This window comes from Periplaneta americana, chromosome 2 (assembly GCF_040183065.1).
Source record: "Periplaneta americana isolate PAMFEO1 chromosome 2, P.americana_PAMFEO1_priV1, whole genome shotgun sequence".
NCBI lineage: Eukaryota > Metazoa > Arthropoda > Insecta > Blattodea > Blattidae > Periplaneta > Periplaneta americana.
Genome location: NC_091118.1, coordinates 42,068,486 through 42,139,003, shown reverse-complemented (window position 1 = coordinate 42,139,003; position 70,518 = coordinate 42,068,486).

The window sequence follows — 70,518 nt, the reverse complement described above, 5'->3', positions numbered from 1 at the left end:
TAGTCTTCTTATTTCACTTACATTTTCATCCTCTTCTCAGTCTTCGTAGTCTTCTTATTTCACTTACCTTATCCTCCTCTTCTCAGTCTTCGTAGTCTTATTTTACTTATCTTTTCATCCTCTTCTCAGTCTTCGTAGTCTTCTTATTTCACTTATTTTTCATCCTCTTCTCAGTCTTCGTAGTCTTCTTATTTCACTTACCTTTTCCTCCTCTTCTCAGTCTTCGTAGTCTTCTTATTACACTTACCTTTTCCTCCTATTCTCACTCTTCGTAGTCTTCTTATTTCACTTACCTTTTCCTCCTCTTCTCAGTCTTCGTAGTCTTCTTATTTCACTTAACTTTCCTCCTCTTCTCAGTCTTCGTAGTCTTCTTCTTTCACTCACCTTTTATCCTCATCTTAGTCTTCGTATTCTTCTTATTTCACTTTACTTCCCTCCTCTTCTCAGTCTTCGTAGTCGTCTTATTTCACTTACACTTTCCTCCTCTTCTCAGTCTTCGTAGTCTTCTTATTTCACTTATCTTTTCATCCTCTTCTCAGTCTTCGTAGTCTTCTTAATTCACTTACATTTTCCTCCTCTTCTCAGTCTTTGTAGTCTTCTTATTTCACTTACATCTTCATCCTCTTCTCAGTCTTCGTAGTCTTCTTATTTCACTTACGTCTTAATCCTCTTCTCAGTCCTCGTAGTCTTCTTAATTCACTTACCTTTTCCTATTCTCAGTCTTCGTAGTCTTCTTATTTCACTTACCTTTCCTCCTCTTCTCAGTCTTCGTAGTCTTCTTATTTCACTTACCTTTTCATCCTCTTCTCAGTCTTCGTAATCTTCTTATTTCACTTACCTTTTCCTCCTCTTCTCACTCTTCGTAGTCTTCTTATTTCACTTACCTTTTCCTCCTCTTCTCAGTCTTCGTAGTCTTCTTATATCACTTACCTTCTCATCCTCTTCTTAGTCTTCGTAGTCTTCTTATTTCACTTACCTTTTCATCCTCTTCTCAGTCTTCGTAGTCTTCTTATTTCACTTACCTTTTCCTCCTCTTCTCAGTCTTCGTAGTCTTCTTATTTCACTTACATTTTCCTCCTCTTCTCAGTCTTCGTAGTCTTCTTATTACACTTACCTTTTCCTCCTCTTCTCAGTCTTCGTAGTCTTCTTATTTCACTTACCTTTTATCGTCTTCTCAGTCTTCGTAGTCTTCTTATTTCACTTACATTTTCATCCTCTTCTCAGTCTTCGTAGTCTTCTTATTTCACTTACCTTATCCTCCTCTTCTCAGTCTTCGTAGTCTTCTTATTTCACTTACCTTTCCACCTCTTGTCAGTTTTCGTAGTCTTCTTATTTCACTTACATTTTCATCCTCTTCTCAGTCTTCGTAGTCTTCTTATTTCCCTTACCTTTTCATCGTCTTCTCAGTCTTCGTAGTCTTCTTACTTCACTTACCTTTTCCTCCTCTTCTCAGTCTTCGTAGTCTCCTTATTTCACTTACCTTTCCTCCTCTTCTCAGTCTTCGTAGTCTTCTTATTTCACTTACATTTTCATCCTCTTCTCAGTCTTCGTAGTCTTTTTATTTCACTTACCTTTCCTCCTCTTCTCAGTCTTCGTAGTATTCTTATTTCACTTACCTTTTCATCCTCTTTTCAGTCATCGTAATCTTCTTATTTCACTTACCTTTCATCCTCTTCTCAGTCTTCGTAGTCTTCTTATTTCACTTACCTTTCCTCCTCTTCTCAGTCTTCGTAGTCTTCTTATTTCACTTACCCTTTCCTCCTCTTCTCAGTCTTCGTAGTCTTCTTATTTCACTTACCTTTCCTCCTCTTCTCAGTCTTCGTAGTCTTCTTATTTCACTTACCTTTTCCTCCTATTCTCAGTCTTCGTAATCTTCTTATTTCACTTACCTTTTCCTCCTCTTCTCACTCTTCGTAGTCTTCTTATTTCACTTACCTTTTCCTCCTCTTCTCAGTCTTCGTAGTCTTCTTATATCACTTACCTTTTCATCCTCTTCTCAGTCTTCGTAGTCTTCTTATTTCACTTACCTTTTCATCCTCTTCTCAGTCTTCGTAGTCTTCTTATTTCACTTACCTTTTCCGCCTCTTCTCAGTCTTCTTAGTCTTCTTATTACACTTACCTTTCAGCCTCTTCTCAGTCTTCGTAGTCTTCTTATTTCACTTACCTTTTATCCTCTTCTCAGTTTTCGTAGTCTTCTAATTTCACTTACCTTTTCATCCTCTTCTCAGTCTTCGTAGTCTTCTTATTTCACTTACTTTTTCCTCCTCTTCTCAGTCTTCGTAGTCGTCTTATTTCACTTACCTTACCTCCTCTTCTCAGTCTTCGTAGTCTTCTTATTTCACTTAACTTTTCATCTTCTTCTCAGTCTTCGTAGTCTTCTTATTTCACTTACCTTACCTCCTCTTCTCAGTCTTCGTAGTCTTCTTATTTCACTTACCTTTTCGTCCTCTTCTCAGTCTTCGAAGTCTTCTTATGTCAATTACCTTTTCATTCTCTTTTCATTCTTCGTAGTCTTCTTATTTCACTTCCCTTTCCTCCTCTTCTCAGTCTTCGTATTCTTCTTATTTCACTTACATTTTCCTCCTCTTCTCACTCTTCGTTGTCTTCTAATTTCACTTACCTTTTCCTCCTCTTCTCAGTCTACGTAGTCTTCTTATATCACTTACATTTTCATCCTCTTCTCAGTCTTCGTAGTCTTCATATTTCACTTACCTTTTCCTCCCCTTCTCGGTCTTCGTAGCCTTCTTATTTCACTTACATTTTCATCCTCTTCTCAGCCTTCGTAGTCTTCTTATTTCACATATATTTTCCTAATCTTCTCAGAATTCGTAGTCCTCTTATTTCACTTAACTTTCCTCCTCTTCTCAGTCTTCGTAGTCTTCTTATTTAACTTGCATTTTCGCTCTCTTCTCAGTCTTCGTAGTCTTCTTATGTCACTTACCTTTTCATCCTCTTCTCAGTCTTCGTAGTCTTCTTATTTCACTTACCTTTCCTCCTCTTCTCAGTCTTCGTAGTCTTCTTATTTCACTTACGATTTCTTCCTCTTCTCAGTCTTCGTAGTCTCCTTATTTCACTTACCTTTCCTCCTCTTCTCAGTCTTCGTAGTTTTCTTATTTCACTTACCTTTTCCTCCTCTTCTCAGTCTTGTTGTCTTCTTCTTTCACTTACATTTCCACCTCTTCTCAGTTTTCGTAGTCTTCTTATTTCAGTAACAATTTCATCCTCTTCTCAGTCTTCGTAGTCTTCTTATTTCACTTACCTTTCATCCTCTTCTCAGTCTTCGTAATCTTCTTATTACACTTACCTTACCTCCTCTTCTCAGTCTTCGTAGTCTTCTTATTTCACTTACCTTTTCGTCCTCTTCTCAGTCTTCGTAGTCTTCTTATGTCACTTACCTTTTCATCCTCTTCTCAGTCTTCGTAGTCTTCTTATTTCACTTCCCATTCCTTCTTTTCTCAGTCTTCGTAGTCTTCTTATTTCACTTAACTTCCCTTCTCTTCTCAGTTTTCGTAGTCTTCTTATTTCACTTACCTTTTCCTCCTCTTCTCAGTCTTCGTAGTCTTCTTATTACACTTACCTTTTCCTCCTCTTCTCAGTCTTCGTAGTCTTCTTATTTCACTTACCATTTATCGTCTTCTCAGTCTTCTTAGTCTTCTTATTTCACTTATCTTTTCATCCTCTTCTGAGTCTTCGTAGTCTTCTTATTTCACTTACCTTATCCTCCTCTTCTCAGTCTTCGTAGTCTTATTATTTCTCTTACCTTTCCACCTCTTCTCAGTTTTCGTAGTCTTCTTATTTCACTTACATTTTCATCCTCTTCTCAGTCTTCGTACTCTTCTTATTTCCCTTACCTTTTCATCCTCTTCTCTGTCTTCGTAGTCTCCTTATTTCACTTACCTTTTCCTCCTCTTCTCAGTCTTCGTAGTCTACTTATTTCACTTACCTTTCCTCCTCTTCTCAGTCTTCGTAGTCTTCTTATTTCACTTACATTTTCATCCTCTTCTCAGTCTTCGTAGTCTTCTTATTTCACTTACCCTTTCCTCCTCTTCTCAGTCTTCGTAGTCTTCTTATTTCACTTATCTTTTCATTCTCTTCTCAGTCTCCGTAGGCTTGTTATTTCACTTACCTTTTCCTCCTCTTCTCAGTCTTTGTAGTCTTCTTATTTCACATACATTTTCATCCTCTTCTCAATCTTCGTAGTCTTCTCATTTCACTTACATCTTAATCATCTTCTCAGTCCTCGTAGTCTTCTTATTTCACTTACCTTTTCCTCTTCTCAGTCTTCGTAGTCTTCTTATTTCACTTCCCTTTCCTCCTCTTCTCAGTCGTCGTAGTCTTCTTATTTCACTTACCTTTTCATCCTCTTCTCAGTCTTCGTAATCTTCTTATTTCACTTACTTTTTCGTCCTCTTCTCACTCTTCGTAGTCTTCTTATTTCACTTACCTTTTCCTCCTCTTCTCAGTCTTCGTAGTCTTCTTATTTCACTTACCTTTTCATCCTCTTCTCAGTCTTCGTAGTCTTCTTATGTCACTTACCTTTTCCTCCTCTTCTCAGTCTTCGTAGTCTTCTTATTTCACTTACCTTTTCCTCCTCTTCTCAGTATTCGTAGTCTCCTTATTTCACTTACCTTTCCTCCTCTTCTATGTCTTCGTAGTCTTCTTATATCACTTACATTTTCATCCTCTTCTCAGTCTTTGTTGTCTTTTTATTTCACTTACCTTTCCTCCTCTTCTCAGTCTTCGTAGTATTCTTATTTCACTTACCTTTTCATCCTCTCTTCAGTCTTCGTAGTCTTCTTATTTCACTTACCTTTCATCCTCTTCTCAGTCTTCGTAGTCTTCTTATTACACTTACCTTACCTCCTCTTCTCAGTCTTCGGAGTCTTCTTATTTCACTTACCTTTTCGTCCTCTTCTCAGTCTTCGTAGTCTTCTTATTTCACTTACCTTTTCATCCTCTTCTCAGTCTTCGTAGTCTTCTTATTTCACTTCCCTTTCCTTCTTTTCTCAGTCTTCGTAGTCTTCTTATTTCATTTAACTTTCCTTCTCTTCTCAGTCTTCGTAGTCTTCTTATTTCACTTACCCTTCCTCCTCTTCTCAGTCTTCGTAGTCTTCTTATTTCACTTACCTTTTCCTCCTATTCTCAGTCTTCGTAATCTTCTTATTTCACTTACCTTTTCCTCCTCTTCTCACTCTTCGTAGACTTCTTATTTCACTTACCTTTTCCTCCTCTTCTCAGTCTTCGTAGTCTTTTTATATCACTTACCTTTTCATCCTCTTCTCAGTCTTCGTAGTCTTCTTATTTCACTTACATTTTCGTTCTCTTCTCAGTCTTCGTAGTCTTCTTATGTCACTTACATTTTCATCCTCTTCTCAGTCTTCGTAGTCTTCTTATTTCACTTACCTTTCCTCCTCTTCTCAGTCTTCGTAGTCTTCTTATTTCACTTACCTTTTCTTCCTCTTCTCAGTCTTCGTAGTCTCCTTATTTCACTTACCTTTCCTCCTCTTCTCAGTCTTCGTAGTCTTCTTATTTCACTTACCTTTTCCTCCTCTTCTCAGTCTTGTTGTCTTCTTATTTCACTTACATTTCCACCTTTTCTCAGTTTTCGTAGTCTTCTTATTTCAGTTACAATTTCATCCTCTTCTCAGTCTTCGTAGTCTTCTTATTTCACTTACCTTTCATCCTCTTCTCAGTCTTCGTAGTCTTCTTATTACACTTACCTTACCTCCTCTTCTCAGTCTTCGTAGTCTTCTTATTTCACTTACCTTTTCGTCCTCTTCTCAGTCTTCGTAGTCTTCTTATGTCACTTACCTTTTCATCCTCTTCTCAGTCTTCGTAGTCTTCTTATTTCACTGCCCTTTCCTTCTTTTCTCAGTCTTCGTAGTCTTCTTATTTCACTTAACTTTCCTTCTCTTCTCAGTCTTCGTAGTCTTCTTATTTCACTTACTTTTTCATCCTCTTTCAGTCTTCGTAGTCTTCTTATTTCACTTACCTTTTCGTCCTCTTCTCAGTCTTCGTAGTCTTCTTATTTCACTTACCTTTTCCTCCTCTTCTCAGTCTTCGTAGTCTTCTTATTTCACTTACCTTTTCCTCCTATTCTCAGTCTTCGTAGTCTTCTTATTACACTTACCTTTTCCTCCTCTTCTCAGTCTTCGTAGTCTTCTTATTTCACTTACCTTTTATCGTCTTCTCGGTCTTCGTAGTCTTCTTATTTCACTTATCTTTTCATCCTCTTCTCAGTCTTCGTAGTCTTCTTATTACACTTACCTTATCCTCCTCTTCTCAGTCTTCGTAGTCTTCTTATTTCACTTACCTTTCCACCTCTTCTCAGTTTTCGTAGTCTTCTTATTTCACTTACTTTTTCATCCTCTTCTCAGTCTTCGTAGTCTTCTTATTTCCCTTACCTTTTCATCCTCTTCTCTGTCTTCGTAGTCTCCTTATTTCACTTACCTTTTCCTCCTCTTCTCAGTCTTCGTAGTCTTCTTATTTCACTTACCTATCCTCCTCTTCTCAGTCTTCATAGTCTTCTTATTTCACTTACATTTTCATCCTCTTCTCAGTCTTCGTAGTCTTTTTATTTCACTTACCTTTCCTCCTCTTCTCAGTCTTCGTTGTATTCTTATTTCACTTACCTTTTCATCCTCTTTTCAGTCTTCGTAGTCTTCTTATTTCGCTTACCTTTCATCCTCTTCTCAGTCTTCGTAGTCTTCTTATTACACTTACCTTACCTCCTCTTCTCAGTCTTCGTAGTCTTCTTATATCACTTACCTTTCCTTCTCTTCTCAGTCTTCGTAGTCTTCTTATTTCACTTACGTTTCCTCCTCTTCTCAGTCTTCGTAGTCTTCTTATTTCACTTACCCTTTCCTCCTCTTCTCAGTCTTCGTAGTCTTCTTATTTTACTTATCTTTTCATCCTCTTCTCAGTCTTCGTAGTCTTCTTATTTCACTTATCTTTTCATCCTCTTCTCAGTCTTCGTAGTCTTCTTATTTCACTTACCTTTTCCTCCTCTTCTCAGTCTTCGTAGTCTTCTTATTACACTTACCTTTTCCTCCTATTCTCACTCTTCGTAGTCTTCTTATTTCACTTACCTTTTCCTCCTCTTCTCAGTCTTCGTAGTCTTCTTATTTCACTTAACTTTCCTCCTTTTCTCAGTCTTCGTAGTCTTCTTCTTTCACTCACCTTTTATCCTCATCTTAGTCTTCGTATTCTTCTTATTTCACTTTACTTCCCTCCTCTTCTCAGTCTTCGTAGTCGTCTTATTTCACTTACACTTTCCTCCTCTTCTCAGTCTTCGTAGTCTTCTTATTTCACTTATCTTTTCATCCTCTTCTCAGTCTTCGTAGTCTTCTTAATTCACTTACATTTTCCTCCTCTTCTCAGTCTTTGTAGTCTTCTTATTTCACTTACATCTTCATCCTCTTCTCAGTCTTCGTAGTCTTCTTATTTCACTTACGTCTTAATCCTCTTCTCAGTCCTCGTAGTCTTCTTAATTCACTTACCTTTTCCTATTCTCAGTCTTCGTAGTCTTCTTATTTCACTTACCTTTCCTCCTCTTCTCAGTCTTCGTAGTCTTCTTATTTCACTTAACTTTTCATCCTCTTCTCAGTCTTCGTAATCTTCTTATTTCACTTACCTTTTCCTCCTCTTCTCACTCTTCGTAGTCTTCTTATTTCACTTACCTTTTCCTCCTCTTCTCAGTCTTCGTAGTCTTCTTATATCACTTACCTTCTCATCCTCTTCTTAGTCTTCGTAGTCTTCTTATTTCACTTACCTTTTCATCCTCTTCTCAGTCTTCGTAGTCTTCTTATTTCACTTACCTTTTCCTCCTCTTCTCAGTCTTCGTAGTCTTCTTATTTCACTTACATTTTCCTCCTCTTCTCAGTCTTCGTAGTCTTCTTATTACACTTACCTTTTCCTCTTCTTCTCAGTCTTCGTAGTCTTCTTATTTCACTTACCTTTTATCGTCTTCTCAGTCTTCGTAGTCTTCTTATTTCACTTACATTTTCATCCTCTTCTCAGTCTTCGTAGTCTTCTTATTTCACTTACCTTATCCTCCTCTTCTCAGTCTTCGTAGTCTTCTTATTTCACTTACCTTTCCACCTCTTCTCAGTTTTCGTAGTCTTCTTATTTCACTTACATTTTCATCCTCTTCTCAGTCTTCGTAGTCTTCTTATTTCCCTTACCTTTTCATCGTCTTCTCAGTCTTCGTAGTCTTCTTACTTCACTTACCTTTTCCTCCTCTTCTCAGTCTTCGTAGTATTCTTATTTCACTTACCTTTTCATCCTCTTTTCAGTCATCGTAATCTTCTTATTTCACTTACCTTTCATCCTCTTCTCAGTCTTCGTAGTCTTCTTATTTCACTTACCTTTCCTCCTCTTCTCAGTCTTCGTAGTCTTCTTATTTCACTTACCCTTTCCTCCTCTTCTCAGTCTTCGTAGTCTTCTTATTTCACTTACCTTTCCTCCTCTTCTCAGTCTTCGTAGTCTTCTTATTTCACTTACCTTTTCCTCCTATTCTCAGTCTTCGTAATCTTCTTATTTCACTTACCTTTTCCTCCTCTTCTCACTCTTCGTAGTCTTCTTATTTCACTTACCTTTTCCTCCTCTTCTCAGTCTTCGTAGTCTTCTTATATCACTTACCTTTTCATCCTCTTCTCAGTCTTCGTAGTCTTCTTATTTCACTTACCTTTTCATCCTCTTCTCAGTCTTCGTAGTCTTCTTATTACACTTACCTTTCAGCCTCTTCTCAGTCTTCGTAGTCTTCTTATTTCACTTACCTTTTATCCTCTTCTCAGTTTTCGTAGTCTTCTAATTTCACTTACCTTTTCATCCTCTTCTCAGTCTTCGTAGTCTTCATATTTCACTTACCTTTTCCTCCCCTTCTCGGTCTTCGTAGCCTTCTTATTTCACTTACATATTCATCCTCTTCTCAGTCTTCGTAGTCTTCTTATTTCACATATATTTTCCTAATCTTCTCAGAATTCGTAGTCCTCTTATTTCACTTAACTTTCCTCCTCTTCTCAGTCTTCGTAGTCTTCTTATTTAACTTGCATTTTCGCTCTCTTCTCAGTCTTCGTAGTCTTCTTATGTCATTTACCTTTTCATCCTCTTCTCAGTCTTCGTAGTCTTCTTATTTCACTTACCTTTCCTCCTCTTCTCAGTCTTCGTAGTCTTCTTATTTCACTTAGGATTTCTTCCTCTTCTCAGTCTTCGTAGTCTCCTTATTTCACTTACCTTTCCTCCTCTTCTCAGTCTTCTTAGTCTTCTTATTTCACTTACTTTTTCCTCCTCTTCTCAGTCTTGTTGTCTTCTTCTTTCACTTACATTTCCACCTCTTCTCAGTTTTCGTAGTCTTCTTATTTCAGTAACAATATCATCCTCTTCTCAGTCTTCGTAGTCTTCTTATTTCACTTACCTATCATCCTCTTCTCAGTCTTCGTAATCTTCTTATTACACTTACCTTACCTCCTCTTCTCAGTTTCGTAGTCTTCTTATTTCACTTACCTTTTCGTCCTCTTCTCAGTCTTCGTAGTCTTCTTATGTCACTTACCTTTTCATCCTCTTCTCAGTCTTCGTAGTCTTCTTATTTCACTTCCCATTCCTTCTTTTCTCAGTCTTCGTAGTCTTCTTATTTCACTTAACTTTCCTTCTCTTCTCAGTCTTCGTAGTCTTCTTATTTCACTTACCTTTTCCTCCTCTTCTCAGTCTTCGTAGTCTTCTTATTACACTTACCTTTTCCTCCTCTTCTCAGTCTTCGTAGTCTTCTTATTTCACTTACCTTTTATCGTCTTCTCAGTCTTCTTAGTCTTCTTATTTCACTTATCTTTTCATCCTCTTCTCAGTCTTCGTAGTCTTCTTATTTCACTTACCTTATCCTCCTCTTCTCAGTCTTCGTAGTCTTATTATTTCTCTTACCTTTCCACCTCTTCTCAGTTTTCGTAGTCTTCTTATTTCACTTACATTTTCATCCTCTTCTCAGTCTTCGTACTCTTCTTATTTCCCTTACTTTTCATCCTCTTCTCTGTCTTCGTAGTCTCCTTATTTCACTTACCTTTTCCTCCTCTTCTCAGTCTTCGTAGTCTACTTATTTCACTTACCTTTCCTCCTCTTCTCAGTCTTCGTAGTCTTCTTATTTCACTTACATTTTCATCCTCTTCTCAGTCTTCGTAGTCTTCTTATTTCACTTACCCTTTCCTCCTCTTCTCAGTCTTCGTAGTCTTCTTATTTCACTTATCTGTTCATTCTCTTCTCAGTCTCCGTAGGCTTGTTATTTCACTTACCTTTTCCTCCTCTTCTCAGTCTTTGTAGTCTTCTTATTTCACTTACATTTTCATCCTCTTCTCAGTCTTCGTAGTCTTCTCATTTCACTTACATCTTAATCATCTTCTCAGTCCTCGTAGTCTTCTTATTTCACTTACCTTTTCCTCTTCTCAGTCTTCGTAGTCTTCTTATTTCACTTCCCTTTCCTCCTCTTCTCAGTCTTCGTAGTCTTCTTATTTCACTTACCTTTTCATCCTCTTCTCAGTCTTCGTAATCTTCTTATTTCACTTACTTTTTCCTCCTCTTCTCACTCTTCGTAGTCTTCTTATTTCACTTACCTTTTCCTCCTCTTCTCAGTCTTCGTAGTCTTCTTATTTCACTTACCTTTTCATCCTCTTCTCAGTCTTCGTAGTCTACTTATGTCACTTACCTCTTCCTCCTCTTCTCAGTCTTCGTAGTCTTCTTATTTCACTTACCTTTTCCTCCTCTTCTCAGTATTCGTAGTCTCCTTATTTCACTTACCTTTCCTCCTCTTCTCTGTCTTCGTAGTCTTCTTATATCACTTTCATTTTCATCCTCTTCTCAGTCTTTGTTGTCTTTTTATTTCACTTACCTTTCCTCCTCTTCCCAGTCTTCGTAGTATTCTTATTTCACTTACCTTTTCATCCTCTCTTCAGTCTTCGTAGTCTTCTTATTTCACTTACCTTTCATCCTCTTCTCAGTCTTCGTAGTCTTCTTGTTACACTTACCTTACCTCCTCTTCTCAGTCTTCGTAGTCTTCTTATTTCACTTACCTTTTCGTCCTCTTCTCAGTCTTCGTAGTCTTCTTATTTCACTTACCTTTTCAACCTCTTCTCAGTCTTCGTAGTCTTCTTATTTCACTTCCCTTTCCTTCTTTTCTCAGTCTTCGTAGTCTTCTTATTTCATTTAACTTTCCTTCTCTTCTCAGTCTTCGTAGTCTTCTTATTTCACTTACCCTTCCTCCTCTTCTCAGTCTTCGTAGTCTTCTTATTTCACTTACCTTTTACTCCTATTCTCAGTCTTCGTAATCTTCTTATTTCACTTACCTTTTCCTCCTCTTCTCACTCTTCGTAGTCTTCTTATTTCACTTACCTTTTCCTCCTCTTCTCAGTCTTCGTAGTCTTCTTATATCACTTACCTTTTCATCCTCTTCTCAGTCTTCGTAGTCTTCTTATTTCACTTACATTTTCGTTCTCTTCTCAGTCTTCGTAGTCTTCTTATGTCACTTACCTTTTCATCCTCTTCTCAGTCTTCGTAGTCTTCTTATTTCACTTACCTTTCCTCCTCTTCTCAGTCTTCGTAGTCTTCTTATTTCACTTACCTTTTCTTCCTCTTCTCAGTCTTCGTAGTCTCCTTATTTCACTTACCTTTCCTCCTCTTCTCAGTCTTCGTAGCCTTCTTATGTCACTTACTTTTTCATCCTCTTCTCAGTCTTCGTAGTCTTCTTATTTCACTTCCCTTTCCTTCTTTTCTCAGTCTTCGTAGTCTTCTTATTTCACTTACCTTTCCTCCTCTTCTCAGTCTTCGTAGTCTTCTTATTTCACTTACCTTTTCCTCCTATTCTCAGTCTTCGTAATCTTCTTATTTCACTTACCTTTTCCTCCTCTTCTCACTCTTCGTAGTCTTCCTATTTCACTTACCTTTTCCTCCTCTTCTCAGTCTTCGTAGTCTTCTTATATCACTTACCTTTTCATCCTCTTCTCAGTCTTCGTAGTCTTCTTATTTCACTTACCTTTTCATCCTCTTCTCAGTCTTCGTTGTCTTCTTATTTCACTTACATTTTCCTCCTCTTCTCAGTCTTCGTAGTCTTCTTATTTCACTTACCTTTTCTGCCTCTTCTCTGTCTTCTTAGTCTTCTTATTACACTTACCTTTCAGCCTCTTCTCAGTCTTCGTAGTCTTCTTATTTCACTTACCATTTATCCTCTTCTCAGTCTTCGTAGTCTTCTAATTTCACTTACCTTTTCATCCTCTTCTCAGTCTTCGTAGTCTTCTTATTTCACTTACCCTTTCCTCCTCTTCTCAGTCTTCGTAGTCTTCTTATTTCACTTATCTTTTCATCCTCTTCTCAGTCTCCGTAGTCTTCTTATTTCACTTACCTTTTCCTCCTCTTCTCAGTCTTTGTAGTCTTCTTATTTCACTTACATCTTCATCATCTTCTCAGTCTTCGTAGTCTTCTCATTTCACTTACATCTTAATCCTCTTCTCAGTCTTCGTAGTCTCCTTATTTCACTTACCTTTTCATCCTCTTCTCAGTCTTCGTAGTCTTCTTATGTCACTTACCTTTTCCTCCTCTTCTCAGTCTTCGTAGTCTTCTTATTTCACTTAACTTTTCCTCCTCTTCTCATTATTCGTAGTCTCCTTATTTCACTTACCATTCCTCCTCTTCTCAGTCTTCGTAGTCTTCTTATTTCACTTACTTTTTCATCCTCTTCTCAGTCTTCGTAGTCTTTTTATTTCACTTACCTTTCCTCCTCTTCTCAGTCTTCGTAGTATTCTTATTTCACTTACCTTTTCATCTTTTCATTATTCGTAGTCTTCTTATTTCACTTACCTTTCATCCTCTTCTCAGTCTTCGTAGTCTTCTTATTACACTTACCTTACCTCCTCTTCTCAGTCTTCGTAGTCTTCTTATTTCACTTACCTTTTCGTCCTCTTCTCAGTCTTCGTAGTCTTCTTATGTCACTTACCTTTTCATCCTCTTCTCAGTCTTCGTAGTCTTCTTATTTCACTTCCCTTTCCTTCTTTTCTCAGTCTTCGTAGTCTTCTTATTTCATTTAACTTTCCTTCTCTTCTCAGTCTTCGTAGTCTTCTTATTTCACTTACCCTTCCTCCTCTTCTCAGTCTACGTAGTCTTCTTATTTCACTTACCTTTTCCTCCTATTCTCAGTCTTCGTAATCTTCTTATTTCACTTACCTTTTCCTCCTCTTCTCACTCTTCGTAGTCTTCTTATTTCACTTACCTTTTCCTACTCTTCTCAGTCTTCGTAGTCTTCTTATTTCACTTACCTTTTCATCCTCTTCTCAGTCTTCGTAGTCTTCTTATTTCACTTACCTTTTCATCCTCTTCTCAGTCTTCGTAGTCTTCTTATTTCACTTACCTTTTCCGCCTCTTCTCAGTCTTCTTAGTCTTCTTATTACACTTACCTTTCAGCCTCTTCTCAGTCTTCGTAGTCTTCTTATTTCACTTACCTTTTATCCTCTTCTCAGTCTTCGTAGTCTTCTAATTTCACTTACCTTTTCATCCTCTTCTCAGTCTTCGTAGTCTTCTTATTTCACTTACCTTTTCCTCCTCTTCTCAGTCTTGTTGTCTTCTTATTTCACTTACCTTTCCACCTCTTCTCAGTTTTCGTAGTCTTCTTATTTCAGTTACAATTTCATCCTCTTCTCACTCTTCGTAGTCTTCTTATTTCCCTTATCTTTTCATCCTCTTCTCAGTGTTCGTAGTCTTCTTATTTCACTTACCTTTTCTTCCTCTTCTCAGTCTTCGTAGTCTCCTTATTTCACTTACCTTTCCTCCTCTTCTCAGTCTTCGTAGTCTTCTTATTTCACTTAACTTTTCCTCCTCTTCTCAGTCTTGTTGTCTTCTTATTTCACTTACATTGCCACCTCTTCTCAGTTTTCGTAGTCTTCTTATTTCAGTTACAATTTCATCCTCTTCTCAGTCTTCGTAGTCTTCTTATTTCCCTTACCTTTTCATCCTCTTCTCAGTGTTCGTAGTCTTATTATTTCACTTACCTTTTCCTCCTCTTCTCAGTCTTCGTAGACTCCTTATTTCACTTACCTTTCCTCCTCTTCTCAGTCTTCGTAGTCTTCTTAATTCACTTACATTTTCATCCTCTTCTCAGTCTTCGTAGTCTTTTCATTTCACTTACCTTTCCTCCTCTTCTCAGTCTTCGTAGTCTTCTTATTTCACTTACTTTTTCATCCTCTTTTCAGTCTTCGTAGTCCTCTTATTTCACTTACCTGTCATCCTCTTCTCAGTCTTCGTAGTCTTCTTATTTAACTTACCTTACCTCCTCTTCTCAGTCTTCGTAGTCTTCTTATTTCGCTTACCTTTTCGTCCTCTTCTCAGTCTTCGTAGTCTTCTTATGTCACTTACCTTTTCATCCTCTTCTCAGTCTTCGTATTCTTCTTATTTCACTTACCTTTCCTTCTCTTCTCAGTCTTCGTATTCTTCTTATTTCACTTATCTTTCCTTCTCTTCTCAGTATTCGTAGTCTTCTTATTTCACTTACCTTTCCTCCTCTTCTCAGTCTTCGTAGTCTTCTTATTTCACTTACTTTTCCTCCTATTCTCACACTTCGTAGTATTCTTATTTCACTTACCTTTCCTCCTCTTCTCAGTCTTCGTAGTCTTCTTATTTCACTTACCCTTTCCTCCTCTTCTCAGTCTTCGTAGTCTTCTTATTTTACTTATCTTTTCATCCTATTCTCAGTCTTCGTAGTCTTCTTATTTCACTTATCTTTTCATCCTCTTCTCAGTCTTCGTAGTCTTCTTATTTCACTTACCTTCTCCTCCTCTTCTCAGTATTCGTAGTATTCTTATTTCACTTACTTATTCATCCTCTTCTCAGTCTTCGTAGTATTTTTATTTCACTTACCTTTCCTCCTCTTATCAGTCTTCGTAGTCGTCTTATTTCACTTACCTTTCCTCCTCTTCTCAGTCTTCGTAGTATTCTTATTTCACTTACCTTTTCATCCTTTTTCAGTCTTCGTAGTCTTCTTATTTCACTTACCGTTCATCCTCTTCTCAGTCTTCGTAGTCTTCTTATTACACTTACCTTACCTCCTCTTCTCATTCTTCGTAGTCTTCTTATTTCACTTACCTTTTCGTCCTCTTCTCAGTTTTCGTAGTCTTCATATGTCACTTACCTTTTCATCCTCTTCTCAGTCTACGTAGTCTTCTTATTTCACTTCCCTTTCCTTCTTTTCTCAGTCTTCGTAGTCTTCTTATTTCACTTAACTTTCCTTCTCTTCTCAGTCTTCGTAGTCTTCTTATTTCACTTACCTTTCCTCCTCTTCTCAGTCTTCGTAGTCTTCTTATTTCACTTACCTTTTCCTCCTATTCTCAGTCTTCGTAATCTTCTTATTTCTCTTACCTTTTCCTCCTCTTCTCACTCTTCGTAGTCTTCTTATTTCACTTACATTTTCCTCCTCTTCTCAGTCTTCGTAGTCTTCTTATATCACTTACCTTTTCATCCTCTTCTCAGTCTTCGTAGTCTTCTTATTTCACTTAACTTTTCATCCTCTTCTCAGTCTTCGTAGTCTTCTTATTTCACTTACCTTTTCATCCTCTTCTCAGTCTTCGTAGTCTTCTTATTTCACTTACCTTTTCCGCCTCTTCTCAGTCTTCTTAGTCCTCTTATTACACTTACATTTCAGCCTCTTCTCAGTCTTCGTAGTCTTCTTATTTCACTTATCCTTTAACCTCTTCTCAGTCTTCGTAGTCTTCTAATTTCACTTACCTTTTCATCCTCTTCTCAGTCTTCGTAGTCTTCTTATTTTACTTACTTTTTCCTCCTCTTCTCAGTCTTCGTAGTCGTCTTATTTCACTTACCTTACCTCCTCTTCTGAGTCTTCGTAGTCTTCTTATTTCACTTAACTTTTCATCTTCTTCACAGTCTTGGTAGTCTTCTTATTTCACTTACCTTACCTCCTCTTCTCAGTCTTCGTAGTCTTCTTATTTCACTTACCTTTTCGTCCTCTTCTCAGTCTTCGAAGTCTTCTTATGTCAATTACCTTTTCATTCTCTTTTCATTCTTCGTAGTCTTCTTATTTCACTTCCCTTTCCTCCTCTTCTCAGTCTTCGTATTCTTCTTATTTCACTTACATTTTCCTCCTCTTCTCACTCTTCGTTGTCTTCTTATTTCACTTACCTTTTCCTCCTCTTCTCAGTCTTCGTAGTCTTCTTATATCACTTACATTTTCATCCTCTTCTCAGTCTTCGTAGTCTTCAAATTTCACTTACCTTTTCCTCCCCTTCTCGGTCTTCGTAGCCTTCTTATTTCACTTACATTTTCATCCTCTTCTCAGTCTTCGTAGTCTTCTTATTTCACATATATTTTCCTAATCTTCTCAGAATTCGTAGTCCTCTTATTTCACTTACCTTTCCTCCTCCTCTCAGTCTTCGTAGTCTTCTTATTTAACTTACATTTGCGTTCTCTTCTCAGTCTTCGTAGTCTTCTTATGTCACTTACCTTTTCATCCTCTTCTCAGTCTTCGTAGTCTTCTTATTTCACTTACCTTTCCTCCTCTTCTCAGTCTTCGTAGTCTTCTTATTTCACTTACCTTTTCTTCCTCTTCTCAGTCTTCGTAGTCTCCTTATTTCACTTACCTTTCCTCCTCTTCTCAGTCTTCGTAGTCTTCTTATTTCACTTACCTTTTCCTCCTCTTCTCAGTCTTGTTGTCTTCTTATTTCACTTACATTTCCACCTTTTCTCAGTTTTCGTAGTCTTCTTATTTCAGTTACAAATTCATCCTCTTCTCAGTCTTCGTAGTCTTCTTATATCACTTACCTTTTCATCCTCTTCTCAGTCTTCGTAGTCTTCTTATTTCACTTACCTTTTCATCCTCTTCTCAGTCTTCGTTGTCTTCTTATTTCACTTACATTTTCATCCTCTTCTCAGTCTTCGTAGTCTTCTTATTTCACTTACCTTTTCCGCCTCTTCTCTGTCTTCTTAGTCTTCTTATTACACTTACCTTTCAGCCTCTTCTCAGTCTTCGTAGTCTTCTTATTTCACTTACCATTTATCCTCTTCTCAGTCTTCGTAGTCTTCTAATTTCACTTACCTTTTCATCCTCTTCTCAGTCTTCGTAGTCTTCTTATTTCACTTACCCTTTCCTCCTCTTCTCAGTCTTCGTAGTCTTCTTATTTCACTTATCTTTTCATCCTCTTCTCAGTCTCCGTAGTCTTCTTATTTCACTTACCTTTTCCTCCTCTTCTCAGTCTTTGTAGTCTTCTTATTTCACTTACATCTTCATCATCTTCTCAATCTTCGTAGTCTTCTCATTTCACTTACATCTTAATCCTCTTCTCAGTCCTCGTAGTCTTCTTATTTCACTTACCTTTTCCTCTTCTCAGTCTTCGTAGTCTTCTTATTTCACTTACCTTTTCATCCTCTTCTCAGTCTTCGTAATCTTCTTATTACACTTACCTTTTCCTCCTCTTCTCACTCTTCGTAGTCTTCTTATTTCACTTACCTTTTCCTCCTCTTCTCAGTCTTCGTAGTCTTCTTATATCACTTACCTTTTCATCCTCTTCTCAGTCTTCGTAGTCTTCTTATTTCACTTACATTTTCATCCTCTTCTCAGTCTTCGTAGTCTTTTTATTTCACTTACCTTTCCTCCTCTTCTCAGTCTTCGTAGTATTCTTATTTCACTTACCTTTTCATCTTTTCATTATTCGTAGTCTTCTTATTTCACTTACCTTTCATCCTCTTCTCAGTCTTCGTAGTCTTCTTATTACACTTACCTTACCTCCTCTTCTCAGTCTTCGTAGTCTTCTTATTTCACTTACCTTTTCCTCCTCTTCTCAGTCTTCGTAGTCTTCTTATATCACTTACCTTTTCATCCTCTTCTCAGTCTTCGTAGTCTTCTTATTTCACTTACCTTTTCATCCTCTTCTCAGTCTTCGTAGTCTTCTTATTTCACTTACCTTTTCCGCCTCTTCTCAGTCTTCTTAGTCTTCTTAATACACTTACCATTCAGCCTCTTCTCAGTCTTCGTAGTCTTCTTATTTCACTTACCTTTTATCCTCTTCTCAGTCTTCGTAGTCTTCTAATTTCACTTACCTTTTCATCCTCTTCTCAGTCTTCGTAGTCTTCTTATTTCACTTGCCTTTTCCTCCTCTTCTCAGTCTTGTTGTCTTCTTATTTCACTTACCTTTCCACCTCTTCTCAGTTTTCGTAGCCTTCTTATTTCAGTTACAATTTCATCCTCTTCTCACTCTTCGTAGTCTTCTTATTTCCCTCATCTTTCCATCCTCTTCTCAGTGTTCGTAGTCTTCTTATTTCACTTACCTTTTCTTCCTCTTCTCAGTCTTCGTAGTCTCCTTATTTCACTTACCTTTCCTCCTCTTCTCAGTCTTCGTAGTCTTCTTATTTCACTTACCTTTTCCTCCTCTTCTCAGTCTTGTTGTCTTCTTATTTCACTTACATTGCCACCTCTTCTCAGTTTTCGTAGTCTTCTTATTTCAGTTACAATTTCATCCTCTTCTCAGTCTTAGTAGTCTTCTTATTTCCCTTACCTTTTCATCCTCTTCTCAGTGTTCGTAGTCTTATTATTTCACTTACCTTTACCTACTCTTCTCAGTCTTCGTAGTCTCCTTATTTCACTTACCTTTCCTCCTCTTCTCAGTCTTCGTAGTCTTCTTAATTCACTTACATTTTCATCCTCTTCTCAGTCTTCGTAGTCTTTTCATTTCACTTACCTTTCCTCCTCTTCTCAGTCTTCGTAGTCTTCTTATTTCACTTACCTTTTCATCCTCTTTTCAGTCTTCGTAGTCTTCTTATTTCACTTACCTTTCATCCTCTTCTCAGTCTTCGTAGTCTTCTTATTTCACTTACCTTACCTCCTCTTCTCAGTCTTCGTAGTCTTCTTAATTTCACTTACCTTTTCGTCCTCTTGTCAGTCTTCGTAGTCTTCTTATGTCACTTACCTTTTCATCCTCTTCTCAGTCTTCGTATTCTTCTTATTTCACTTATCTTTCCTTCTCTTCTCAGTATTCGTAGTCTTCTTATTTCACTTACCTTTCCTCCTCTTCTCAGTCTTCGTAGTCTTCTTATTTCACTTACTTTTCCTCCTATTCTCACTCTTCGTAGTCTTCTTATTTCACTTAACTTTCCTCCTCTTCTCAGTCTTCGTAGTCTTCTTCTTTCACTCACCTTTTATCCTCTTCTTAGTCTTCGTATTCTTCTTATTTCACTTAACTTTCCTCCTCTTCTCAGTCTTCGTAGTCTTCTTATTTCACTTCCACTTTCCTCCTCTTCTCAGTCTTCGTAGTCTTCTTATTTCACTTATCTTTTCATCCTCTTCTCAGTCTTCGTAGTCTTCTTATTTCACTTACATTTTCCTCCTCTTCTCAGTCTTTGTAGTCTTCTTATTTCACTTACATCTTCATCCTCTTCTCAGTCTTCGTAGTCTTCTTATTTCACTTACCTTTTCCTCTTCTCAGTCTTCGTAGTCTTCTTATTTCATTTACCTTTCCTCCTCTTCTCAGTCTTCGTAGTCTTCTTATTTCACTTACCTTTTATCCTCTTCTCAGTCTTCGTAGTCTTCTTATTTCACTTACCTTTTCATCCTCTTCTCAGTCTTCGTAGTCTTCTTATTTCACTTACCTTATCCTCCTCTTCTCAGTCTTCGTAGTCTTCTTATTTCACTTACCATTCCACCTCTTCTCAGTTTTCGTAGTCTTCTTATTTCACTTACATTTTCATCCTCTTCTCAGTCTTCGTAGTCTTCCTATTTCCCTTACCTTTTCATCCTCTTCTCAGTCTTCGTAGTCTTCTTATTTCACTTACCTTTTCCTCCTCTTCTCAGTATTCGTAGTATTCTTATTTCACTTACTTTTTCCTCCTCTTCTCAGTCTTTGTAGTCTTCTTATTTCACTTACATCTTCATCCTCTTCTCAGTCTTCGTAGTCTTCTCATTTCACTTACATCTTAATCCTCTTCTCAGTCCTCGTAGTCTTCTTATTTCACTTACCTTTTCCTCTTCTCAGTCTTCGTAGTCTTCTTATTTCACTTACCTTTCCTCCTCTTCTCAGTCTTCGTAGTCTTCTTATTTCACTTAAGTTTTCATCCTCTTCTCAGTCTTCGTAATCTTCTTATTTCACTTACCTTTTCCTCCTCTTCTCACTCTTCGTAGTCTTCTTATTTCGCTTACCTTTTCCTCCTCTTCTCAGTCTTCGTAGTCTTCTTATATCACTTACCTTTTCATCCTCTTCTCAGTCTTCGTAGTCTCCTTATTTCACTTACATTTCATCCTCTTCTCAGTCTTCGTAGTCTTCTTATGTCACTTACCTTTTCCTCCTCTTCTCAGTCTTCGTAGTCTTCTTATTTCACTTACCTTTTCCTCCTCTTCTCAGTCTTCGTAGTCTTCTTATATCACTTACCTTTTCATCCTCTTCTCAGTCTTCGTAGTCTTCTTATTTCACTTCCCTTTCCTTCTTTTCTCAGTCTTCGTAGTCTTCTTATTTCACTTCACTTTCCTTCTCTTCTCAGTCTTCGTAGTCTTCTTATTTCACTTACCTTTCCTCCTCTTCTCAGTCTTCGTAGTCTTCTTATTTCACTTACCTTTTCCTCCTATTCTCAGTCTTCGTAATCTTCTTATTTCACTTACCTTTTCCTCCTCTTCTCACTCTTCGTAGTCTTCTTATTTCACTTACCTTTTCCTCCTCTTCTCAGTCTTCGTAGTCTTCTTATATCACTTACCTTTTCATCCTCTTCTCAGTCTTCGTAGTCTTCTTATTTCACTTACCTTTTCATCCTCTTCTCAGTCTTCGTAGTCTTCTTATTTCACTTACATTTTCCTCCTCTTCTCAGTCTTCGTAGTCTTCTTAATTCAGTTACCTTTTCCGCCTCTTCTCAGTCTTCTTAGTCTTCTTGTTACACTTACCTTTCAGCCTCATCTCAGTCTTCGTAGTCTTCTTATTTCACTTACCATTTATCCTCTTCTCAGTCTTCGTAGTCTTCTAATTTCACTTACATTTTCATCCTCTTCTCAGTCTTCGTAGTCTTCTTTTTTCACTTACCCTTTCCTCCATTTCTCAGTCTTCGTAGTCTTCTTATTTCACTTATCTTTTCATCCTCTTCTCAGTCTCCGTTGTCTTCTTATTTCACTTACCTTTTCCTCCTCTTCTCAGTCTTCGTAGTCTTCTTATTTCACTTACCTTTCCTCCTCTTCTGAGTCTTCGTAGTCTTCTTATTTCACTTACCTTTTCCTCCTATTCTCAGTCTTCGTAATCTTCTTATTTCACTTACCTTTTCCTCCTCTTCTCACTCTTCGTAGTCTTCTTATTTCACTTACCTTTTCCTCCTCTTCTCAGTCTTCGTAATCTTCTTATTTCACTTACCTTTTCCTCCTCTTCTCAATCTTCGTAGTCTTCTTATTTCACTTACTTTTTCCTCCTCTTCTCAGTCTTCGTAGTCTTCTTATATCACTTACCTTTTCATCCTCTTCTCAGTCTTCGTAGTCTTCTTATTTCACTTACCTTTTCATCCTCTTCTCAGTCTTCGTAGTCTTCTTATGTCACTTACCTTTTCCTCCTCTTCTCAGTCTTCGTAATCTTCTTATTTCACTTACCTTTTCCTCCTCTTCTCAGTATTCGTAGTCTCCTTATTTCACTTACCATTCCTCCTCTTCTCAGTCTTCGTAGTCTTCTTATTTCACTTACATTTTCATCCTCTTCTCAGTCTTCGTATTCTTTTTATTTCACTTACCTTTCCTCCTCTTCTCAGTCTTCGTAGTATTCTTATTTCACTTACCTTTTCATCCTCTTTTCATTATTCGTAGTCTTCTTATTTCACTTACCTTTCATCCTCTTCTCAGTCTTCGTAGTCTTCTTATTACACTTACCTTACCTCCTCTTCTCAGTCTTCGTAGTCTTCTTATTTCACTTACCTTTTCGTCCTCTTCTCAGTCTTCGTAGTCTTCTTATGTCACTTACCTTTTCATCCTCTTCTCAGTCTTCGTAGTCTTCTTATTTCACTTCCCTTTCCTACTTTTCTCAGTCTTCGTAGTCTTCTTATTTCATTTAACTTTCCTTATCTTCTCAGTCTTCGTAGTCTTCTTATTTCACTTACCCTTCCTCCTCTTCTCAGTCTTCGTAGTCTTCTTATTTCACTTACCTTTTCCTCCTATTCTCAGTCTTCGTAATCTTCTTATTTCACTTTCCATTTCCTCCTCTTCTCACTCTTCGTAGTCTCTTATTTCACTTACCTTTTCCTCCTCTTCTCAGTCTTCGTAGTCTTCTTATATCACTTATCTTTTCATCCTCTTCTCAGTCTTCGTAGTCTTCTTATTTCACTTACCTTTTCATCCTCTTCTCAGTCTTCGTAGTCTTCTTAATTCACTTACCTTTTCATCCTCTTCTCATTCTTCGTAGTCTTCTTATTTCACTTACCTTTTCCGCCTCTTCTCAGTCTTCTTAGTCTTCTTATTACACTTACCTTTCAGCCTCTTCTCAGTCTTCGTAGTCTTCTTATTTCACTTACCTTTTATCCTCTTCTCAGTCTTCGTAGTCTTCTAATTTCACTTACCTTTTCATCCTCTTCTCAGTCTTCGTAGTCTTCTTATTTCACTTACCTTTTCCTCCTCTTCTCAGTCTTGTTGTCTTCTTATTTCACTTACCTTTGCACCTCTTCTCAGTTTTCGTAGTCTTCTTATTTCAGTTACAATTTCATCCTCTTCTCAGTCTTCGTAGTCTTCTTATTTCCCTTACCTTTTCATCCTCTTCTCAGTGTTCGTAGTCTTCTTATTTCACTTACCTTTTATTCCTTTTCTCAGTCTTCGTAGTCTCCTTATTTCAATTACCTTTCCTCCTCTTCTCAGTCTTCGTAGCCTTCTTATTTCACTTACCTTTTCCTCCTCTTCTCAGTCTTGTTGTCTTCTTATTTCACTTACATTTCCACCTCTTCTCAGTTTTCGTAGTCTTCTTATTTCAGTTACAATTTCATCCTCTTCTCAGTCTTCGTAGTCTTCTTATTTCCCTTACCTTTTCATCCTCTTCTCAGTGTTCGTAGTCTTATTATTTCACTTACTTTTTCCTCCTCTTCTCAGTCTTCGTAGTCTCCATATTTCCCTTACCTTTCCTCCTCTTCTCAGTCTTCGTAGTCTTCTTAATTCACTTACATTTTCATCCTCTTCTCAGTCTTCGTAGTCTTTTTATTTCAATTAACTTTCCTCCTCTTCTCAGTCTTCGTAGTCTTCTTATTTCACTTACCTTTTCATCCTCTTTTCAGTCTTCGTAGTCTTCTTATTTCACTTACCTTTCATCCTCTTCTCAGTCTTCGTAGTCTTCTTATTTCACTTACCTTACCTCCTCTTCTCAGTCTTCGTAGTCTTCTTATTTCACTTACCTTTTCGTCCTCTTCTCAGTCTTCGTAGTCTTCTTATTTCAGTTACAATTTCGCCCTCTTCTCAGTCTTCGTAGTTTCTTATTTCACTTACCTTTCATCCTCTTCTCAGTCTTCGTAGTCTCCTTATTACACTTACCTTACCTCCTCTTCTCAGTCTTCGTAGTCTTCTTATTTCACTTACCTTTTCGTCCTCTTCTCAGTCTTCGTAGTCTTCTTATGTCACTTACCTTTTCATCCTCTTCTCAGTCTTCGTAGTCTTCTTATTTCACTTCCCTTTCCTTCTTTTCTCAGTCTTCGTAGTCTTCTTATTTCACTTAACTTTCCTTCTCTTCTCAGTCTTCGTAGTCTTCTTATTTCACTTACCTTTCCTCCTCTTCTCAGTCTTCGTAGTCTTCTTATTTCACTTACCTTTTCCTCCTATTCTCAGTCTTCGTAATCTTCTTATGTTACTTACCTTTTCCTCCTCTTCTCACTCTTCGTAGTCTTCTTATTTCACTTACCTTTTCCTCCTCTTCTCAGTCTTCGTAGTCTTCTTATATCACTTACCTTTTCATCCTCTTCTCAGTCTTCGTAGTCTTCTTATTTCACTTACCTTTTCATCGTCTTCTCAGTCTTCGTAGTCTTCTTATTTCACTTATATTTTCCTTCTCTTCTCAGTCTTCATAGTCTTCTTATTTCACTTACCTTTTCCGCCTCTTCTCAGTCTTCTTAGTCTTCTTATTACACTTACCTTTCAGCCTCTTCTCAGTCTTCGTAGTTTTCTTATTTCACTTACCATTTATCCTCTTCTCAGTCTTCGTAGTCTTCTAATTTCACTTACCTTTTCATCCTCTTCTCAGTCTTCGTAGTCTTCTTATTTCACTTACCCTTTCCTCCTCTTCTCAGTCTTCGTAGTCTTCTTATTTCACTTATCTTTTCATCCTCTTCTCAGTCTCCGTAGTCTTCTTATTTCACTTACCTTTTCTTCCTCTTCTCAGTCTTTGTAGTCTTCTTATTTCACTTACATCTTCATCCTCTTCTCAGTCTTCGTAATCTTCTCATTTCACTTACATCTTAATCCTCTTCTCAGTCCTCGTAGTCTTCTTATTTCACTTACCTTTTCCTCTTCTCAGTCTTCGTAGTCTTCTTATTTTACTTACCTTTCCTCCTCTTCTCAGTCTTCGTAGTCTTCTTATTTCACTTACCTTTTTATCCTCTTCTCAGTCTTCGTAATCTTCTTATTTCACTTACCTTTTCCTCCTCTTCTCACTCTTCGTAGTCTTCTTATTGCACTTACTTTTTCCTCCTCTTCTCAGTCTTCGTAGTCTTCTTATATCACTTACCTTTTCATCCTCTTCTCAGTCTTCGTAGTCTTCTTATTTCACTTACCTTTTCATCCTCTTCTCAGTCTTCGTGGTCTTCTTATGTCATTTACATTTTCCTCCTATTCTCAGTCTTCGTAGTCTTCTTATTTCTCTTACCTTTTCCTCCTCTTCTCAGTATTCGTAGTCTCCTTATTTCACTTACCATTCCTCCTCTTCTCAGTCTTCGTAGTCTTCTTATTTCACTTACATTTTCATCCTCTTCTCAGTCTTCGTAGTCTTTTTATTTCACTTACCTTTCCTCCTCTTCACAGTCTTCGTAGTATTCTTATTTCACTTACCTTTTCATCCTCTTTTCATTCTTCGTAGTCTTCTTATTTCACTTACCTTTCATCCTCTTCTCAGTCTTCGTAGTCTTCTTATTACACTTACCTTACCTCCTCTTCTCAGTCTTCGTAGTCTTCTTATTTCACTTAATTTTTCGTCCTCATCTCAGTCTTCGTAGTCTTCTTATGTCACTTACCTTTTCATCCTCTTCTCAGTCTTCGTAGTCTTCTTATTTCACTTCCCTTTCCTTCTTTTCTCAGTCTTCGTAGTCTTCTTATTTCATTTAACTTTCCTTCTCTTCTCAGTCTTCGTAGTCTTCTTATTTCACTTACACTTCCTCCTCTTCTCAGTCTTCGTAATCTTCTTATTTCACTTACCTTTTCCTCCTATTCTCAGTCTTCGTAATCTTCTTATTTCACTTACCTTTTCCTCCTCTTCTCACTTTTCGTAGTCTTCTTATTTCACTTACCTTACCTCCTCTTCTCAGTCTTCGTAGTCTTCTTATTTCACTTAACTTTTCATCTTCTTCACAGTCTTGGTAGTCTTCTTATTTCACTTACCTTACCTCCTCTTCTCAGTCTTCGTAGTCTTCTTATTTCACTTACCTTTTCGTCCTCTTCTCAGTCTTCGAAGTCTTCTTATGTCAATTACCTTTTCATTCTCTTTTCATTCTTCGTAGTCTTCTTATTTCACTTCCCTTTCCTCCTCTTCTCAGTCTTCGTATTCTTCTTATTTCACTTACATTTTCCTCCTCTTCTCACTCTTCGTTGTCTTCTTATTTCACTTACCTTTTCCTCCTCTTCTCAGTCTTCGTAGTCTTCTTATATCACTTACATTTTCATCCTCTTCTCAGTCTTCGTAGTCTTCAAATTTCACTTACCTTTTCCTCCCCTTCTCGGTCTTCGTAGCCTTCTTATTTCACTTACATTTTCATCCTCTTCTCAGTCTTCGTAGTCTTCTTATTTCGCATATATTTTCCTAATCTTCTCAGAATTCGTAGTCCTCTCATTTCACTTACCTTTCCTCCTCTTCTCAGTCTTCGTAGTCTTCTTATTTAACTTACATTTTCGTTCTCTTCTCAGTCTTCGTAGTCTTCTTATGTCACTTACCTTTTCATCCTCTTCTCAGTCTTCGTAGTCTTCTTATTTCACTTACCTTTCCTCCTCTTCTCAGTCTTCGTAGTCTTCTTATTTCACTTACCTTTTCTTCCTCTTCTCAGTCTTCGTAGTCTCCTTATTTCACTTACCTTTCCTCCTCTTCTCAGTCTTCGTAGTCTTCTTATTTCACTTACCTTTTCCTCCTCTTCTCAGTCTTGTTGTCTTCTTTTTTCACTTCCATTTCCACCTTTTCTCAGTTTTCGTAGTCTTCTTATTTCAGTTACAATTTCATCCTCTTCTCAGTCTTCGTAGTCTTCTTATTTCACTTACCTTTCATCCTCTTCTCAGTCTTCGTAGTCTTCTTATTACACTTACCTTACCTCCTCTTCTCAGTCTTCGTAGTCTTCTTATTTCACTTACCTTTTCGTCCTCTTCTCAGTCTTCGAAGTCTTCTTATGTCACTTACCTTTTCATCCTCTTCTCAGTCTTCGTAGTCTTCTTATTTCACTTCCCTTTCCTTCTTTTCTCAGTCTTCGTAGTCTTCTTATTTCACTTAACTTTCCTTCTCTTCTCAGTCTTCGTAGTCTTCTTATTTCACTTACCTTTCCTCCTCTTCTCAGTCTTCGTAGTCTTCTTATTTCACTTACCTTTTCCTCCTATTCTCAGTCTTCGTAATCTTCTTATTTCACTTACCTTTTCCTCCTCTTCTCAGTCTTCGTAGTCTTCTTATATCACTTACCTTTTCATCCTCTTCTCAGTCTTCGTAGTCTTCTTATTTCACTTACCTTTTCATCCTCTTCTCAGTCTTCGTAGTCTTCTTATTTCACTTACATTTTCTTCCTCTTCTCAGTCTTCGTAGTCTTCTTATTTCACTTACCTTTTCCGCCTCTTCTCAGTCTTCTTAGTCTTCTTATTACACTTACCTTTCAGCCTCTTCTCAGTCTTCGTAGTCTTCTTATTTCACTTACCATTTATCCTCTTCTCAGTCTTCGTAGTCTTCTAATTTCACTTACTTTTTCATCCTCTTCTCAGTCTTCGTAGTCTTCTTATTTCACTTACCCTTTCCTCCTCTTCTCAGTCTTCGTAGTCTTCTTATTTCACTTATCTTTTCATCCTCTTCTCAGTCTCCGTAGTCTTCTTATTTCACTTACCTTTTCCTCCTCTTCTCAGTCTTTGTAGTCTTCTTATTTCACTTACATCTTAATCCTCTTCTCAGTCCTCGTAGTCTTCTTATTTCACTTACCTTTTCCTCTTCTCAGTCTTCGTAGTCTTCTTATTTCACTTACCTTTCCTCCTCTTCTCAGTCTTCGTAGTCTTCTTATATCACTTACCTTTTCATCCTCTTCTCAGTCTTCGTAATCTTCTTATTACACTTACCTTTTCCTCCTCTTCTCACTCTTCGTAGTCTTCTTATTTCACTTACCTTTTCCTCCTCTTCTCAGTCTTCGTGGTCTTCTTATATCACTTACCTTTTCATCCTCTTCTCAGTCTTCGTAGTCTTCTTATTTCACTTACCTTTTCATCCTCTTCTCAGTCTTCGTAGTCTTCTTATGTCACTTACCTTATCCTCCTCTTCTCAGTCTTCGCAGTCTACTTATTTCACTTAACTTTTCCTCCTCTTCTCATTATTCGTAGTCTCCTTATTTCACTTACCATTCCTCCTCTTCTCAGTCTTCGTAGTCTTCTTATTTCACTTACATTTCATCCTCTTCTCAGTCTTCGTAGTCTTTTTATTTCACTTACCTTTCCTCCTCTTCTCAGTCTTCGTAGTATTCTTATTTCACTTACCTTTTCATCCTCTTTTCATTATTCGTAGTCTTCTTATTTCACTTACCTTTCATCCTCTTCTCAGTCTTCGTAGTCTTCTTATTACACTTACCTTACCTCCTCTTCTCAGTCTTCGTAGTCTTCTTATTTCACTTACCTTTTCGTCCTCTTCTCAGTCTTCGTAGTCTTCTTATGTCACTTACCTTTTCATCCTCTTCTCAGTCATCGTAGTCTTATTATTTCACTTACCTTTCTTTCTTTTCTCAGTCTTCGTAGTCTTCTTATTTCATTTAACTTTCCTTCTCTTCTCAGTCTTCGTAGTCTTCTTATTTCACTTACCCTTCCTCCTCTTCTCAGTCTTCGTAGTCTTCTTATTTCACTTACCTTTTCCTCCTATTCTCAGTCTTCGTAATCTTCTTATTACACTTACCTTTTCCTCCTCTTCTCACTCTTCGTAGTCTTCTTATTTCACTTACCTTTTCCTACTCTTCTCAGTCTTCGTAGTCTTCTTATATCACTTATCTTTTCATCCTCTTCTCAGTCTTCGTAGTCTTCTTATTTCACTTACCTTTTCATCCTCTTCTCAGTCTTCGTAGTCTTCTTATTTCACTTACCTTTTCATCCTCTTCTCAGTCTTCGTAGTCTTCTTATTTCACTTACCTTTTCCGCCTCTTCTCAGTCTTCTTAGTCTTCTTATTACACTTAACTTTCAGCCTCTTCTCTGTCTTCGTAGTCTTCTTATGTCACTTACCTTATCCTCCTCTTCTCAGTCTTCGCAGTCTACTTATTTCACTTAACTTTTCCTCCTCTTCTCATTATTCGTAGTCTCCTTATTTCACTTACCATTCCTCCTCTTCTCAGTCTTCGTAGTCTTCTTATTTCACTTACCTTTTCATCCTCTTCTCAGTCTTCGTAGTCTTCTTATTTCACTTACCTTTTCCGCCTCTTCTCAGTCTTCTTAGTCTTCTTATTACACTTACCTTTCAGCCTCTTCTCTGTCTTCGTAGTCTTCTTATTTCACTTACCTTTTATCCTCTTCTCAGTCTTCGTAGTCTTCTAATTTCACTTACCTTTTCATCCTCTTCTCAGTCTTCGTAGTCTTATTATTTCACTTACCTTTTCCTCCTCTTCTCAGTCTTGTTGTCTTCTTATTTCACTTACCTTTCCACCTCTTCTCAGTTTTCGTAGTCTTCTTATTTCACTTAACTTTTCATCTTCTTCTCAGTCTTGGTAGTCTTCTTATTTCACTTACCTTACCTCCTCTTCTCAGTCTTCGTAGTCTTCTTATTTCACTTACCTTTTCGTCCTCTTCTCAGTCTTCGAAGTCTTCTTATGTCAATTACCTTTTCATTCTCTTTTCATTCTTCTTAGTCTTCTTATTTCACTTACCTTTTCCTCCTCTTCTCAGTCTTGTTGTCTTCTTATTTCACTTACATTGCCACCTCTTCTCAGTTTTCGTAGTCTTCTTATTTCAGTTACAATTTCATCCTCTTCTCAGTCTTCGTAGTCTTCTTATTTCCCTTACCTTTTCATCCTCTTCTCAGTGTTCGTAGTCTTATTATTTCACTTACCTTTTCCTCCTCTTCTCAGTCTTCGTGGTCTCCTTATTTCACTTACCTTTCCTCCTCTTCTCAGTCTTCGTAGTCTTCTTAATTCACTTACATTTTCATCCTCTTCTCAGTCTTCGTAGTCTTTTCATTTCACTTACCTTTCCTCCTCTTCTCAGTCTTCGTAGTCTTCTTATTTCACTTACCTTTTCATCCTCTTTTCAGTCTTCGTAGTCTTCTTATTTCACTTACCTTTCATCCTCTTCTCAGTCTTCGTAGTCTTCTTATTTCACTTACCTTACCTCCTCTTCTCAGTCTTCGTAGTCTTCTTATTTCACTTACCTTTTCGTCCTCTTCTCAGTCTTCGTAGTCTTCTTATGTCACTTACCTTTTCATCCTCTTCTCAGTCTTCGTATTCTTCTTATTTCACTTACCTTTCCTTCTCTTCTCAGTCTTCGTATTCTTCTTATTTCAATTATCTTTCCTTCTCTTCTCAGTATTCGTAGTCTTCTTATTTCACTTACCTTTCCTCCTCTTCTCAGTCTTCGTAGTCTTCTTATTTCACTTACTTTTCCTCCTATTCTCACACTTCGTAGTATTCTTATTTCACTTACCTTTCCTCCTCTTCTCAGTCTTCGTAGTCTTCTTATTTCACTTACCCTTTCCTCCTCTTCTCAGTCTTCGTAGTCTTCTTATTTTACTTATCTTTTCATCCTCTTCTCAGTCTTCGTAGTCTTCTTATTTCACTTATCTTTTCATCCTCTTCTCAGTCTTCGTAGTCTTCTTATTTCACTTACCTTTTCCTCCTCTTCTCAGTCTTCGTAGTCTTCTTATTACACTTACCTTTTCCTCCTATTCTCACTCTTCGTAGTCTTCTTATTTTACTTACCTTTTCCTCCTCTTCTCACTCTTCGTAGTCTTCTTATTTCACTTACCTTTTCCTCCTCTTCTCAGTCTTCGTAGTCTTCTTATATCACTTACCTTTTCATCCTCTTCTCAGTCTTCGTAGTCTTCTTATTTCACTTACCTTTTCATCGTCTTCTCAGTCTTCGCAGTCTTCTTATTTCACTTATATTTTCCTCCTCTTCTCAGTCTTCTTAGTCTTCTTATTACACTTACCTTTCAGCCTCTTCTCAGTCTTCGTAGTTTTCTTATTTCACTTACCATTTATCCTCTTCTCAGTCTTCGTAGTCTACTAATTTCACTTACCTTTTCATCCTCTTCTCAGTCTTCGTAGTCTTCTTATTTCACTTACCCTTTCCTCCTCTTCTCAGTCTTCGTAGTCTTCTTATTTCACTTATCTTTTCATCCTCTTCTCAGTCTCCGTAGTCTTCTTATTTCACTTACCTTTTCTTCCTCTTCTCAGTCTTTGTAGTCTTCTTATTTCACTTACATCTTCATCCTCTTCTCAGTCTTCGTAGTCTTCTCATTTCACTTACATCTTAATCCTCTTCTCAGTCCTCGTAGTCTTCTTATTTCACTTACCTTTTCCTCTTCTCAGTCTTCGTAGTCTTCTTATTTCACTTACCTTTCCTCCTCTTCTCAGTCTTCGTAGTCTTCTTATTTCACTTACCTTTTCATCCTCTTCTCAGTCTTCGTAATCTTCTTATTTCACTTACATTTTCCTCCTCTTCTCACTCTTCGTAGTCTTCTTATTGCACTTACTTTTTCCTCCTCTTCTCAGTCTTCGTAGTCTTCTTATATCACTTACCTTTTCATCCTCTTCTCAGTCTTCGTAGTCTTCTTATTTCACTTACCTTTTCATCCTCTTCTCAGTCTTCGTAGTCTTCTTATGTCACTTACCTTTTCCTCCTCTTCTCAGTCTTCGTAGTCTTCTTATTTCTCTTACCTTTTCCTCCTCTTCTCAGTATTCGTAGTCTCCTTATTTCACTTACCATTCCTCCTCTTCTCAGTCTTCGTAGTCTTCTTATTTCACTTACATTTTCAACCTCTTCTCAGTCTTCGTAGTCTTTTTATTTCACTTACCTTTCCTCCTCTTCACAGTCTTCGTAGTATTCTTATTTCACTTACCTTTTCATCCTCTTTTCATTCTTCGTAGTCTTCTTATTTCACTTACCTTTCATCCTCTTCTCAGTCTTCGTAGTCTTCTTATTACACTTACCTTACCTCCTCTTCTCAGTCTTCGTAGTCTTCTTATTTCACTTAATTTTTCGTCCTCATCTCAGTCTTCGTAGTCTTCTTATGTCACTTACCTTTTCATCCTCTTCTCAGTCTTCGTAGTCTTCTTATTTCACTTCCCTTTCCTTCTTTTCTCAGTCTTCGTAGTCTTCTTATTTCATTTAACTTTCCTTCTCTTCTCAGTCTTCGTAGTCTTCTTATTTCACTTACCCTTCCTCCTCTTCTCAGTCTTCGTAATCTTCTTATTTCACTTACCTTTTCCTCCTATTCTCAGTCTTCGTAATCTTCTTATTTCACTTACCTTTTCCTCCTCTTCTCACTTTTCGTAGTCTTCTTATTTCACTTACCTTACCTCCTCTTCTCAGTCTTCGTAGTCTTCTTATTTCACTTAACTTTTCATCTTCTTCACAGTCTTGGTAGTCTTCTTATTTCACTTACCTTACCTCCTCTTCTCAGTCTTCGTAGTCTTCTTATTTCACTTACCTTTTCGTCCTCTTCTCAGTCTTCGAAGTCTTCTTATGTCAATTACCTTTTCATTCTCTTTTCATTCTTCGTAGTCTTCTTATTTCACTTCCCTTTCCTCCTCTTCTCAGTCTTCGTATTCTTCTTATTTCACTTACATTTTCCTCCTCTTCTCACTCTTCGTTGTCTTCTTATTTCACTTACCTTTTCCTCCTCTTCTCAGTCTTCGTAGTCTTCTTATATCACTTACATTTTCATCCTCTTCTCAGTCTTCGTAGTCTTCAAATTTCACTTACCTTTTCCTCCCCTTCTCGGTCTTCGTAGCCTTCTTATTTCACTTACATTTTCATCCTCTTCTCAGTCTTCGTAGTCTTCTTATTTCGCATATATTTTCCTAATCTTCTCAGAATTCGTAGTCCTCTCATTTCACTTACCTTTCCTCCTCTTCTCAGTCTTCGTAGTCTTCTTATTTAACTTACATTTTCGTTCTCTTCTCAGTCTTCGTAGTCTTCTTATGTCACTTACCTATTCATCCTCTTCTCAGTCTTCGTAGTCTTCTTATTTCACTTACCTTTCCTCCTCTTCTCAGTCTTCGTAGTCTTCTTATTTCACTTACCTTTTCTTCCTCTTCTCAGTCTTCGTAGTCTCCTTATTTCACTTACCTTTCCTCCTCTTCTCAGTCTTCGTAGTCTTCTTATTTCACTTACCTTTTCCTCCTCTTCTCAGTCTTGTTGTCTTCTTATTTCACTTACATTTCCACCTTTTCTCAGTTTTCGTAGTCTTCTTATTTCAGTTACAATTTCATCCTCTTCTCAGTCTTCGTAGTCTTCTTATTTCACTTACCCTTCATCCTCTTCTCAGTCTTCGTAGTCTTCTTATTACACTTACCTTACCTCCTCTTCTCAGTCTTCGTAGTCTTCTTATTTCACTTACCTTTTCGTCCTCTTCTCAGTCTTCGAAGTCTTCTTATGGCACTTACCTTTTCATCCTCTTCTCAGTCTTCGTAGTCTTCTTATTTCACTTCCCTTTCCTTCTTTTCTCAGTCCTCGTAGTCTTCTTATTTCACTTAACTTTCCTTCTCTTCTCAGTCTTCGTAGTCTTCTTATTTCACTTACCTTTCCTCCTCTTCTCAGTCTTCGTAGTCTTCTTATTTCACTTACCTTTTCCTCCTATTCTCAGTCTTCGTAATCTTCTTATTTCACTTACCTTTTCCTCCTCTTCTCACTCTTCGTAGTCTTCTTATTTCACTTACCTTTTCCTCCTCTTCTCAGTCTTCGTAGTCTTCTTATATCACTTACCTTTTCATCCTCTTCTCAGTCTTCGTAGTCTTCTTATTTCACTTACCTTTTCATCCTCTTCTCAGTCTTCGTAGTCTTCTTATTTCACTTACATTTTCTTCCTCTTCTCAGTCTTCGTAGTCTTCTTATTTCACTTACCTTTTCCGCCTCTTCTCAGTCTTCTTAGTCTTCTTATTACAGTTACCTTTCAGCCTCTTCTCAGTCTTCGTAGTCTTCTTATTTCACTTACCATTTATCCTCTTCTCAGTCTTCGTAGTCTTCTAATTTCACTTACCTTTTCATCCTCTTCTCAGTCTTCGTAGTCTTCTTATTTCACTTACCCTTTCCTCCTCTTCTCAGTCTTCGTAGTCTTCTTATTTCACTTATCTTTTCATCCTCTTCTCAGTCTCCGTAGTCTTCTTATTTCACTTACCTTTTCCTCCTCTTCTCAGTCTTTGTAGTCTTCTTATTTCACTTACATCTTAATCCTCTTCTCAGTCCTCGTAGTCTTCTTATTTCACTTACCTTTCCACCTCTTCTCAGTTTTCGTAGTCTTCTTATTTCACTTACATTTTCATCCTCTTCTCAGTCTTCGTAGTATTCTTATTTCCCTTACCTTTTCATCCTCTTCTCAGTCTTCGTAGTCTTCTTATTTCACTTACCTTTTCCTCCTCTTCTCAGTCTTCGTAGTCTCCTTATTTCACTTACCTTTCCTCCTCTTCTCAGTCTTCGTAGTCTTCTTATTTCACTTACATTTTCATCCTCTTCTCAGTCTTCGTAGTCTTTTTATTTCACTTAGCTTTCCTCCTCTTCTCAGTCTTCGTAGTATTCTTATTTCACTTACCTTTTCATCCTCTTTTCAGTCTTCGTAGTCTTCTTATTTCACTTACCTTTCATCCTCTTCTCAGTCTTCGTAGTCTTCTTATTACACTTACCTTACCTCCTCTTCTCAGTCTTCGTAGTCTTCTTATTTCACTTACCTTTTCGTCCTCTTCTCAGTCTTCGTAGTCTTCTTATGTCACTTACCTTTTCATCCTCTTCTCAGTCTTCGTAGTCATCTTATTTCACTTCCCTTTCCTTCTCTTCTCAGTCTTCGTAGTCTTCTTATTTCACTTACCTTTCCTTCTCTTCTCAGTCTTCGTAGTCTTCTTATTTCACTTACCTTTTCATCCTCATTTCAGTCTTCGTAGTCTTCTTATTTCACTTACCTTTCATCCTATTCTCAGTCTTCGTAGTCTTCTTATTACACTTACATTACCTCCTCTTCTCAGTCTTCGAAGTCTTCTTATTTCACTTAACTTTCCTCCTCTTCTCAGTCTTCGTAGTCTTCTTATTTCACTTACATTTTCATCCTCTTCTCAGTCTTCGTAGTCTTCTTATTTCCCTTACCTTTTCATCGTCTTCTCAGTCTTCGTAGTCTTCTTACTTCAATAACCTTTTTCTCCTCTTCTCACTCTTCGTAGTCTTCTTATTTCACTTACCTTTTCCTCCTCTTCTCAGTCTTCGTAGTCTTCATATATCACTTACCTTGTCATCCTCTTCTCAGTCTTCGTAGTCTTCTTATTTCACTTACCTTTCCATCCTCTTCTCAGTCTTCGTAGTCTTCTTATTTCACTTACCTTTTCCTCCTCTTCTCAGTCTTCGTAGTCTTCTTATTTCACTTACTTTTCCTCCTCTTCTCAGTCTTCGTAGTCTTCTTATTACACCTACCTTTTCCTCCTCTTCTCAGTCTTCGTAGTCTTCTTATTTCACTTACCTTTTATCCTCTTCTCAGTCTTCGTAGTCTTCTTATTTCACTTACCTTTTCATCCTCTTCTCAGTCTTCGTAGTCTTCATATTTCACTTACCTTATCCTCCTCTTCTCAGTCTTCGCAGTCTTCTTATTTCACTTACCATTCCACCTCTCTCAGTTTTCGTAGTCTTCTTATTTCACTTACATTTTCATCCTCTTCTCAGTCTTCGTAGCCTTCTTATTTCCCTTACCTTTTCATCCTCTTCTCAGTCTTCGTAGTCTTCTTATTTCACTTACCTTTTCCTCCTCTTCTCAGTCTTCGTAGTCTTCTTATTACACTTACCTTTTCCTCCTCTTCTCAGTCTTCGTAGTCTTCTTATTTCACTTATCTTTTATCGCCTTCTCAGTCTTCGTAGTCTTCTTATTTCACTTACCTTTTCATCCTCTTCTCAGTCTTCGTAGTCTTCTTATTTCACTTACCTTATCCTCCTCTTGTCAGTCTTCGTAGTCTTCTTATTTCCCTTACCTTTCCACCTCTTCTCAGTTTTCGTAGTCTTCTTATTTCACTTACATTTTCATCCTCTTCTCAGTCTTCGTAGTCTTCTTATTTCCCTTACCTTTTCATCCTCTTCTCAGTTTTCGTAGTCTTCTTATTTCACTTACGTTTTCCTCCTCTTCTCAGTCTTCGTAGTCTCCTTATTTCACTTACCTTTCCTCCTCTTCTCAGTCTTCGTAAACTTCTTATTTCACTTACATTTTCATCCTCTTCTCAGTCTTCGTAGTCTTTTTATTTCACTTAGCTTTCCTCCTCTTCTCAGTCTTCGTAGTATTCTTATTTCACTTAACTTTTCATCCTCTTTTCAGTCTTCGTAGTCTTCTTATTTCACTTACCTTTCATCCTCTTCTCAGTCTTCGTAGTCTTCTTATTACACTTACCTTACCTCCTCTTCTCAGTCTTCGTAGTCTTCTTATTTCACTTACCTTTTCGTCCTCTTCTCAGTCTTCGTAGTCTTCTTATGTCACTTACCTTTTCATCCTCTTCTCAGTCTTCGTAGTCATCTTATTTCACTTCCCTTTCCTTCTCTTCTCAGTCTTCGTTGTCTTCTTATTTCACTTACCTTTCCTTCTCTTCTCAGTCTTCGTAGTCTTCTTATTTCACTTAACTTTCCTCCTCTTCTCAGTCTTCGTAGTCTTCTTATTTCACTTACCCTGTCCTCCTCTTCTCAGTCTTCGTAGTCTTCTTATTTTACTTATCTTTTCATCCTCTTCTCAGTCTTCGTAGTCTTCTTATTTCACTTACCTTTTCCTCCTCTTCTCAGTCTTTGTAGTCTTCTTATTTCACTTACATCTTCATCCTCTTCTCAGTCTTCGTAGTCTTCTTATATCACTTACATCTTCATCCTCTTCTCAGTCCTCGTAGTCTTCTTATTTCACTTATCTTTTCCTCTTCTCAGTCTTCGTAGTCTTCTTATTTCACTTACCTTTCCTCCTCTTCTCAGTCTTCGTAGTCTTGTTATTTCACTTACCTTTTCATCCTCTTCTCAGTCTTCGTAATCTTCTTATTTCACTTACCTTTTCCTCCTCTTCTCACTCTTCGTAGTCTTCTTATTTCACTTACCTTTTCCTCCTCTTCTCAGTCTTCGTAGTCTTCTTATATCACTTACCTTTTCATCCTCTTCTCAGTCTTCGTAGTCTTCTTATTTCACTTACGTTTTCATCCTCTTCTCAGTATTCTAGGTCTTCTTATTTCACTTACCTTTTCCTCCTCTTCTCAGTCTTCGTAGTCTTCTTATTTCACTTACCTTTTCCTCCTCTTCTCAGTCTTCGTAGTCTTCTTATTACACTTACCTTTTCCTCTTCTTCTCAGTCTTCGTAGTCTTCTTATTTCACTTACCTTTTATCCTCTTCTCAGTCTTCGTAGTCTTCTTATTTCACTTACCTTTTCATCCTCTTCTCAGTCTTCGTAGCCTTCTTAATTCACTTACTTTATCCTCCTCTTCTCAGTCTTCGTAGTCTTCTTAATTCACTTACCATTCCACCTCTTCTCAGTTTTCGTAGTCTTCTTATTTCACTTACATTTTCATCCTCTTCTCAGTATTCGTAGTCTTCTTATTTCCTTTACCTTTTCATCCTCTTCTCTGTCTTCGTAGTTTTCTTATTTCACTTACCTTTTCCTCTCTTCTCAGTATTCGTAGTCTCCTTATTTCACTTACATTTCCTCCTCTTCTCAGTCTTCGTAGTCTTATTTCACTTACATTTTCATCCTCTTCTCAGTCTTCGTAGTCTTATTTCACTTACCTTTCCTCCTCTTCTCAGTCTTCGTAGTATTCTTATTTCACTTACCTTTTCATCCTCTTTTCAGTCTTAGTAGTCTTCTTATTTCACTTACCTTTCATCCTCTTCTCAGTCTTCGTAGTCTTTTAATTTCACTTACCTTTCCTCCACTTCTCAGTCTTCGTAGTCTTCTTATTCACTTACCTTTTCATCCTCTTTTCAGTCTTCATAGTCTTCTTATTTCACTTACCTTTCATCCTCTTCTCTGTCTTCGTAGTCTTCTTATTTCACTTACCTTACCTCCTCTTCTCAGTCTTCGTAGTCTTCTTATTTCACTTACCTTTTCGTCCTCTTCTCAGTCTTCGTAGTCTTCTTATGTCACTTACCTTTTCATCCTCTTCTCAGTCTTCGTAGTCTTATTATTTTTCTTATCTTTTCATCCTCTTCTCAGTCTTCGTAGTCTTCTTATTTCACTTACCTTTTCCTCGTCTTCTCAGTCTTTGTAGTCTTCTTATTTCACTTACATATTCTTCCTCTTCTCAGTCTTCGTAGTCTTCTTATTTCACTTACATCTTCATCCTCTTCTCAGTCCTCGTAGTCTTCTTATTTCACTTATCTTTCCCTCTTCTCAGTCTTCGTAGTCTTCTTATTTCCCTTACATTTTCATCCTCTTCTCAGTCTTCGTAGTCTTCTTATTTCACTTACCTTTTCCTCCTCTTCTCAGTCTTCGTAGTCTCCTTTTTTCACTTACCTTTCCTCCTCTTCTCAGTCTTCGTAGTCTTCTTATTTCACTTACATTTTCATCCTCTTCTCAGTCTTCGTAGTCTTTTTATTTCACTTAGCTTTCCTCCTCTTCTCAGTCTTCGTAGTATTCTTATTTCACTTACCCTTTCATCCTCTTTTCAGTTTCGTAGTCTTCTTATTTCACTTACCTTTCATCCTCTTCTCAGTCTTCGTAGTCTTCTTATTACACTTACCTTTTCCTCCTCTTCTCAGTCTTCGTAGTCTTCTTATTTCACTTACCATTTATCGTCTTCTCAGTCTTCGTAGTCTTCATATTTCACTTACCTTATCTTCCTCTTCTCAGTCTTCGTAGTCTTCTTATTTCACTTACCTTTTCCTCCTCTTCTCAGTCTTCGTAGTCTTCTTATTTCACTTACATTTTCATCCTCTTCTCAGTCTTCGTAGTCTTTTTATTTCACTTAGCTTTCCTCCTCTTCTCAGTCTTCGTAGTATTCTTATTTCACTTACCCTTTCATCCTCTTTTCAGTTTCGTAGTCTTCTTATTTCCCTTAACTTTTCATCCTCTTCTCAGTCTTCGTAGTCTTCTTATTTCACTTACCTTTTCCTCCTCTTCTCAGTCTTCGTAGTCTCCTTATTTCACTTAGCTTTCCTCCTCTTCTCAGTCTTCGTAGTATTCTTATTTCACTTACCTTTTCATCCTCTTTTCAGTCTTCGTAGTCTTCTTATTTCACTTACCTTTCATCCTCTTCTCAGTCTTCGTAGTCTTCTTATTACACTTAACTTACCTCCTCTTCTCAGTCTTCGTAGTCTTCTTATTTCACTTACATTTTCGTCCTCTTCTCAGTCTTCGTAGTCTTCTTATTACACTTACCTTTTCCTCCTCTTCTCAGTCTTCGTAGTCTTCTTATTTCACTTACCTTTTATCCTCTTCTCAGTCTTCGTAGTCTTCTTATTTCACTTACTTTTTCATCCTCTTCTCAGTCTTCGTAGTCTTCTTATTTCACTTACCTTATCCTCCTCTTCTCAGTCTTCGTAGTCTTCTTATTTCACTTACCATTCCACCTCTTCTCAGTTTTCGTAGTCTTCTTATTTCACTTACATTTTCATCCTCTTCTCAGTCTTCGTAGTCTTCTTATTTCCCTTACCTTTTCATCCTCTTCTCAGTCTTCGTAGTCTTCTTATTTCACTTACCTTTTCCTCCTCGTCTCAGTCTTCGTAGTCTTCTTATTACACTTACCTTTTCCTCCTCTTCTCAGTCTTCGTAGTCTTCTTATTTCACTTACCTTTTATCGTCTTCTCAGTCTTCGTAGTCTTCTTATTTCACTTACCTTTTCATCCTCTTCTCAGTCTTCGTAGTCTTCTTATTTCACTTCCTTATCCTCCTCTTCTCAGTCTTCGTAGTCTTCTTATTTCACTTACCTTTCCACCTCTTCTCAGTTTTCGTAGTCTTCTTATTTCACTTACATTTTCATCCTCTTCTCAGTCTTCGTAGTATTCTTATTTCCCTTACCTTTTCATCCTCTTCTCAGTCTTCGTAGTCTTCTTATTTCACTTACCTTTTCCTCCTCTTCTCAGTCTTCGTAGTCTCCTTATTTCACTTACCTTTCCTCCTCTTCTCAGTCTTCGTAGTCTTCTTATTTCACTTACATTTTCATCCTCTTCTCAGTCTTCGTAGTCTTTTTATTTCACTTAGCTTTCCTCCTCTTCTCAGTCTTCGTAGTATTCTTATTTCACTTACCTTTTCATCCTCTTTTCAGTCTTCGTAGTCTTCTTATTTCACTTACCTTTCATCCTCTTCTCAGTCTTCGTAGTCTTCTCATTACACTTTCCTTACCTCCTCTTCTCAGTCTTCGTAGTCTTCTTATTTCACTTACCTTTTCGTCCTCTTCTCAGTCTTCGTAGTCTTCTTATGTCACTTACCTTTTCATCCTCTTCTCAGTCTTCGTAGTCATCTTATTTCACTTCCCTTTCCTTCTCTTCTCAGTCTTCGTAGTCTTCTTATTTCACTTACCTTTCCTTCTCTTCTCAGTCTTCGTAGTCTTCTTATTTCACTTACCTTTCCTCCTCTTCTCAGTCTTCGTAGTCTTCTTATTTCACTTACATCTTCATCCTCTTCTCAGTCTTCGTAGTCTTCTTATTTCACTTTCATCTTCATCCTCTTCTCAGTCCTCGTAGTCTTCTTATTTCACTTATCTTTTCCTCTTCTCAGTCTTCGTAGTCTTCTTATTTTACTTACCTTTCCTCCTCTTCTCAGTCTTCGTAGTCTTCTTATTTCACTTACCTTTTCATCGTCTTCTCAGTCTTCGTAATCTTCTTATTTCACTTACCTTTTCCTCCTCTTCTCACTCTTCGTAGTCTTCTTATTTCACTTACCTATCCCTCCTCTTCTCAGTCTTCGTAGTCTTCTTATATCACTTACCTTTTCCTCCTCTTCTCAGTCTTCGTAGTCTTCTTATTTCACTTACCTTTTATCCTCTTGTCAGTCTTCGTAGTCTTCTTATTTCACTTACCTTTTCATCCTCTTCTCAGTCTTCGTAGTCTTCTTATTTCACTTACCTTATCCTCCTCTTCTCAGTCTTCGTAGTCTTCTTATTTCACTTACCATTCCACCTCTTCTCAGTTTTCGTAGTCTTCTTATTTCACTTATATTTTCATCCTCTTCTCAGTCTTCGTAGTCTTCTTACTTCACTTAAATTTTCCTCCTCTTCTCAGTATTCGTAGTCTCCTTATTTCACTTACCTTTCCTCCTGTTCTCAGTCTTCGTAGTCTTCTTATTTCACTTACATTTTCATCCTCTTCTCAGTCTTCGTAGTCTTTTTATTTCACTTACCTTTCCTCCTCTTCTCAGTCTTCGTGGTATTCTTTCACTTACCTATTCATCCTCTTTTCAGTCTTCGTAGTCTTCTTATTTCACTTACCTTTCATCCTCTTCTCAGTCTTCGTAGTCTTCTTATTACACTTACCTTACCTCCTCTTCTCAGTCTTCGTAGTCTTATTATTTCCCTTATTTTTTCGTCCTCTTCTCAGTCTTCGTAGTCTTCTTATGTTACTTACCTTTTCATCCTCTTCTCAGTCTTCGTAGTCTTCTTATTTCACTTACCATTCCACCTCTTCTCAGTTTTCGTAGTCTTCTTATTTCACTTATATTTTCATCCTCTTCTCAGTCTTCGTAGTCTTCTTACTTCACTTACCTTTTCCTCCTCTTCTCAGTATTCGTAGTCTCCTTATTTCACTTACCTTTCCTCCTGTTCTCAGTCTTCGTAGTCTTCTTATTTCACTTACATTTTCATCCTCTTCTCAGTCTTCGTAGTCTTTTTATTTCACTTACCTTTCCTCCTCTTCTCAGTCTTCGTGGTATTCTTTCACTTACCTATTCATCCTCTTTTCAGTCTTCGTAGTCTTCTTATTTCACTTACCTTTCATCCTCTTCTCAGTCTTCGTAGTCTTCTTATTACACTTACCTTACCTCCTCTTCTCAGTCTTCGTAGTCTTATTATTTCCCTTATTTTTTCGTCCTCTTCTCAGTCTTCGTAGTCTTCTTATGTTACTTACCTTTTCATCCTCTTCTCAGTCTTCGTAGTCTTCTTATTTCACTTCCCTTTCCTTCTTTTCTCAGTCTTCGTAGTCTTCTTATTTCACTTAACTTTCCTTCTCTTCTCAGTCTTCGTAGTCTTCTTATTTCACTTACCTTTCCTCCTCTTCTCAGTCTTCGTTGTCTTCTTATTTCACTTACCTTTTCCTCCTCTTCTCAGTCTTCGTAGTCTTCTTATTTCACTTACCTTTTATCCTCTTCTCAGTCTTCGTAGTCTTCTTATTTCACTTACCTTTTCATCCTCTTCTCAGTCTTCGTAGTCTTCTTATTTCACTTACCTTTTCCTCCTCTTCTCAGTCTTCGTAGTCTCCTTATTTCACTTATCTTTCCTCCTCTTCTCAGTCTTCGTAGTCTTCTTATTTCACTTACATTTTCATCCTCTTCTCAGTCTTCGTAGTCTTTTTATTTCACTTAGCTTTCCTCCTCTTCTCAGTCTTCGTAGTATTCTTATTTCACTTACCTTTTCATCCTCTTTTCAGTCTTCGTAGTCTTCTTATTTCACTTACCTTTCATCCTCTTCTCAGTCTTCGTAGCCTTCTTATTACACTTAACTTACCTCCTCTTCTCAGTCTTCGTAGTCTTCTTATTTCACTTACCTTTCCACCTCTTCTCAGTTTTCGTAGTCTTCTTATTTCACTTACATTTTCATCCTCTTCTCAGTCTTCGTAGTATTCTTATTTCCCTTACCTTTTCATCCTCTTCTCAGTTTTCGTAGTCTTCTTATTTCACTTACCTTTTCCTCCTCTTCTCAGTCTTCGTAGTCTTCTTATTTCACTTCCCTTTCCTTCTTTTCTCAGTCTTCGTAGTCTTCTTATTTCACTTAACTTTCCTTCTCTTCTCAGTCTTCGTAGTCTTCTTATTTCACTTACCTTTCCTCCTCTTCTCAGTCTTCGTTGTCTTCTTATTTCACTTACCTTTTCCTCCTCTTCTCAGTCTTCGTAGTCTTCTTATTTCACTTACCTTTTATCCTCTTCTCAGTCTTCGTAGTCTTCTTATTTCACTTACCTTTTCATCCTCTTCTCAGTCTTCGTAGTCTTCTTATTTCACTTACCTTTTCGTCCTCTTCTCAGTCTTCGTAGTCTTCTTATGTCACTTACCTTTTCATCCTCTTCTCAGTCTTCGTAGTCATCTTATTTCACTTCCCTTTCCTTCTCTTCTCACTCTTCGTAGTCTTCTTATTTCACTTACCTTTCCTTCTCTTCTCAGTCTTCGTAGTCTTCTTATTTCACTTACCTTTCCTCCTCTTCTCAGTCTTCGTAGTCTTCTTATTTCACTTAAATCTTCATCCTCTTCTCAGTCTTCGTAGTCTTCTTATTTCACTTACATCTTCATCCTCTTCTCAGTCCTCGTAGTCTTCTTATTTCACTTATCTTTTCCTCTTCTCAGTCTTCGTAGTCTTCTTATTTCACTTACCTTTCCTCCTCTTCTCAGTCTTCGTAGTCTTCTTATTTCACTTACCTTTTCATCGTCTTCTCAGTCTTCGTAATCTTCTTATTTCACTTACCTTTTCCTCCTCTTCTCACTCTTCGTAGTCTTCTTATTTCACTTACCTTTCCCTCCTCTTCTCAGTCTTCGTAGTCTTCTTATATCACTTACCTTTTCATCCTCTTCTCAGTCTTCGTAGTCTTCTTATTTCACTTACCTTTTCCTCCTCTTCTCATTTCACTTACCTTTTCCTCCTCTTCTCAGTCTTCGTAGTCTTCTTATTTCACTTACCTTTTCCTCCTCTTCTCAGTCTTCGTAGTCTTCTTATTACACTTACCTTTTCCTCCTCTTCTCAGTCTTCGTAGTCTTCTTTTTCACTTACCTTTTATCCTCTTCTCAGTCTTCGTAGTCTTCTTATTTCACTTACCTTTTCATCCTCTTCTCAGTCTTCGTAGTCTTCTTATTTCACTTACCTTATCCTCCTCTTCTCAGTCTTCGTAGTCTTCTTATTTCACTTACCATTCCACCTCTTCTCAGTTTTCGTGGTCTTCTTATTTCACTTATATTTTCATCCTCTTCTCAGTCTTCGTAGTCTTCTTATTTCCCTTACCTTTTCATCCTCTTCTCAGTCTTCGTAGTCTTCTTACTTCACTTACCTTTTCCTCCTCTTCTCAGTATTCGTAGTCTCCTTATTTCACTTACCTTTCCTCCTGTTCTCAGTCTTCGTAGTCTTCTTATTTCACTTACATTTTCATCCTCTTCTCAGTCTTCGTAGTCTTTTTATTTCACTTACCTTTCCTCCTCTTCTCAGTCTTCGTAGTATTCTTCTTTCACTTACCTATTCATCCTCTTTTCAGTCTTCGTAGTCTTCTTATTTCACTTACCTTTCATTCTCTTCTCAGTCTTCGTTGTCTTCTTATTACACTTACCTTACCTCCTCTTCTCAGTCTTCGTAGTCTTATTATTTCCCTTATTTTTTCGTCCTCTTCTCAGTCTTCGTAGTCTTCTTATGTTACTTACCTTTTCATCCTCTTCTCAGTCTTCGTAGTCTTCTTATTTCACTTCCCTTTCCTTCTTTTCTCAGTCTTCGTAGTCTTCTTATTTCACTTAACTTTCCTTCTCTTCTCAGTCTTCGTAGTCTTCTTATTTCACTTAACTTTCCTCCTCTTCTCAGTCTTCGTTGTCTTCTTATTTCACTTACCTTTTCCTCCTATTCTCAGTCTTTGTAATCTTCTTATTTCACTTACCTTTTCCTCCTCTTCTCACTCTTCGTAGTCTTCTTATTTCACTTACCTTTTCCTCCTCTTCTCAGTCTTCGTAGTCTTCTTATATCACTTACCTTTTCATCCTCTTCTCAGTCTTCGTAGTCTTCTTATTTCACTTACCTTTTCATCCTCTTCTCAGTCTTCGTAGTCTTCTTATTTCACTTACCTTTTCATCCTCTTCTCAGTCTTCGTAGTCTTCTTATTTCACTTACCTATTCATCCTCTTTTCAGTCTTCGTAGTCTTCTTATTTCACTTACCTTTCATCCTCTTCTCAGTCTTCGTAGTCTTCTTATTACACTTACCTCACATTCTCTTCTCAGTGTTCGTAGTCTTCTTATTTCACTTACTTTTTCGTCCTTTTCTCAGTCTTCGTAGTCTTCTTATGTCACTTACCTTTTCATCCTCTTCTCAGTCTTCGTAGTCTTCTTATTTCACTTCCCTTTCCTTCTCTTCTCAGTCTTTGTAGTCTTCTTATTTCACTTACCTTTCCTTCTCTTCTCAGTCTTCGTAGTCTTCTTATTTCACTTACCTTTTCCTCTTCTCAGTCTTCGTAGTCTTCTTATTACACTTACCTTTTCCTCCTCTTCTCAGTCTTCGTAGTCTTCTTATTTCTCTTACCTTATCCTCCTCTTCTTAGTCTTCGTAGTCTTCTTATTTCACTTACATTTTCATCCTCTTCTCAGTCTTCGTAGTCTTCTTATTTCACTTACATTTTCCTCCTCTTCTCAGTCTTCGTAGTCTTCTTATTTCACTTAACTTTCCTCCTCTTCTCAGTCTTCGTAGTCTTCTTATTTCACTTACCTTTTCATCCTCTTCCCAGTCTCCGTAGTCTTCTTATTTCACTTACATCTTCATCCTCATCTCAGTCTTCGTAGTCTTCTTATTTCACTTATCTTTTCATCCTCTTCTCAGTCTTCGTAGTCTTCTTATTTCACTTACCTTTTCCTCCTCTTCTCAGTCTTCTTAGTCTCCTTATTACACTTACTTTTCAGCCTCTTCTCAGTCTTCGTAGTCTTCTTATTTCACTTACATTTTATCCTCTTCTCAGTCTTCGTAGGCTTCTTATTTCACTTACATTTTCATCCTCTTCTCAGTCTTCGTAGTCTTCTTATTTCACTTACCTTTTCCTCCTCTTCTCAGTCTTGTTGTCTTCTTATTTCACTTACCTTTCCACCTCTTCTCAGTTTTCGTAGTCTTCTTATTTCAGTTACAATTTCATCCTCTTCTCAGTCTTCGTAGTCTTCTTATTTCCCTTACCTTTTCATCCTCTTCTCAGTGTTCGTAGTCTTATTATTTCACTTACCTTTTCCTCCTCTTCTCAGTTTTCGTAGTCTCCTTATTTCACTTACCGTTCCTCCTCTTCTCGGTCTTCGTATTCTTCTTATTTCACTTACATTTTCATCCCCTTCTCAGTCTTCGTAGTCTTTTTATTTCACTTACCTTTCCTCCTCTTCTCAGTCTTCGTAGTCTTCTTATTTCACTTAACTTTCCTCCTCTTCTCAGTCTTCGTAGTCTTCTTCTTTCACTCAAATTTTATCCTCTTCTCTGTCTTCGTAGTCTTCTTATTTCACTTACCTTTTCATCCTCTTCTCAGTGTTCGTAGTCTTCCTATTTCACTTACCTTTTCCTCCTCTTCTCAGTCCTCGTAGTCTTCTTATTTCACTTACCTTTTCCTCCTCTTCTCGGTCTTCGTAGCCTTCTTATTTCACTTACATTTTCATCCTCTTCTCAGTCTTCGTAGTCTTCTTATTTCACATACCTTTTCCTAAACTTCACAGTCTTCGTAGTCTTCCTATTTCACTTACCTTTCCTCCTCTTCTCAGTCTTCGTAGTCTTCTTATTTCACTTACCTCTTCCACCTCTTCTCAGTCTTTGTAGTCTCCTTATTTCACTTACTTTTTCCTCGACTTCTCAGTCTTCGTAGTCTTCTTATTTCACTTACCTTTTCATCCTCTTCTCAGTCTTCGTAGTCTTCTTATTTCACTTACATTTTCATCCTCTTCTCAGTCTTCGTAGTCTTCTTATTTCACTTACCTGTTCCTCCCCTTCTCAGTCTTCGTAGTCTTCTTATTTCACATACCTTTTCCTAATCTTCTCAGTCTTCGTAGTCTTCTTTTTTCACTTACCTTTCCTCCTCTTCTCAGTCTTCGTAGTTTTCTTATTTCACTTACCTTTTCGTTCTCTTCTCAGTCTTCGTAGTCTTCTTATGTCACTTACCTTTTCATCCTCTTCTCAGTCGTCGTAGTCTTCTTATTTCACTTACCTATCCTCCTCTTCTCAGTCTTCGTAGTCTTCTTATTTTACTTTCTTTTCCTCCTCTTCTCAGTCTTCGTAGTCTTCTTATCTCACTTACCTTTCCTCCTCTTCTCGGTCTTCGTAGTCTTCTTATTTCACTTACCTTTTCATCCTCTTCTCAGTCTTCGTAGTATTTTTATTTCACTTACCTTTACTCCTCTTCTCAGTCTTCTTAGTCGTCTTATTTCACTTACCTTACCTCCTCTTCTCAGTCTTCGTAGTCTTCTTATTTCACTTTTCTTTTCATCCTCTTCTCAGTCTTCGTAGTCTTCTTATTTCACTTACCTTTTCATCCTCTTCTCAGTCTTCGTAGTCTTCTTATTTCACTTACCTTTTCCTCCTCTTCTCAGTCTTCGTTGTCTTCTTATTTCACTTTCATCTTCATCCTCTTCTCAGTGTTCGTAGTCTTCTTATTTCACTTACATCTTCATCCTCTTCTCAGTCCTCGTAGTCTTCTTATTTCACTTACCTTTTCCTCTTCTCAGTCTTCGTAGTCTTCTTATTTCACTTACCTTTCCTCCTCTTCTCAGTCTTCGTAGTCTTCTTATATCACTTACCTTTTCATCCTCTTCTCAGTCTTCGTAATCTTCTTATTTCACTTACCATTTCCTCCTCTTCTCACTCTTCGTAGTCTTCTTATTTCACTTACCTTTTCCTCCTCTTCTCAGTCTTCGTAATCTTCTTATTTCACTTACCTTTTATCCTCTTCTCAGTCTTCGTAATCTTCTTATTTCATTTACCTTTTCATCCTCTTCTCAGTCTTCGTAGTCTTCTTATTTCACTTACCTTTTCCTCCTCTTCTCAGTCTTCGTAGTCTTCTTATTTCTCTTACCTTTCCACCTCTTCTCAGTTTTCGTAGTCTTCTTATTTCACTTATATTTTCATCCTCTTCTCAGTCTTCGTAGTCTTCTTATTTCACTTAATTTTTCCTCCTCTTCTCAGTCTTCGTAGTCTCCTTATGTCACTTAACTTTCCTCCTCTTCTCAGTCTTCGTAGTCTTCTTATTTCACTTAAATTTTCACCCTCTTCTCAGTCTTCGTAGTCTTTTTATTTCACTTACCTTTCCTCCTCTTCTCAGTCTTCGTAGTATTCTCATTTCACTTACCTTTTCATCCTCTTTTCAGTCTTCGTAGTCTTCTTATTTCACTTACCTTTCATCCTCTTCTCAGTCTTCGTAGTCTTCTTATTTCACTTACCTTACCTCCTCTTCTCTGTCTTCGTAGTCTTCTTATTTCACTTACCTTTTCGTCCTCTTCTCAGTCTTCGTAGTCTTCTTATGTCACTTACCTTTCCATCCTCTTCTCAGTCTTCGTAGTCTTCTTATTTCACTTAACTTTCCTTCTCTTATCAGTCTTCGTAGTCTTCTTATTTCACTTATCTTTCCTTCTCTTCTCAGTCTTCGTAGTCTTCTTATTTCACTTACCTATCCTCCTCTTCTCAGTCTTCGTAGTCTTCTTATTTCACTTACCTTTTCCTCCTATTCTCAGTCTTCGTTGTCTTCCTATTTCAATTACTTTTTCCTCCTCTTCTCAGTCTTCGTAGTCTTCTTAATACACTTACCTTTTCCTCCTCTTCTCAGTCTTCGTAGTCTTCTTATTTCACTTACCTTATCCTCCTCTTCTTAGTCTTCGTAGTCTTCTTATTTCACTTACATTTTCATCCTTTTCTCAGCCTTCGTAGTCTTCTTATTTCACTTACCTTTTCCTCCTCTTCTCAGTCTTCGTAGTCTTCTTATTTCACTTACCTTTCCTCCTCTTCTCAGTCTTCGTAGTCTTCTTATTTCACTTACCTTTTCATCCTCTTCCCAGTCTTCGTAGTCTTCTTATTTCACTTACCTTTCATCCTCTTCTCAGTCTTCGTAGTCTTCTTATTTCACTTACCTTTTCATCCTCTTCTCAGTCTTCGTAGTCTTCTTATTTCACTTACCTTTGCTCCTCTTCTCAGTCTTCTTAGTCTTCTTATTACACTTACCTTTCAGCCTCTTCTCAGTCTTCGTAGTCTTCTTATTTCACTTACCTTTTATCCTCTTCTCAGTCTTCGTAGTCTTCTTATTTCACTTACCTTTTCATCCTCTTCTCAGTCTTCGTAGTCTTCGTATTTCACTTACTTTTCCTCCTCTTCTCAGTCTTGTTGTCTTCTTATTTCACTTACCTTTCCACCTCTTCTCAGTTTTCGTAGTCTTCTTATTTCACTTACAATTTCATCCTCTTCTCAGTCTTCGTAGTCTTATTTCCCTTACTTTTTCATCCTCTTCTCAGTGTTCGTAGTCTTCTTATTTCACTTACCTTTTCCTCCTCTTCTCAGTCTTCGTAGTCTCCTTATTTCACTTACATTTCCTCCTCTTCTCAGTCTTCGTAGTCTTCTTATTTCACTTACATTTTCATCCCTTTCTCTGTCTTCGTAGTCTTTTTATTTCAATTACCTTTCCTCCTCTTCTCAGTCTTCGTAGTCTTCTTATTTCACTTACCTTTCCTCCTCTTCTCAGTCTTCGTAGTCTTCTTATTTCACTTACCTTTTCCTCCTATTCTCAGTCTTCGTAGTCTTCTTCTTTCACTTACCTTTTATCCTCTTCTCAGTCTTCGTAGTCTTCTTATTTCACTTAAATTTTCCAACTCTTCTCAGTCTTCGTAGTCGTCTTATTTCACTTACCTTTTCCTCTTCTCAGTCTTCGTAGTCTTCTTATTTCACTTACCTTTCCTCCTCTTCTCAGTCTTCGTAGTCTTCTTATATCACTTACCTTTTCATCCTCTTCTCAGTCTTCGTAATCTTCTTATTTCACTTACCATTTCCTCCTCTTCTCACTCTTCGTAGTCTTCTTATTTCACTTACCTTTTCCTCCTCTTCTCAGTCTTCGTAATCTTCTTATTTCACTTACCTTTTATCCTCTTCTCAGTCTTCGTAATCTTCTTATTTCATTTACCTTTTCATCCTCTTCTCAGTCTTCGTAGTCTTCTTATTTCACTTACCTTTTCCTCCTCTTCTCAGTCTTCGTAGTCTTCTTATTTCTCTTACCTTTCCACCTCTTCTCAGTTTTCGTAGTCTTCTTATTTCACTTATATTTTCATCCTCTTCTCAGTCTTCGTAGTCTTCTTATTTCACTTAATTTTTCCTCCTCTTCTCAGTCTTCGTAGTCTCCTTATGTCACTTAACTTTCCTCCTCTTCTCAGTCTTCGTAGTCTTCTTATTTCACTTAAATTTTCACCCTCTTCTCAGTCTTCGTAGTCTTTTTATTTCACTTACCTTTCCTCCTCTTCTCAGTCTTCGTAGTATTCTCATTTCACTTACCTTTTCATCCTCTTTTCAGTCTTCGTAGTCTTCTTATTTCACTTACCTTTCATCCTCTTCTCAGTCTTCGTAGTCTTCTTATTTCACTTACCTTACCTCCTCTTCTCTGTCTTCGTAGTCTTCTTATTTCACTTACCTTTTCGTCCTCTTCTCAGTCTTCGTAGTCTTCTTATGTCACTTACCTTTCCATCCTCTTCTCAGTCTTCGTAGTCTTCTTATTTCACTTAACTTTCCTTCTCTTATCAGTCTTCGTAGTCTTCTTATTTCACTTATCTTTCCTTCTCTTCTCAGTCTTCGTAGTCTTCTTATTTCACTTACCTATCCTCCTCTTCTCAGTCTTCGTAGTCTTCTTATTTCACTTACCTTTTCCTCCTATTCTCAGTCTTCGTTGTCTTCCTATTTCAATTACTTTTTCCTCCTCTTCTCAGTCTTCGTAGTCTTCTTAATACACTTACCTTTTCCTCCTCTTCTCAGTCTTCGTAGTCTTCTTATTTCACTTACCTTATCCTCCTCTTCTTAGTCTTCGTAGTCTTCTTATTTCACTTACATTTTCATCCTTTTCTCAGCCTTCGTAGTCTTCTTATTTCACTTACCTTTTCCTCCTCTTCTCAGTCTTCGTAGTCTTCTTATTTCACTTACCTTTCCTCCTCTTCTCAGTCTTCGTAGTCTTCTTATTTCACTTACCTTTTCATCCTCTTCCCAGTCTTCGTAGTCTTCTTATTTCACTTACCTTTCATCCTCTTCTCAGTCTTCGTAGTCTTCTTATTTCACTTACCTTTTCATCCTCTTCTCAGTCTTCGTAGTCTTCTTATTTCACTTACCTTTGCTCCTCTTCTCAGTCTTCTTAGTCTTCTTATTACACTTACCTTTCAGCCTCTTCTCAGTCTTCGTAGTCTTCTATTTCACTTACCTTTTATCCTCTTCTCAGTCTTCGTAGTCTTCTTATTTCACTTACCTTTTCATCCTCTTCTCAGTCTTCGTAGTCTTCGTATTTCACTTACTTTTCCTCCTCTTCTCAGTCTTGTTGTCTTCTTATTTCACTTACCTTTCCACCTCTTCTCAGTTTTCGTAGTCTTCTTATTTCACTTACAATTTCATCCTCTTCTCAGTCTTCGTAGTCTTATTTCCCTTACTTTTTCATCCTCTTCTCAGTGTTCGTAGTCTTCTTATTTCACTTACCTTTTCCTCCTCTTCTCAGTCTTCGTAGTCTCCTTATTTCACTTACATTTCCTCCTCTTCTCAGTCTTCGTAGTCTTCTTATTTCACTTACATTTTCATCCCTTTCTCTGTCTTCGTAGTCTTTTTATTTCAATTACCTTTCCTCCTCTTCTCAGTCTTCGTAGTCTTCTTATTTCACTTACCTTTCCTCCTCTTCTCAGTCTTCGTAGTCTTCTTATTTCACTTACCTTTTCCTCCTATTCTCAGTCTTCGTAGTCTTCTTCTTTCACTTACCTTTTATCCTCTTCTCAGTCTTCGTAGTCTTCTTATTTCACTTAAATTTTCCAACTCTTCTCAGTCTTCGTAGTCGTCTTATTTCACTTACCTTATCCTCGACATCTCAGTCTTCGTAGTCTTCTTATTTCACTTACTTTTTCATCCTCTTCTGAGTCTTCGTAGTCTTCTTATTTCACTTACATTTTCATCCTCTTCTCAGTCTTCGTAATCTTCTTATTTCACTTACCTTTTCCTCCCCTTCTCGGGCTTCGTAGCCATCTTATTTCACTTACATTTTCATCCTCTTCTCAGTCTTCGTAGTCTTCTTATTTCACATACCTTTTCCTAATCTTCTCAGTCTTCGTAGTCTTCTTATTTCACTTACATTTCCTCCTCTTCTCAGTCTTCGTAGTCTTCTTATTTCACTTAACTTTTCGTTCTCTTCTCAATCTTCGTTGTCTTCTTATGTCACTTACCTTTTATCCTCTTCTCAGTCTTCGTAGTCTTCTTATTTCACTTACCTTTTCATCCTCTTCTCAGTCTCCGTTGTCTTCTTATTTCTCTTACCTTTTCATCCTCTTCTCAGTCTTCGTAGTCTTCTCATTTCACTTACCTTTTCATCCTCTTCTCAGTCTTCGTAGTCTTCTTATTTCACTTACCTTTCCTCCTCTTCTCAGTCTTCGTAGTCTTCTTATTTCACTTACCTTTCCTCCTCTTCTCAGTCTTCGTAGTCTTCCTATTTCACTTACATTTTCATCCTCTTCTCAGTCTTCGTAGTCTTCTTATTTCACTTAACTTTCCTCCTCTTCTCAGTCTTCGTAGTCTTCTTATTTCACTTACCTTTCCTCCTCTTCTCAGTCTTCGTAGTCTTCTTATTTCACTTACCTTTTCCTCCTCTTCTCAGTCTTCGTAGTCTTCTTATTTCGCTTACATCGTCATCCTCTTCTCAGTCTTCGTAGTCTTCTTCTTTCACTTACCTTTTCATCCTCTTCTCAGTCTTCGTAGTCTTCTTATTTCACTTACTTTTCCTCCTCTTCTGAGTCTTCGAAGTCTTCATATTTCACTTGCCTTTCCTCTTCTTCTCAGTCTTCGTAGTCTTCTTATTTCACTTACATTTTCCTCGATTTCTCTTTCTTCGTAGTCTTCTTATTTCATTTACATTTTCATCCTCTTCTCAGTCTTCGTAGTCTTCTTATTTCCCTTAACTTTTCATACTCTTCTCAGTCTTCGTAGACTTCTTATTTCACTTAACTTTCCTCCTCTTCTCAGTCTTCGTAGTCTTCTTATTTCACTTACATTTCATCCTCTTCTCAGTCTGCGTAGTCTTCTTATTTCACTTACCTTTTCGTCCTCTTCTCAGTCTTCGTAGTATTTTTATTTCACTTACCTTTCCTCCTCTTCTCAGTCTTCGTAGTCGTCTTATTTCACTTACCTTACCACCTCTTCTCAGTCTTCGTAGCCTTCTTATTTCACTTACCTTTTCATCCTCTTCTCAGTTTTCGTAGTCTTTTTATTTCACTTACCTTACTTCCTCTTCTCAGTCTTCGTAGTCTTCTTATTTCACTTACCTTTTCGTCCTCTTCTCAGTCTTCGAAGTCTTCTTATGTCACTTACCTTTTCGTCCTCTTCTCAGTCTTCGTAGTCTTCTTATGTCACTTACCTTTTCATCCTCTTCTCAGTCTTCGTAGTCTTCTTATTTCACTTACCTTTCCTTCTCTTCTCAGTCTTCTTAGTCTTCTTATTTCACTTACTTTTCCTTCTCTTCTCAGTCTTCGTAGTCTTCTTATTTCACTTACCATTCCTCCTCTTCTCACTCTTCGTAGTCTTCTTATTTCACTTACCTTTTCCTCCTATTCTCAGTCTTCGTAGTCTTCTTATTTCACTTACCTTTTCCTCCTCTTCTCAGTCGTCGTAGTCTTCTTATTTCACTTAATTTACCTCCTCTTCTCAATCTTCGTAGTCTTCTTATTTCACTTACCTTTTATCCTCTTCTCAGTCTTCGTAGTCTTCTTATTTCACTTACCTTTTCATCCTCTTCTCAGTCTTCGTAGTATTCTTATTTCACTTACCTCTTCCTCCTCTTCTCAGTCTTCGTAATCTTCTTATTTCACTTACCTTTTCCTCCTCTTCTCAGTCTTCGTAGTCTTCTTATTTCACCTACCTTTTCCTCCTCTTCTCGGTCTTCGTAGCCTTCTTATTTCACTTACATTTTCATCCTCTTCTCGGTCTTCGTTGTCTTCTTTTATCACATACCTTTTCCTAATCTTCTCAGTCTTCCTAGTCTTCTTATTTCACTTACCTTTCCTCCTCTTCTCAGTCTTCGTAGTCTTCTTATTTCACTTACCTTTCCACCTCTTCTCAGTCTTCGTAGTCTTCTTATTTCGCTTACCTTTTCCTTGACTTTTCAGTCTTCGTAGTCTTCTTATTTCACTTACCTTTTCATCGTCTTCGCATGTCTTCGTAGTCTTCTTATTTCACTTAACTTTTCATCCTCTTCTCAGTCTTCGTAATCTTCTTATTTCACTTACCTTTTCCTCCTCTTCTCACTCTTCGTAGTCTTCTTATTTCACTTACCTTTTCCTCCTATTCTCAGTCTTTGTAGTCTTCTTATATCACTTACCTTTTCATCCTCTTCTCAGTCTTCGTAGTCTTCTTATTTCACTTACCTTTTCATCCTCTTCTCAGTCTTCGTAGTCTTCTTATTTCACTTACTTTTCCTCCTCTTCTCAGTCTTCGTAGTCTTCTTATTTCACTTACCTTTTCCTCCTCTTCTCAGTTTTCGTAGTCTTCTTATTACACTTACCTTTTCCTCCTCTTCTCAGTCTTCGTAGTATTCTTATTTCACTTACCTTCTCATCCTCTTTTCAGTCTTCGTAGTCTTCTTATTTCACTTACCTTTCATCCTCTTCTCAGTCTTCGTAGTCTTCTTATTACACTTACCTTACCTTCTCTTCTCAGTCTTCGTAGTCTTCTTATTTCACTTACCTTTTCTTCCTTTTCTCAGTCTTCGTAGTCTTCTTATGTCACTTACCTATTCATCCTCTTCTCAGTCTTCGTAGTCTTCTTATTTCACTTCCCTTTCCTTCTCTTCTCAGTCTTCGTAGTCTTCTTATTTCACTTTCCTTTCCTTCTCTTCTCAGTCTTCGTAGTCTTTTTATTTTACTTACCTCTTCCTCCTATTCTCAGTCTTCGTTGTCTTCTTTTTTCAATTACCTTTTCCTCCTCTTCTCAGTCTTCGTAGTCTTCTTATTACACTTACCTTTTATCCTCTTCTCAGTCTTCGTAGTCTTCTTATTTCACTTACCTTATCCACCTCTTCTTAGTCTTCGTAGTCTTCTTATTTCACTTACATTTTCATCCTCTTCTCAGTATTCGTAGTCTTCTTATTTCACTTACATTTTCCTCCTCTTCTCAGTATTCGTAGTCTTCTTATTTCACTTAACTATCCTCCTCTTCTCAGTCTTCGTAGTCTTCTTATTTCACTTACCTTTTCATCCTCTTCCCAGTCCTCGTAGTCTTCTTATTTCACTTACATCTTCATCCTCTTCTCAGTCTTCGTAGTCTTCTTATAACACTTACCTTTCAGCCTCTTCTCAGTCTTCGTAGTCTTCTTATTTCACTTACCTTTTATCCTCTTCTCAGTCTTCGTAGTCTTCTTATTTCACTTACCTTTTCATCCTCTTCTCAGTCTTCGTAGTCTTCTTATTTCACTTAACTTTTCCTCCTCTTCTCAGTCTTGTTGTCTTCTTATTTCACTTACCTTTCCACCTCTTCTCAGTTTTCGTAGTTTTCTTATTTCAGATACAATTTCATCCTCTTCTCAGTCTTCGTAGTCTTCTTATTTCCCTTACCTTTTCATCCTCTTCTCAGTGTTCGTAGTCCTCTTATTTCACTTACCTTTTCCTCCTCTTCTCAGTCTTCGTAATCTCCTTATTTCACTTACCTTTCCTCCTCTTCTCAGTCTTCGTAGTCTTCTTATTTCACTTATATTTTCATCCTCTTCTCAGTCTTCGCAGTCTTTTTATTTCACTTACCTTTCCTCCTCTTCTCAGTCTTCGTAGTCTTCTTATTTCACTTACCTTTTCATCCTCTTTTCAGTCTTCGTAGTCTTCTTATTTCACTTACCTTTCATCCTCTTCTCAGTCTTCGTAGTCTTATTATTTCACTTACCTTACCTCTTCTTCTCAGTCTTCGTAGTCTTCTTATTTCACTTACCTTTTCGTCCTCTTCTCAGTCTTCGTAGTCTTCTTATGTCACTTACCTTTTCATCCTTTTCTCAGTCTTCGTAGTCTTGCTATTTCACTTACCTTTCCTTCTCGTCTCAGTCTTCTTAGTCTTCTTATTTCTCTTACCTTTCCTTCTCTCCTCAGTCTTCGTAGTCTTCTTATTTCACTTACCTTTCCTCCTCTTCTCAGTCTTCGTAGTCTTCTTATTTCACTTACCTTTTCCTCCTATTCTCACTCTTCGTAGTCTTCTTATTTCACTTACCTTTTCCTCCTCTTCTCAGTCTTCGTAGTCTTCTTATTTCACTTAACTTTCCTCCTCTTCTCAGTCTTCGTAGTCTTCATCTTTCACTCACCTTTTATCCTCTTCTCAGTCTTCGTAGTCTTCTTATTTCACTTACTTTTTCATCCTCTTCTCAGTCTTCGTAGTCTTCTTATTTCACATACCTTTTCCTAAACTTCTCAGTCTTCGTAGTCTTCTTATTTCACTTACCTTTCCTCCTCTTCTCAGTCTTCGTAGTCTTCTTATTTCACTTACCTTTTCCACCTCTTCTCAGTCTTTGTAGTCTTCTTATTTCACTTACCTTTTCCTCGACTTCCCAGTCTTCGTAGTCTTCTTATTTCACTTACCTTTTCATCCTCTTCTCAGTCTTCGTAGTCTTCTTATTTCACTTACCTTTTCATCCTCTTCTCAGTCTTCGTAGTCTTCTTATTTCACTTACCTGTTCCTCCCCTTCTCGGTCATCGTAGCCTTCTTAATTCACTTACATTTTCATCCTCTTCTAAGTCTTCGTAGTCTTCTTATTTCACATACCTTTTCCTAATCTTCTCAGTCTTCGTAGTCTTCTTATTTCACTTACCTTTTCGTTCTCTTCTCAGTCTTCGTAGTCTTCTTATGTCACTTACCTTTTCATCCCCTTCTCAGTCGTCGTAGTCTTCTTATTTCACTTACCTTTCCTCCTCTTCTCAGTCTTCGTAGTCTTCTTATTTTACTTACTTTTCCTCCTCTTCTAAGTCTTCGTAGTCTTCTTATCTCACTTACCTTTCCTCCTCTTCTCGGTCTTCGTAATCTTCTTATTTCACTTACCTTTTCATCCTTTTCTCAGTCTTCGTAGTATTTTTATTTCACTTACCTTTCCTCCTCTTCTCAGTCTTCGTAGTCGTCTTATTTCACTTACCTTACCTCCTCTTCTCAGTCTTCGTAGTCTTCTTACTTCACTTACCTTTTCATCCTCTTATCAGTCTTCGTAGTCTTCTTATTTCACTTACCTTACCTCCTCTTCTCAGTCTTCGTAGTCTTCACTTACCTTTCCTCCTCTTCTCAGTCTTCGTAGTCTTCTTATTTCTCTTACCTTTCCTACTCTTCTCAGTCTTCGTAGTCTTCTTATCTCACTTACCTTTCCTCCTCTTCTCGGTCTTCGTAGTCTTCTTATTTCTCTTACCTTTCCTCCTCTTCTCCGTCTTCATAGTCTTCTTATTTCACTTACCATTCCTCCTCTTCTCAGTCTTCGTAGTCTTCTTATTTCTCTTAACTTTCCTCCTATTCTCAGTCTTCGTAATCTTCTTTTTTCACTTACCCTTTCCTCCTCTTCTCAGTCTTCGTAGTCTTCTTATTTCACTTATATTTTCATCCTCTTCTCAGTCTTCGTAGTCTTCTTATTTCACTTACCTTTTCCTCCTCTTCTCAGTCTTCGTAGTCTTCTTATTTCACTTACATCTTCATCCTCTTCTCAGTCTTCGTAGTCTTCTTATTTCACTTACATCTTCATCCTCTTCTCAGGCCTCGTAGTCTTCTTATTTCACTTACCTTTTCCTTTTCTCAGTCTTCGTAGTCTTCTTATTTCACTTAGCTTTCCTCCTCTTCTCAGTCTTCGTAGTCTTCTTATATCACTTACCTTTTCATCCTCTTCTCAGTCTTCGTAATCTTCTTATTTCACTTACCATTTCCTCCTCTTCTCACTCTTCGTAGTCTTCTTATTTCACTTACCTTTTCCTCCATTTCTCAGTCTTCGTAATCTTCTTATTTCACTTACCTTTTATCCTCTTATCTGTCTTCGTAGTCTTCTTATTTCACTTACCTTTTCATCCTCTTCTCAGTCTTCGTAGTCTTCTTATTTCACTTACCTTTTCCTCCTCTTCTCAGTCTTCGTAGTCTTCTTATTTCGCTTACCTTTCCACCTCTTCTCAGTTTTCGTAGTCTTCTTTTTTCACTTACATTTTCATCCTCTTCTCAGTCTTCGTAGTCTTCTTATTTCCCTTCCCTTTTCATCCTCTTCTCAGTCTTCGTAGTCTTCTTATTTCACTTAACTTTTCCTCCTCTTCTCAGTCTTCGTAGTCTCCTTATGTCACTTACCTTTCCTCCTCTTCTCAGTCTTCGTAGTCTTCTTATTTCACTTAAATGTTCATCCTCTTCTCAGTCTTCGTAGTCTTTTTATTTCACTTACCATTCCTCCTCTTCTCAGTCTTCGTAGTATTCTTATTTCACTTACCTTTTCATCCTCTTTTCAGTCTTCGTAGTCTTCTTATTTCACTTACCTTTCATCCTCTTCTCAGTCTTCGTAGTCTTCTTATTTCACTTACCTTACCTCCTCTTCTCTGTCTTCGTAGTCTTCTTATTTCACTTACCTTTTCGTCCTCTTCTCAGTCTTCGTAGTCTTCTCATGTCACTTACCTTTTCATCCTCTTCTCAGTCTTCGTAGTCTTCTTATTTCACTTCCCTTTCCTTCTCTTCTCAGTCTTCGTAGTCTTCTTATTTCACTTATCTTTCCTTCTCTTCTCAGTCTTCGTAGTCTTCTTATTTCACTTACCTTTCCTCCTATTCTCAGTCTTCGTAGTCTTCTTATTTCACTTACCTTTTCCTCCTATTCTCAGTCTTCGTTGTCTTCTTATTTCAATTACTTTTTCCTCCTCTTCTCAGTCTTCGTAGTCTTCTTATTACACTTACCTTTTCCTCCTCTTCTCAGTCTTCGTAGTCTTCTTATTTCACTTACCTTATCCTCCTCTTCTTAGTCTTCGTAGTCTTCTTATTTCACTTACATTATCATCCTCTTCTCAGTCTTCGTAGTCTTCTTATTTCACTTACCTTTTCCTCCTCTACTCAGTCTTCGTAGTCTTCTTATTTCACTTACTTTTCCTCCTCTTCTCAGTCTTCGTGGTCTTCTTATTTCTCTTACATTTTCATCCTCTTCCCTGTCTTCGTAGTCTTCTTATTTCACTTACATCTTCATCCTCTTCTCAGTCTTCGTAGTCTTCTTATTTCACTTACCTTTTCATCCTCTTCTCAGTCTTCGTAGTCTTCTTATTTCACTTACCTTTTCCTCCTCTTCTCAGTCTTCTTAGTCTTCTTATTACACTTACCTTTCAGCCTCTTCTCAGTCTTCGTAGTCTTCTTATTTCACTTACCTTTTATCCTCTTCTCAGTCTTCGTAGTCTTCTTATTTCACTTACCTTTTCATCCTCTTCTCAGTCTTCGTAGTCTTCTTATTTCACTTACTTTTCCTCCTCTTCTCAGTCTTGTTGTCTTCTTATTTCACTTACCTTTCCACCTCTTCTCAGTTTTCGTAGTCTTCTTATTTCACTTACAATTTCATCCTCTTCTCAGTCTTCGTAGTCTTCTTATTTCCCTTACCTTTTCATCCTCTTCTCAGTGTTCGTAGTCTTCTTATTTCACTTGCCTTTTCCTCCTCTTCACAGTCTTCGTAGTCTCCTTATTTCACTTACCTTTCCTCCTCTTCTCAGTCTTCGTAGTCTTCTTATTTCACTTACATTTTCATCCCCTTCTCAGTCTTCGTAGTCTTTTTATTTCACTTACCTTTCCTCCTCTTCTCAGTCTTCGTAGTCTTCTTATTTCACTTAGCTTTCCTCCTCTTCTCAGTCTTCGTAATCTTCTTATTTCACTTACCTTTTCCTCCTATTCTCAGTCTTCGTAGTCTTCTTCTTTCACTTACCTTTTATCCTCTTCTCAGTCTTCGTAGTCTTCTTATTTCACTTACCTTTTCATTCTTTTTTCAGACTTCGTAGTCTTCTTATTTCACTTACCTTTTCCTCTTCTCAGTCTTCGTAGTCTTCTTATTTCACTTAACTTTTCCTCCTCTTCTCGGTCTTCGTAGCCTTCTTATTTCACTCATACTTTCATCCTCTTCTCAGTCTTCGTAGTCTTCTTATTTCACTTACCTTTTCCTAAATTTCTCAGTCTTCGCAGTCTTCTTATTTCACTTACCTTTCCTCCTCTTCTCAGTCTTCGTAGTCTTCTTATTTCACTTACATTTTCCACCTCTTCTCAGTCTTCGAAGTCTTCTTATGTCACTTACCTTTTCCTCGACATCTCAGTCTTCGTAGTCTTCTTATTTCACTTACTTTTTCATCCTCTTCTGAGTCTTCGTAGTCTTCTTATTTCACTTACCTTTTCATCTTCTTCTCAGTCTTCGTAATCTTCTTATTTCACTTACCTTTTCCTCCCCTTCTCGTGCTTCGTGGCCTTCTTATTTCACTTACATTTACATCCTCTTCTCAGTCTTCGTAGTCTTCTTATTTCACATACCTTTTCCTAATCTTCTCAGTCTTCGTAGTCTTCTTATTTCACTTACCTTTCCTCCTCTTCTCAGTCTTCGTAGTCTTCTTATTTCACTTACCTTTTCGTTCTCTTCTCAGTCTTCGTAGTCTTCTTATGTCACTTACCTTTTCATCCTCTTCTCAGTCTTCGTAGTCTTCTTATTCCACTTACCTTTTATCCTCTTCTCTGTCTTCGTAGTCTTCTTATTTCACTTACCTTTTCATCCTCTTCTCAGTCTCCGTTGTCTTCTTATTTCTCTTACTTTCTCATCCTCTTCTCAGTCTTCGTAGTCTTCTTATTTCACTTACCTTTTCATCCTCTCCTCAGTCTTCGTAGTCTTCTTATTTCACTTACCTTTTCTCCTCTTCTCAGTCTTCGTAGTCTTCTTATTTCACTTAAGTTTCCTCCTCTTCTCAGTCTTCGTAGTCTTCCTATTTCACTTACATCTTCATCCTCTTCTCAGTCTTCGTACTCTTCTTATTTCACTTACCTTTCCTCCTCTTCTCAGTCTTCGTAGTCTTCTTATTTCACTTACCTTTCCTCCTCTTCTCAGTCTTCGTAGTCTTCTTTTTCACTTACCTTTTCCTCCTCTTCTCAGTCTTCGTAGTCTTCTTCTTTCACTTACCTTTTCATCCTCTTCTCAGTCTTCGAAGTCTTCTTATTTCACTTACCTTTTCCTCCTCTTCTGAGTCTTCGAAGTCTTCATATTTCACTTACATTTCCTCTTCTTCTCAGTCTTCGTAGTCTTCTTATTTCACTTATATTTTCCTCGATTTCTCTGTCTTCGTAGTCTTCTATTTCATTTACCTTTTCATCCTCTTCTCAGTCTTCGTAGTCTTCGTATTTCCCCTTAACTTTTCATCCTCTTCTCAGTCTTCGTAGTCTTCTTAATTCACTTAACTTTCCTCCTCTTTCTCAGTCTTCGTAGTCTTCTTATTTCACTTATTTTTCATCCTCTTCTCAGTCTTCGTAGTCTTCTCTTATTTCACTTACCTTTTCGTCCTACTTCTCAGTCTTCGTAGTATTTTTATTTCACTTACCTTTCCTCCTCTTCTCAGTCTTCGTAGTCTTCTTATTTCACTTACCTTTTCGTCCTCTTCTCAGTCTTCGTAGTCTTCTTATGTCACTTTCCTTTTCATCCTCTTCCCAGTCTTCGTAGTCTTCTTATTTCACTTGCCTTTCCTTCTCTTCTCGGTCTTCTTAGTCTTCTTATTTCACTTACCTTTCCTTCTCTTCTCAGTCTTCGTAGTCTTCTTATTTCACTTACCTTTCCTCCTCTTCTCAGTCTTCGTAGTCTTCTTATTTCACTTACCTTTTCCTCCTATTCTCAGTCTTCGTAGTCTTATTTCACTTACCCTTTCCTCCTCTTCTCAGTCGTCGTAGTCTTCTTATTTCACTTAACTTACCTCCTCTTCTCAATCTTCGTAGTCTTCTTATTTCACATACCTTTTATCCTCTTCTCAGTCTTCGTAGCTGTCTTCTTATTTCACTTACATTTTCTTACTTTTCTCAGTCTTCGTAGTCTTTTAATTTCACTTACCTTTCCTCCTCTTCTCAGTCTTCGTAGTCTTCTTATTTCACTTACCTTTTCCTCCTATTCTCAGTCCTTCGTAATCTTCTTATTTCACTTACCTTTTCCTCCTCTTCTCACTCTTCGTAGTCTTCTTATTTCACTTACCTTTTCCTCTTCTTATCAGTCTTCGTAGTCTTCTTATATCACTTACATTTTCATCCCTCTTCTCAGTCTTCGTAGTCTTCTTATTTCACTTACATTTTCATCCTCTTCTCAGTCTTCGTAGTCTTCTTATTTCACTTACCTTTTCATCCTCTTCTCAGTCTTCGTAGTCTTCTTCTTTCACTCACCTTTTATCCTCTTCTTAGTCTTCGTATTCTTCTTATTTCACTTACCTTCCTTCCTCTTCTCAGTCTTCGTAGTCTTCTTATTTCACTTACCCTTTCCTCCTCTTCTCAGTCTTCGTAGTCTTCTTATTTCACTTATCTTTTCATCCTCTTCTCAGTCTTCGTAGTCTTCTTATTTCACTTACCTTTTCATCCTCTTCTCAGTCTTCGTAGTCTTCTTATTTCACTTACCTTTTCATCCTCTTCTCAGTCTTCGTAGTCTTCTTATTTCACTTAGCTCTTCCGCCTCTTCTCAGTCTTCTTAGTCTTCTTATTACACTTACCTTTCAGCCTCTTCTCAGTCTTCGTAGTCTTCTTATTTCACTTACCTTTTATCCTCTTCTCAGTCTTCGTAGTCTTCTAATTTCACTTACCTTTATATCCTCTTTCCAGTCTTCGTAGTCTTCTTATTTCACTTACCTCTTCCGCCTCTTCTGAGTCTTCTTAGTCTTCTTATTACACTTATCTTTCATCCTCTTCTCAGTCTTCGTAGTCTTCTTATTTCACTTACCTTTTCCTCCTCTTCTCAGTCTTGTTGTCTTCTTATTTCACTTACCTTTCCACCTCTTCTCAGTTTTCGTAGTGTTCTTATTTCAGTTACAATTTCATCCTCTTCTCAGTCTTCGTAGTCTTCTTATTTCCCTTATCTTTTCATCCTCTTCTCAGTGTTCGTAGTCTTCTTATTTCACTTACCTTTTCTTCCTCTTCTCAGTCTTCGTAGTCTCCTTATTTCACTTACCTTTCCTCCTCTTCTCAGTCTTCGTAGTCTTCTTATTTCACTTACCTTTTCCTCCTCTTCTCAGTCTTGTTGTCTTCTTATTTCACTTACATTTCCACCTCTTCTCAGTTTTCGTAGTCTTCTTATTTCAGTTATAATTTCATCCTCTTCTCAGTCTTCGTAGTCTTCTTATTTCCCTTACCTTTTCATCCTCTTCTCAGTTTTCGTAGTCTTATTGTTTCATTTACCTTTTCCTCCTCTTCTCAGTCTTCGTAGTCTCCTTATTTCACTTACCTTTCCTCCTCTTCTCAGTCTTCGTAATCTTCTTAATTCACTCACATTTTCATCCTCTTCTCAGTCTTCGTAGTCTTTTTATTTCACTTACCTTTCCTCCTCTTCTCAGTCTTCGTAGTCTTCTTATTTCACTTACCTTTTCATCCTCTTTTCAGTCTTCGTAGTCTTCTTATTTCACTTACCTTTCATCCTCTTCTCAGTCTTCGTAGTCTTATTATTTCACTTACCTTAGCTCCTCTTCTCAGTCTTCGTAGTCTTTTTATTTCACTTACCTTTTCGTCCTCTTCTCAGTCTTCGTAGTCTTCTTATGTCACTTACCTTTTCATCCTCTTCTCAGTCTTCGTATTCTTCTTATTTCACTTACCTTTCCTTCTCTTCTCAGTCTTCGTATTCTTCTTATTTCACTTATCTTTCCTTCTCTTCTCAGTATTCGTAGTCTTCTTATTTCACTTACCTTTCCTCCTCTTCTCAGTCTTCGTAGTCTTCTTATTATTTCACTTACCATTTCCTCCTCTTCTCAGTCTTCGAAGTCTTCTTATTTCACTTAAATTTCCTCCTCTTCTCAGTCTTCGTAGTCTTCTTCTTTCACTCACCTTTTATCCTCTTCTTAGTCTTCGTATTCTTCTTATTTCACTTACCTTCCCTCCTCTTCTCAGTCTTCGTAGTCTTCTTATTTCACATACCCTTTCCTCCTCTTCTCAGTCTTCGTAGTCTTCTTATTTCACTTATCTTTTCATCCTCTTCTCAGTCTTCGTAGTCATCTTATTTCACTTACATTTTCCTCCTCTTCTCAGTCTTTGTAGTCTTCTTATTTCACTTACATCTTCATCCTCTTCTCAGTCTTCGTAGTCTTCTTATTTCACTTACATCTTAATCGTCTTCTCAGTCCTCGTAGTCTTCTTATTTCACTTACCTTTTCCTCTTCTCAGTCTTCGTAGTCTTCTTATTTCACTTACCTTTCCTCCTCTTCTCAGTCTTCGTAGTCTTCTTATTTCACCTACCTTTTCATCCTCTTCTCAGTCTTCGTAATCTTCTTATTTCACTTACCTTTTCCTCCTCTTCTCACTCTTCGTAGTCTTCTTATTTCACTTACCTTTTCCTCCTCTTCTCAGTCTTCGTAGTCTACTTACGTTTTCATCCTCTTCTCAGTCTTCGTAGTCTTCTTATTTCACTTACCTTTTCATCTTCTCAGTCTTCGTAGTCTTCTTATTCACTTACCTTTTCCTCCTCTTCTCAGTCTTCGTAGTCTTCTTATTTCACTTACCTTTTCCTCCTCTTCTCAGTCTTCGTAGTCTTCTTATTTCACTTACATTTCCTCCTCTTCTCAGTCTTCGTAGTCTTCTTATTTCACTTACATTTTCATCCTCTTCTCAGTCTTCGTAGTCTTTTTATTTCACTTACCTTTCATCCTCTTCTCAGTCTTCGTAGTCTTCTTATATCACTTACCTTTCCTTCTCTTCTCAGTCTTCGTAGTCTTGTTTTTTCACTTACCTTTCCTCCTCTTCTGAGTCTTCGTAGTCTTCTTATTACACTTACCTTTTCCTCCTCTTCTCAATCTTCGTAGTCTTCTTATTTCACTTAACTTTTATCGTCTTCTCAGTCTTCGTAGTCTTCTTATTTCACTTACCTTTTCATCCTTTTCTCAGTCTTCGTAGTCTTCTTATTTCACTTACCTTATCCTCCTCTTCTCAGTCTTCGTAGTCTTCTTATTTCACTTACCTTTCCACCTCATCTCAGTTTTCGTAGTCTTCTTATGTCACTCACCTTTTATCCTCTTCTTAGTCTTCGTATTCTTCTTATTTCACTTACCTTCCTTCCTCTTCTCAGTCTTCGTAGTCTTCTTATTTCACTTACCTTTTCCTCCTCTTCTCAGTCTTTGTAGTCTTCTTATTACACTTACCTTTTCCTCCTATTCTCACTCTTCGTAGTCTTCTTATTTCACTTACCTTTTCCTCCTCATCTCAGTCTTCGTAGTCTTCTTATTTCACTTAACTTTCCTCCTCTTCTCAGTCTTCGTAGTCTTCTTCTTTCACTCACCTTTTATCCTCTTCTTAGTCTTCGTATTCTTCTTATTTCACTTACCTTCCCTCCTTTTCTCAGTCTTCGTAGTCTTCTTATTTCACTTACCCTTTCCTCCTCTTCTCAGTCTTCGTAGTCTTCTTATTTCACTTATCTTTTCATCCTCTTCTCAGTCTTCGTAGTCTTCTTATTTCACTTACATTTTCCTCCTCTTCTCAGTCTTTGTAGTCTTCTTATTTCACTTACATCTTCATCCTCTTCTCAGTCATCGTAGTCTTCTTATTTCACTTACGTCTTAATCCTCTTCTGAGTCCTCGTAGTCTTCTTATTTCACTTACCTTTTCCTTTTCTCAGTCTTCGTAGTCTTCTTATTTCACTTACCTTTCCTCCTCTTCTCAGTCTTCGTAGTCTTCTTATTTCACTTACCTTTTCATCCTCTTCTCTGTCTTCGTAATCTTGTTATTTCACTTACCTTTTCCTCCTCTTCTCACTCTTCGTAGTCTTCTTATTTCACTTACCTTTTCCTCCTCTTCTCAGCCTTCGTATTCTTCTTATATCACTTACCTTTTCATCCTCTTCTTAGTCTTCGTAGTCTTCTTATTTCACTTACCTTTTCATCCTTTTCTCATTCTTCGTAGTCTTCTTATTTCACTTACCTTTCCTCCTCTTCTCAGTCTTCGTAGTCTTCTTATTTCACTTACCTTTTCCTCCTATTCTCAGTCTTCGTAATCTTCTTATTTCACTTACCTTTTCCTCCTCTTCTCACTCTTCGTAGTCTACTTATTTCACTTACCTTTTCCTCCTCTTCTCAGTCTTCGTAGTCTTCTTATATCACTTACCTTTTCATCCTCTTCTCAGTCTTCGTTGTCTTCTTATTTCACTTACCTTTTCATCCTCTTCTCAGTCTTCGTAGTCTTCTTATTTCACTTACCTTTTCATCCTCTTCTCAGTCTTCGTAGTCTTCTTATTTCTCTTACCTTTTCCGCCTCTTCTCAGTCTTCTTAGTCTTCTTATTACACTTACCTTTCAGCCTCTTCTCAGTCTTCGTAGTCTTCTTATTTCACTTACCTTTTATCCTCTTCTCAGTCTTCGTAGTCTTCTAATTTCACTTACCTTTTCATCCTCTTCTCAGTCTTCGTAGTCTTCTTATTTCACTTACCTTTTCCACCTCTTCTCAGTCTTGTTGTGTTCTTATTTCACTTACCTTTCCACCTCTTCTCAGTTTTCGTAGTCTTCTTATTTCAGTTACAATTTCATCCTCTTCTCAGTCTTCTTATTTCCCTTACCTTTTCATCCTCTTCTCAGTGTTCGTAGTCTTCTTATTTCACTTACCTTTTCTTCCTCTTCTCAGTCTTCGTAGTCTCCTTCTTTCACTTACCTTTCCTCCTCTTCTCAGTCTTCGTAGTCTTCTTATTTCACTTACATTTTCATACTTTTCTCAGTCTTCGTAGTCTTTTAACTTCACTTACATTTCCTCCTCTTCTCAGTCTTCGTAGTCTTCTTATTTCACTTACCTTTTCCTCCTATTCTCAGTCTTCGTAATCTTCTTATTTCACTTACCTTTTCCTCCTCTTCTCACTCTTCGTAGTCTTCTTATTTCACCTACCTTTTCCTCCTCTTCTCAGTCTTCGTAGTCTTCTTATATCACTTATCTTTTCATCCTTTTCTCAGTCTTCGTAGTCTTCTTATTTCACTTACATTTTCATCCTCTTCTCAGTCTTCGTAGTCTTCTTATTTCACTTAACTTTCCTCCTCTTCTCAGTCTTCGTAGTCTTCTTCTTTCACTCACCTTTTATCCTCTTCTTAGTCTTCTTATTCTTCTTATTTCACTTACCTTCCTTCCTCTTCTCAGTCTTCGTAGTCTTCTTATTTCACTTACCCTTTCCTCTTCTTCTCAGTCTTCGTAGTCTTGTTATTTCACTTATCTTTTCATCCTCTTCTCAGTCTTCGTAGTCTTCATATTTCACTTACCTTTTCATCCTCTTCTCAGTCTTCGTAGTCTTCTTATTTCACTTACCTTTTATCCTCTTCTCAGTCTTCGTAGTCTTCTAATTTCACTTACCTTTTCATCCTCTTCTCAGTCTTCGTAGTCTTCTTATTTCACTTACCTTTTCCTCCTCTTCTCAGTCTTGTTGTCTTCTTATTTCACTTACCTTTCCACCTCTTCTCAGTTTTCGTAGTCTTCTTATTTCAGTTACAATTTCATCCTCTTCTCAGTCTTCGTAGTCTTCTTATTTCCCTTACCTTTTCGTCCTCTTCTCAGTGTTCGTGGTCTTCTTATTTCACTAACCTTTTCTTCCTCTTCTCAGTCTTCGTAGTCTCCGTATTTCACTTACCTTTCCTCCTCTTCTCAGTCTTCGTAGTCTTCTTATTTCACTTACCTTTTCCTCCTCTTCTCAGTCTTGTTGTCTTCTTATTTCACTTACATTTCCACCTATTCTCAGTTTTCGTAGTCTTCTTATTTCAGTTACAATTTCATCCTCTTCTCAGTCTTCGTAGTCTTCTTATTTCCCTTACCTTTTCATCCTCTTCTCAGTGTTCGTAGTCTTATTGTTTCACTTACCTTTTCCTCCTCTTCTCAGTCTTCGTAGTCTCCTTATTTCACTTACCTTTCCTCCTCTTCTCAGTCTTCGTAGTCTTCTTATTACACTTACCTTACCTCCTCTTCTCATTCTTCGTAGTCTTCTTATTTCACTTACCTTTTCGTCCTTTTGTCAGTCTTCGTAGTCTTCTTATGTCACTTATCTTTTCAATCTTTTCTCAGTCTTCGTAGTCTTCTTATTTCACTTCCCTTTCCTTCTTTTCTCAGTCTTCGTAGTCTTCTTATTTCACTTACCTTTCCTCCTCTTCTCAGTCTTCGTAGTATTCTTATTTCACTTACCTTTTCATCCTCTTTTCAGTCTTCGTAGTCTTCTTATTTCACTTACCTTTCATCCTCTTCTCAGTCTTTGTAGTCTTCTTATTACACTTACCTTACCTCCTCTTCTCATTCTTCGTAGTCTTCTTATTTCACTTACCTTTTCGTCCTCTTCTCAGTCTTCGTAGTCATCTTATGTCACTTATCTTTCATCCTCTTCTCAGTCTTCGTAGTCTTCTTATTTCACTTCCCTTTCCTTCTTTTCTCAGTCTTCGTAGTCTTCTTATTTCACTTAACTTTCCTTCTCTTCTCATTCTTCGTAGTCTTCTTATTTCACTTACCTTTCCTCCTCTTCTCAGTCTTCGTAGTCTTCTTATTTCACTTACCTTTTCCTCCTATTCTCAGTCTTCGTAATATTCTTATTTCACTTACCTTTTCCTCCTCTTCTCACTCTTCGTAGTCTTCTTATTTCACTTACCTTTTCCTCCTCTTCTCAGTCTTCGTAGTCTTCTTATATCACTTACCTTTTCATCCTCTTCTCAGTCTTCGTAGTCTTCTTATTTCACTTACCTTTTCATCCTCTTCTCAGTCTTCGTAGTCTTCTTATTTCACTTATCTTTTCATCATCTTCTCAGTCTTCGTAGTCTTCTTATTTCACTTACCTTTTCCGCCTCTTCTCAGTCTTCTTAGTCTTCTTATTACACTTACCTTTCAGCCTCTTCTCAGTCTTCGTAGTCTTCTTATTTCACTTACCTTTTATCCTCTTCTCAGTCTTCGTAGTCTTCTAATTTCACTTACCTTTTCATCCTCTTCTCAGTCTTCGTAGTCTTCTTATTTCACTTACTTTTTTCTCCTCTTCTCAGTCTTGTTGTGTTCTTATTTCACTTACCTTTCCACCTCTTCTCAGTTTTCGTAGTCTTCTTATTTCAGTTACAATTTCATCCTCTTCTCAGTCTTCGTAGTCTTCTTATTTCCCTTACCTTTTCATCCTCTTCTCAGTGTTCGTAGTCTTCTTATTTCACTTACCTTTTCTTCCTCTTCTCAGTCTTCGTAGTCTCTTTATTTCACTTACCTTTCCTCCTCTTCTCAGTCTTCGTAGTCTTCTTATTTCACTTACATTTTCTTACTTTTCTCAGTCTTCGTAATCTTTTAATTTCACTTACCTTTCCTCCTCTTCTCAGTCTTCGTAGTCTTCTTATTTCACTTACCTTTTCCTCTTATTCTCAGTCTTCGTAATCTTCTTATTTCACTTACCTTTTCCTCCTCTTCTCACTCTTCGTAGTCTTCTTATTTCACTTACCTTTTCCTCCTCTTATCAGTCTTCGTAGTCTTCTTATATCACTTACATTTTCATCCTCTTCTCAGTCTTCGTAGTCTTCTTATTTCACTTACATTTTCATCCTCTTCTCAGTCTTCGTAGTCTTCTTATTTCACTTAACTTTCCTCCTCTTCTCAGTCTTCGTAGTCTTCTTCTTTCACTCACCTTTTATCATCTTCTTAGTCTTCGTATTCTTCTTATTTCACTTACCTTCCTTCCTCTTCTCAGTCTTCGTAGTCTTCTTATTTCACTTACCCTTTCCTCCTCTTCTCAGTCTTCGTAGTCTTCTTATTTCACTTATCTTTTCATCCTCTTCTCAGTCTTCGTAGTCTTCTTATTTCACTTACCTTTTCATCCTCTTCTCAGTCTTCGTAGTCTTCTTATTTCACTTACCTTTTCATCCTCTTCTCAGTCTTCGTAGTCTTCTTATTTCACTTACCTCTTCCGCCTCTTCTCAGTCTTCTTAGTCTTCTTATTACACTTACCTTTCAGCCTCTTCTCAGTCTTCGTAGTCTTCTTATTTCACTTACCTTTTATCCTCTTCTCAGTCTTCGTAGTCTTCTTATTTCACTTACCTTTTATCCTCTTCTCAGTCTTCGTAGTCTTCTAATTTCACTTACCTTTATATCCTCTTTTCAGTCTTCGTAGTCTTCTTATTTCACTTACCTCTTCCGCCTCTTCTGAGTCTTCTTAGTCTTCTTATTACACTTACCTTTCATCCTCTTCTCAGTCTTCGTAGTCTTCTTATTTCACTTACCTTTTCCTCCTCTTCTCAGTCTTGTTGTCTTCTTATTTCACTTACCTTTCCTCCTCTTCTCAGTCTTCGTAGTCTTCTTATTTCACCTACCTTTTCATCCTCTTCTCAGTCTTCGTAATCTTCTTATTACACTTACCTTTTCCTCCTCTTCTCACTCTTCGTAGTCTTCTTATTTCACATACCTTTTCCTCCTCTTCTCAGTCTTCGTAGTCTTCTTATATCACTTACGTTTTCATCCTCTTCTCAGTCTTCGTAGTCTTCTTATTTCACTTACCTTTTCATCTTCTCAGTCTTCGTAGTCTTCTTATTCACTAACCTTTTCCTCCTCTTCTCAGTCTTCGTAGTCTTCTTATTTCACTTACCTTTTCCTCCTCTTCTGAGTCTTCGTAGTCTTCTTATTACACTTACCTTTTCCTCCTCTTCTCAGTCTTCGTAATCTTCTTATTTCACTTACCTTTTATCGTCTTCTCAGTCTTCGTAGTCTTCTTATTTCACTTACCTTTTCATCCTTTTCTCAGTCTTCGTAGTCTTCTTATTTCACTTACCTTATCCTTCTCTT